Genomic DNA, 72,089 nt, shown 5'->3' with positions numbered 1-72,089 from the left:
AGTGATTGCATGTGACATTGATTTGGTCCATGTGAGGACAGAAGACCAAGTTGCAGATATCTTTACCAAGTGATTGGGTAAAGATAAGTTTATGCACTTTAGAGAGCTAATTGGAGTGAAGTACCCCACTTGAGCTTGAGGGGGAGTGTTGAGATTCAAGCTCACAATTGTCTACCTTAGTTGAATAAGGTTAAGTCATATTGACTTGACCATGGTTAGTACTAGGTTACTTGCTTTGTGTATGTGTATGGTACACAGCTGACTTTTACACTGTGTGTTGAAGAAATGGAATGAACTGAGAAGAGAGCATGTCTACTACCCTTCCTACCTGTGCCTTTGTCCATCTCTCTCTCGTTTTCTAATAAACATCATGAGCTAGAGGTCATGGGGTCAAATCCTGCACACATGAAGCAGCCCTTTTTTTTTTTTTTAATCAATAGCATATCCACGTGTAATCGTAGGTTGCATCTACCATTTCAAGCCTAAATTCCACAAATTTTGATAATAATGAATACAATTTAGCATTTATTCCATGTAATGCTTTATGCTTCAAGCCCACCTATGAGGCTCACAAGTTGTTTATTAAAATATATAAAAGTATGAAACTTTGAAGATGTTGATGGACTACTTGCCTAGTAATAAATATTGTTATATTTAAAAATCACTTACCTTTCCACCAAAACCACTCTCCACGAAAACTAGAGAAATTATGCACACCACCGCTTCTCCTATTGGTCCAACTCGAATCCTTTGTGATTAAAGAGATGATTAAATGCTAAGTTGAAAATCCCTTTTTTAGTTCATATTTCCCCTAATATGACAAGTACTTATGATGGCAATGTTTATTGCTTAATGTAGTGTTTCTACAAATTAAAAGCACAAATGGTTAGATCAATTGGCAAAATGGATCACAAAACAAAATATCTTCATTTAAATCTACACATATGAGTTCCATACAATATGTATAGTAGAGAGTTGGCACATCTCTCTTCAAAATTTATAAACATGGCAGTCATGCCCTCCCCCAATCACCAAAGTCCACATTGTTCTGATATACACATTTCAAAGTCAATATTTGCTCATAAACATGGTTTTATAACTTCGGTTAGATCTTTGTGATAATATTTAGCTCTTCTCTCACTCCAAGGTACTAGCCTTGTAGATGGCACATTTGAACTAGAAAAAAAACTAACATAAGTGCCTATGAGCCTACTATGCATGCATCAAACACTTGCTTCTAAGTTCATAAGTATTTTATGAGTACCAAATGGGAATACAAACACTCTTTTACATGTGCTTTTATTGAAATATAAGCATGTTTTTAATGCAATATTATTGAAACTTAACACACTGCTAGGTATTAGACTTATTGATGGCCACATAGATGAATCTCTTAGGCTCACATATGGACACAAAAACATTTATTGAGCTCAAGAGAACTCACAAGTGTGATAGTACTCTGGCTTAATCTTGCATTAAATAGCCCTTCTCTAAAGTCACATGTAATTTGCAAAGGCAAAGCATGAATTTTAAAACATGTTTAAATGCGCTACAATTGTAATTTTCATGATAGTTTAAATCCTTTTTTTAATGTGCTCTATTTGCCATTCTAAAACAATTAAGTCTTGATTTTCTTTTTGCATTTTCTTGCATGCTCATTTGACATGGTTTATATGAATCTAATGCACATATTATAAAAAACTTCACATAATAACATAGTTTGATACAACAAAATGTTCAATTATAATATACAATAATAACAAGAATGAACAAGGCTAGCTTGTATTACTATAAATATACCAAAAGCATAACAAATATGTTTACATCTGTACAAAGCTACCTATTGAGGCTTACATTAGTGAACAAGCTACGTACTATACCATATACATCAATCATAACTCATTTGAAGAGATATCATCATCATCCTCTCCCTCCTCATTGCCCTCTTCATTATCCTTCTCATTGTTATCATTGTCACCCTCTACATTGCCTTTTGCTTGGCTCCCTTTCTCTATGTCTACCTCATTGCATTGCTTCTTCTATAGATGTGAAAAATATAAACTTAGAAATAATCTATATAACAAAATAAACAACTTAAAAAATTCTAATTATGGTCATTTTAGGTCACTCTTCCTCTGTAATGACATCCTCCTCACATAAATGTATCCATGTGTTAAAACTATAATAGTGACACTTATAAAGCATCTCATGCCTAGTGGCATATTGAGCCATAATATTAAATTACAAAATAAAAAATACCCTAAGTATTAGAAATAATCAACTATAAATGTAATCATATAACAACTTAAGAAGAAATGTAGATATTGAACTCCTATGAATTGATGCCTCCTAATTTGAAATGTGATGATCCAAATCTCACCATCTAGATTATTTGGACCTCCCTCTATTGTTGACTAAAGTTTCCCTGATCCACCTTGTCTTATGATTCAACCCACTCTAGACTATGAGGAATTGTTACATGACCCAATCCTTGCTCTCTCTTCTTCTTGTTTTCTATTTCTTCATCCTTAACCAGGGATCTCTTATTAGTAATCATTTTTTAAATCCTTTCTCATGCCTAGTAGACTATAAACCTCAAACATGCATAGTAACAATGGTTTCTAAGAGCTTGGATAGGTCTTGGTTTTGTGAAGTTTTCAAAGCAATACCTATAGTTAGCATATACTTCAATTTGCTTGAAAATCTCTACCCTTGCTATTCAAAGCATAGTCCTCACACGGCCTCTCATTCACCTTTGCTCTTGTGTATTCATTCTATTGGGCTTGTACTAGTCTATCTTCATAATGTTAGGCTAGCACTAGAGAGGGGCTCCAATCACCACTAAAGCAATCTCCCAAACATCTTCTATCTTGACCTCTCTCTTTCTCTACACATTCATTCATGGCGACTACTAGTCTCTTGGGATGGCCGAGGGATGGCCCCAATAATGAAGACAATAGTAGGCAATCCTACTAATATTTGCACAACTAGGCTCTATAATAATATAGTAGCTAGGGACTATGAGATCATCTATGGTCGAGAAGGTCAAGAGCTAGTCACTACTCATAAATATTAGTTGGGATAGGTGGATGTTCAAAAAGAAGCCTCCATCTTTGACATGAATCTATGTGTTCCCCTATCTTTCTCAATATAAGGGTTGGGATTATGAGATGAGGACCCTACCCACATCAGCAGTTGCAAAAAGGCGAATAGATACATCTATAAAAACACAACACATCAAGATTAGTGCAATGACATGATATAGGTATACACATATGCACACATATACCATTACACACACTTATGCATATATATAAGTATACACATATACACACATGCATGCATACACATAGGCTATGTGTACACATACACTTTCACATGTGCATACACATGACCTATGTGTAGCCATTAGGGAAAATATTTATGGACTCCAAAAGTGCCTTGTAAGGAACAGATTAGGGGATGATTATTTTTTCTAATCTAAAGTGGATGGGGACCTAAACATTATTATTACTCTCAAAAAGGGTTTTAGAAAAATTGCATTGGTATTGAGTTTTAAAAATCCCCAAAATTTTATTTGGGATTTGGTTATATACGAAACGTATTCATGACCCCAAGATTGGTAATGGTTATTAGTTAAAGCACCCATAAGCTATAGGTCTTCATGTGAAATCATGATTGTGTAAGTGATATGACAATGCAATTTACAAGGCATGATGCTCCCCTTTTGGATGCCACCTATGTGACGAGCACTAGTTCCTTCTTTGCATGCATGAATTCTAGTGCATGGCAAGTATTTGGCAATGGCTATGCTATGCACACTCCTTGGGTCTAATTATACAAATTTCTTATTAAAGGGTGCCAATATTCAATTTTTAAAATTTGAAATTTACTCCTTAATCTTTACACATATTGGCTATCGAGAGCATATCAAGGCCTTTAAATTTTGAAAATAAAGTTTTTATTTTGACAATACCATCCTTTTTGTGACAAAACCCACCTTAGTGGGCCAAAGGAAGAAAAGCAAGTGAATAGAATGTGCACACCACCCCCTCTCCTAATGATACACCTCAAATCTTTATTGATTAAAAAGATCATTGAGTCCTAACCTAAAAGGGCCCTTTTTTAGTCATTTTTTTCCCTAATGTATGTGTATGTGTTCCTATGTGCATATGTATAGACTACATGTGTGGATACATGTAGGCTACACATCCATATACATATATACATACGCATACATATAAGACATAGCATAAGCTATACATATGTATATTTATTTGTATAGGCTATACATATGCATATGTATATGCATAAGTTGTGGTGGCATAAGCTATGCATATACGTAGGCTATGCATATGCATAGGCCATGTATACACATTGCCATGGTATAGGTTATGCATGCACATACACATATGCTCTGCAAATGCGCATGTATTTATATACACTATGTATACGTATATGTATATATAGGCTACACACATGCATATGTATAGGCTAAGCACATGTATATGCATATATATGATATACACATAAAAGCATACACTTACACATACACATATACATATGCATAGCCTATGTACGTCTAGACTATTTTGACTTTAGAGAGTAGACACCCGACCATCCCCATCTAAATACACACAATGTCACATACTAGTCCCAAAACTAACCTAACAATGTCAACTAGATACTCTAATCCACTCGTCCATTGTAATAGCAAATAATAATAAATATGAGAAATCCAATAAAAATCAAAGAATCATAGAAATCCATACCATTAAATTCATAATAGAATAAATAGGCTTTTTTTAGAATTATTGATATGTGATGTACCCACCACCTAAGTGCAATGTAACATTTTGTAGTTAGTCAAGGTCTAATCCCAATTATCATTGTCCAGACTCCACAAAAGTTAATGGACTTTGATCGATTTGGAAGCTATGGGTCTACCTTGCAATGAAGTGCCTTAGCCTCAGCCCATTAGCCTCAACCCACGAGGATCGACCTAAGGAAACCTACAAATCTAATAGTCACTAACAACATTCACTAATAGCATTCTATCACTCAACCAAGATAATCCCATTGGTTAAGGGAAAACTAATCACCACACTTGGTTCAGGAGAGTGAGGGATGAGGGAGAGATGGACTCAACCCCTCTATCCATAAGGCAAAATCTCAAGTTTGGTCCCCCTAAAGCAACACTTAGTCAAAATCTAGGACCTTACCCTAGAAAGCCAATGTTTGGCCCTAGTCCTATTTTCCGTATGTTGGAAAGCACTTGACTTACCAGATCCACCTAACCATCAAGTGTTTTCATTAGAAAAATTTACTCGTCTTCTTTCCAATCATAAATGTATTATCTTTAGATATCTAAGTATAGCATATGTATATTGCTTAACATATAAAAACAGTTTCATTGACTTTCCTTTTAGCATAGGATTTGTTTCATATCTTCTTAATGAGTGCCTACATGAATACAAGTAAATCATTTCTTTTCGAAGAAATTATCACAACATTTGCAGTGCCATTTTTGCTTATAAAAAGTCATAAATACAGAAGGTCTACCTTATTGAAAGGAAATCCCCTTGCCCATATTTCCAATCTCCCAATGCTCGCCACCTTGTACTCATATAAATTTCTACCCTGTCATAGGACTATTCGTGAAATTATTACATGTGGAAATGTGCAGGATTTGGAGCATGGCAAATGCGAAAGCTATGGAGGTTGAAAGAGGAAAAAGGAACTCATGAAGACATTGAACTTGACAAGGACAAATTGTTACACAAGTGAATTAGGTTCCAAGATTGAGACTTGGACTCATAAACACAATCTTGTGTATCGATAGTGACATGACACTTTACTGGAAAGAAAAGAGTACTATCATTGCATTAGAAAAAGAGTGCAAGTACAATGCTTTATAGGATTTGAGTGGTGGTACTTTCTCCTACTATGCATATGGGATTCTGGTCCTGAGCCCGGTCCTGAGCCCTCACTGCTCCTCACAAAGGGGCTGAAGTAGGTGTGATTGCAAATATCTCAACATTACCAAATTTAACCAAAGCCCCATGGTCTTTATGCTACCATAAGAGGGAACCTTCTATATGTGACCTCTTGCCTAGACAGTGGTCAAGTGCTTATAGGTAGGTAAAATTCTGGCTTGAGTTTAAAAGCTCCAACTATTTCCCTTAAGGAACTACAACACTAAACAAATACATTCAACATTTGAGGCATGAACCTATTTTAGAATTCTTTTCAAAAATAAAGTACAACCCTTATTTTCCAAATAGATCCTAACTTTTATTTAGTGAGACTAGCCTCCAATCATGAAACCCATCATTTGTTTCTAATTAAATCTTAAATCATTTGAACTTTTTCTTATTCTTACAAAAATAGCCCATAACTTTGCGTTACTAGGAATTCGTACTAATTATTCTCCCTATCTTTACTCTTAACTATCTCCTAGGTTAAAGTGCAATGTCCCATGCTTCAACTATTATATTTTGGTTTAACATCAAGTTATTTCCTTATTCTTACATTCCCCTTGGATTTCTATCTCATTAACTATTTCATTGATGGATTTATCTCAAACCACAAGTTAGGGTTTGTGGGTCTTGGTCTTCTCGAATGTTTTTACCCCATGCCTTCAGTGTTCTTTCTATAAGTATGTGATAGATTTTACCTTGATCATTAAGACCTATAAGTTTCCTAATGTGTCATTTTACACCCTAATTATTGTTGTTTTAAACTTATTTAGTGTAAGTCCAATATTTAGTGCTATCTTAAGCACGCTATCACCTTACTTAAGCTCTTTAATTATTAAGTAAGGTTTATCCTTGCAATTATATATATAGGATGATTGTTGTATTCATATTATCCACTTGTATTTATATTATCTACTTATTCATTGAATTGTGACTTATAAGATGGTGACCCTAGGAATTATTAGTTGGTTCTTTGTAATGACAAGGGAGGATTAGACTTTTTCTTAGTATTTTTGAGAATTAGAATCCTTTTCCTACTAATTTCAAACACATGAATGCAAGAATGGAGGGAAACCATTTTCATCAATTCTATGCAAATAGATAGTAGTTGGAGGGCCACTAGCACCAAGAGACAACTGTGCAGGGGCCATTAATAGCAACAAAACCCTAATCTACAAGAGGTGACTTGCTTCTAAGCATCATCCATAGTAGATATCCTACTTTTGAGTGTCATCTATGCAAAGTGCCACTTGAAATTGCAAGTAGTGTTTTCTCTCTCCTATTACTTTTCTCTCTCTCTCTCTTCCACAAAAGTTTGAGGTTGCATTTTATATTGAAGTGTTTCAATAGGGAATTTGTTGAATTCAAACTTACAAACCACAATATTTAAGGTCCATGTGGTTGCCTTCATTGCATGCAACTAGTGAAAAATTTTAACTTGTCCCCTCAAGCATTCAAAATCAAGGGAAATTTGAATATTAGAATTGTCTATTGCCATTGGAAGATAAAGATTCTAGAATTGTAAGGGATTGTGCATTGATTTATTGGGATCTAGTGAACTTTTGGTTGAAGGAACTTGAAGGGATTCTGAGTTTTCAACTTGGTCTCCTAAAAGCCTGGAGATTTGGCCATTCTAAGTTGTACTCAATTTTGGAAATAAATCTTAAAGAAACACTATAAGAGGCACTAGATTTTGGGGTCAATTGATGTTAGATTGTCATGTTTGATTGATAAAGTGTTATACTACTTACTTGCATGAATGTTTACTTCTGTAATTAACTTTTAATCAAGGATTCACCATCCTTCTTTGAAAAGGAATGATAGCTTCATCACAAATCATCCCATTTCATAGTGCAAATGTGAATGATGCACTTGTTGATGAGATAGAAAAGATTGAGAGGTCTAAGAATATGCCAATGTGGGTAGTGCAATGGTTACATGACAACAAATCAAATGCACCTTTATCTAGTTATACTCATTCTAGCTCAATAGTTCATTTTATGTATCAAATTGTTATGCACTTGTTGTTTATAGTATGTGTGATGAGGATGAGCCTATCTTGTTTAAAGACGCACTAGATTTAGAAAATCGGATAGTTATTGTGCAATCTAAGTATGATGCTATTATCATCAAGAATGGCACTTAATTTTGGTGTGACTTGCTTATTGGCAAAAAGGCCATTGGTACTAAGTGAGTTTACAAGTTGAAACCTAAGCCAAATAGTGCTCTCAATCACTATAAGGTTACACTTGTGGCAAAGAGTTATGCTTAATAGGAGGAGTGCATCAACTTTGATGAGACATTTGCTCCTATAATTCATAGCATTTTTGTACTAATAGCACACAATGGTTAATATCTATATTAGTTGAACATTAAAACTACAATTTTGAAGGGTGAATTTGTATGAGGAAGTACATGTACTTTGGTATTGTGATTTTGATTAGAAAAGGGAGGAAAGTAAACTCTGAAAATTGAAGAAAGCATTGTATTGTCTAAAAAGCAAGCACCGCAAGCTTTGCATGAGGAACCATATTGTATAATTAAGTTCACATGGTTTTCACAAACCTTGTATATCAAACATGAGGGTTATGTATCTCTAATTGTTGTGGTTGGTTTATATTGATGATATGCTCGTTGATCCTAATGAGACATATTTTGGCAATTATAAGGATGATTTAAATTGTGATTTTGACTATGTTAGAGGCTAGAGCTAATTGCATCATTATTTGGGCATTCAATTTGTCATGGAAGCATCATTTTGTGTCCAAACAAATTATAATGACACATTGTTGCAGAGAGTTTGAAGTTGAGCCTTCATAATATAAGAGGTTGTTATGATGTACTTCTCTATCAATAGGCTAATGGATGCTTGATTTATTTGTGCTATGAGGCCTAATAACTAGTTTGAAGCCTCATAGATGAGTTGGTTTATATGCATAGTTAAGGCACCAAACATTCTAGATCATGAAATTGTTAGATACCATGGTGCTCTAAGTTGTAAGGCCTACATTATGAGAAAAAACCATGTGTAAGCATGGACATTGGGTGGATCATGACTTGTATGCCAAATGAGGTATATGTGACTAGATGGCAAAAAGGCAATCTTTTTGGATCTAGCCATTGGGTTAGATAGAGTAGTTATGCTAGTAGTAACTCAAGGCATAATGCACCAAGTTGCGGGGTGTGGGAGTTATCAAGGGCCCCTATTTTGGGGTTGGGAGCTACAAAAGTGGCCCTCGCTAAGGGGTCTCAAGGGGACCTACAGTCCCCCCCTATTGAAGGTCTGGGGGCAATGCCCCCAACCTGATGGTAAAGAAAATATTCCTTGGAATATTCCCTTGTCGACTAGGGAGGGTTCATAATATGGTTGAACATGTTGACCAGACTACCTTTCAAGCTTATAAAAGAAAAGCCCCCTCTAAAGCCACCCGGTCAGAGTTCTTCCAGCTATCCTTAAGCTCTTTGCCTATCATTTGTCTGGATTGCCATCTAAGCTTCACATTGAAAGTGCACAAGTGTTTAGAGCCATCTTTGTATCAATTCATTTGAAATTAAACTAGTCTCTATTCTTCTCATATTTGTTGTGTGTTCTCTACTCCTTGCTTAGATTCTGTCCCTAATCAAACGAAAGATTTACAAGAACCAAGATGCAAAAGCAAATAGCGAGTGGCAAAACATACCCTTACAATATGAAGCATGCCAAGTTTTCTTATGGGTGGGAGACCGACCTCATCAATGTTTGCTTTTATATCCTATTGTGTATCTTTTATATCCTACACCATCCCTTCATCTCCTAGCAACACATATAGAAAGCAAACAACCCCATGAAAATACTCCATAAGATGCCATTTTTTATTGCATTGTGGGCAATGAAAGTGTGATTTCTTTATGTCTGATATGGAACCCTCAATGTTGTTGGATTCGACCTTCCTCCTTAAGGGCTTTTTGGCATAGATGTCATTGATGTACACATACCAAGCACCCTTTATATAAATGTTTCCAGCAAATATGCACTAATGGAATGTGGCCTCATGATTCTTAAGGTAGCTTAATGAAACCCTTAACCCATTCTTCCACAAGGGCGCACTATGGTTGGAAATATGTTGTCCCTCTTGGAAAATAAAATCTTAAAATGTGTCATCAAGAGTGCCTTCACTACTCCTAGGCTCTTGAGACAACTCCATTCCTTACACCTCCATGAAATCCAACTAAAAACATGCATGCACAACTATATTGTTGTCTACACTAACCGATCCTCTCAAACTAGGGTAAGCACAACACAAAAACAAGGGGTAGGGAGGCCTTGCAAGAGCACCCCTTGCATTGTGCTAGCACTAGGTTAGCACAACCCACGAGGGGGGTTTTGGGAGGCAAGTCTCCAAGAGGATCCCCCTAGCATTGTGCACATTCAATACCCTCAGAGAACGAGAGGGAGCCTTGAGAGAGTTGTAGCTCTCCCCCGTCCCCTACATTGTGTGGGTTCAAGACTTGCACAAGTAGAGGGGGAGGCCTCAAGAGATTGGACTTGCACAATGTGAGGGGGACCATCCGAAACTCTCAAGGCCCCCCTCAAATTGTGCAAATCAAGGCCTCATATTATGCAAGTCTAGACTCGCACAATTCGAGGGAGAAATATGTTCTAGTTTGGGACCCATTGTCCCACTATGTTGACCCAAGCTCATGGACTCCATTTTTTCCATTTTTCATCCTTTCTAATGGTTAGAGTTATTATACATTCTTCTATTTATTCATACAAATGACTCATACAAAGCAAACCACTAGAATGGTGTCCATGAGAGATCCACAAATTTGGCAAAAGGGATTGTCTTTGAGGAAGAGTGTGCATCATTTTCAAGCTACTACTTGATGTAAATATTACGAGAAACACAATTGGGTCATAGAGGAGCTAAAGTGAATTATGGACCACATTTAGTTGCCATCCCCAAGCTACCATTCACTAAGGTAGTAAAAGAGATATGTGACCAAAATAGCCTTGATTTTTACTAACAAGCTTCAGCTCTAAGTTGCCTATAGAAGGCAATGAAGGACTTCATGGTGAAGTACTTACAAGACACCTACATATTGGCTACCCATCGATATAGGGTCTGTATTATCCTAAGGAATTGAGATGTAGATATGACAAGGTCCTAAGCCCAAAGGGCATCATTGATAGGAAATTAAAGGAGATTTTAGATATTCCACCCCTTAAGTCTAAGAAGGTTTGTGTGATAGATGGACCCTCCCATTCCCTATAATACAAGGTTAAAGACATAGAGGATAAGCTAAGATGAACACTTGAGACATGAGACAAACAACAAGACTCTTCACAAGAGAGGCACATTGACATGCATGAGGAAAATTAATATTCAAACCTAAAAACGTTGGGCCCACATTTTGATATCATTCTATCTTTGTGAAGGTAGCACCCATCAGCAACAACTACTACATGCTATTCATTTCAATGAAGACATCTTGGTCTTCATAGATCTTCACAAGGCGCTTTGAAGAAGAGTGAATTCACAAGGAACTATTTTAAGGTATGGTTAAGTCTTAATATTTAGAAAACTTGGCATGCTTCATATTGTAAGGGTATGTTTTGCCACTCACTATTTTCTTTTGCATCTTGGTTCTTGTAAATCTTCCATTTGATTAGTAGGAGAAGATATTTATATTGAAAACTCTCTTGTCCATGATCCTAACATAAGAACATATATCAATTCTGAGCATATGCCCTTGGTATAGAGATTGTAATTTGGATGTTGTGCAATATCTAGTAATGGAATATAAGGAAAGGTAAGGGACTACTTGATATGTTCATTTTAAATTATCTCAATTTTCTTCTTTAGTTGTGTAAGTTTTTTGTATTCCTTGCCATGTGGATTGTACTAGAGTCTAATTTTATACAATCTAGTAAGAAGGAGATGTTATCTCTAGCAAAGTCAATACAAGGATACCACAACAACGTGGAGCAAGAAGTTACTTTAGCCTATGAGAAGGCCCATGGGGAGGGTGCGCAAGGCACTAACATTGTTTTTCTTTTTGGAAATAGATCTATTGAAAATTTTATCAAGGGCTAGAACTTTGTAACCCAAGAGAATGATTTGTTGGAGCATACCAAAATTATTACTTGCAAAAGTGTAGAGCATGATGACAACCACAATTGTGCAAGCAGAGAGTTTGTTATAATATCAAAATGCTCTTGGATCATCTATTCAAGCTACAAATGAGCAATACAAGTTTTTTAGTTTATTAACCTAGCATAAATGTGAAACACTTGATAGTCAAATTCATTTTGTATGATTTTATGCAAGGTGATCACTTGGTTCAACTATATGACACATACAAGCAGCTCGATACCATTCACTTACGTGGCTCCACCACCTAGAAGGCATGCACCCACATTTAGACCATGTACTAACCCAAATATTATAGATAGATGGTATGGAGAAAATTTTTCCTACAAAGGATGCAAAGAGATTCAATAAAGAGAGAATGCAAAGAATGTAGATAGGCTCAACCACAAGTATGGTACCCAAATTTTTATATTCACATCTCAAATTACTCCTCTGTATATGAAACACACCTTTGTAATCAAGTTTTAGCCACCTTTGTATTGTTTTTGTTGTGTTTACAACTAGTACATATATATCATTGACATAGAAGCTCAATTTCATGTTGTCATAATTCTTTCAGAGTTTGTGGCAAGAGGAAAACTTGTTTCATGGCAATGTCTCTACATGAAATATTTCTCTCTTTTTTTACATAGGTTGGGGCAAGAGGAAACTTGTTTCATGACAATGTCTCTACATGGAATATCTCTCTCTTCTTTTTGGGACTTGCACACAAATTTCACCATAATTAATATTATTAGTAATAACATGTGCATCTTACTTAATCTAACACAATTTTGGATTACACACTTTGCTTAACTTGCAACCATTATACTTACAACAAATATGTACTAGTGATGTTTAGGTCCTCCTCATTTGCCGTGTCCATTCTTGTTTTATGTAAAGAGACATTTTCCCTTACACTAAGCATTGTTAAGAACTCATCCTCCAAGCAAATCTTTAACACGGTCACAAGATTATCAATGTCATCCTTTAAGTCTTGATCAATGGCCACAATTTTTCCATTCATGTAACATGGTCTCATGTAATAGAAAGTCAAATTTTAATTTTACGATGCAATTATACATTTATATATAATGGATTTCCATTGTACTCTGGACATAATCCAATGTACTCCTTTTATATCCCAGCTTTAACTTAGGAAGTCCATGCATTTCTCTAATTTACAAAGAAACATCGATAATGTTTTCCAAACCTCCTAATCATAAAAGAAGTCCACAAATACATGTATTGGCATCAAGATTGTGATCTTCACCTAACAATTTGCTATATTATGCAAGAGATATCTTTAGATATCAATACAAGTCTTGAATTTAAATGATTCACATGTTTTTGGTTTTGGGATTAGCCATTCTTCACTATATAAAGCCGAGAGTGCAAGAGACTTAAGAGATCCATGTCCTATAATTCTTGATGGTACATTGTAATATTTATCATAAAATAAAACCCCGTCCTCGGCAAATATCCTATTTGATTTAGCTTTCTACAACTACTCAATGATAGAACCATGACATGCATCAAAAATCCCAATTATGCTTTCGATAGATTGCCAATCTTCAAGGTTTAATGGATATATATCTAGAAACATAGATGTAAAATTTAGAAAATTAAAACATATAACCTATTCTAAAGCCTATTGATATACCTTAACTTATAGTTTGATCTATGGCATGATATGTTAATGGCCCAGTTTTGCAAGCGCAATTATGAGCGCATCTATGCATGTTGTATAAGCACCTCCTTGAAATCTTTGCCTCGCCCCTTGTAAGTGAATGAATTCATTTCCATGTCTTATCCTCTTCTTTGGCTACAACATAGCTTAAGCCAATAGAGATGGAGTAGGAATCCACCTTTACTTGTCAATATCAAAATTGCTATGAATTGTGATTGCTCTAATAGAAGAGGAAGGATACCAAGGATACAACAATTTCAAGAAAAACAATGGGACTACAAGGCTATGTATGGTTAACAAAAAATGTCTCTATCTAGCATCTTAAATTGTTCCAAACCTCTTACTTTCTATGCCTCCAAGAATTTGTGTCCCAAAAATACCTAAAAATGTTTTATTTTGAGAATCTTTAAAAATGAGATAAAACACTTAAATTTTGAAAAACACTATTTTTATTTTAATAATAGCCCTCCCTCTATTAGTTGAGAGGCTTTCTCTCTCTAAAACTAGAAGGCCCAAATATGAGTCTAAGTTTCCTTTAATGCCTATGCTAGATTTGAGTACTCTACAAACAAACTTAGAAGGGTGCATCCTTGAAACTCACCACTCTCAACCTAAAGTCTAATGATCACTTGTCCTCAACCTAAATTTCTCCTATGATGTTTATCAAGGTTGGATATGCTAGTACTTTTAATCCTATGACTACCTACGAAATTATGTATCATATTCAAAGCAAGGAATCACAAAAGCTTTGGTAATCATCCTCACCTCATCAACCCAAATTGGCTCAATAGAATAGTTTACATATGGTCCCTTGTGATGTCCAAAGTATAATCAACTAGATAATGGATATTTATCTCGAGACCCATGTTTGAGTAGGCCACCTACTATCAAACCTTGAAGGTAAGTGAGAGAACTCAAGATTCTACTTAGTAATGGTAGGTAAAATCTATGAGTGAGTTGCATGTGGTGATAGTACTGAAAACTTGTGAGATAGGTATGGAATAGCTCAACTACTTTTTAGAAGTAATGTTGAAATATTATGAAGCATTTTTTAGTGTAACAATGCTTGACAATAGTACTTAAAACTTGTGAGATAGGTATGTAGAGCATTATTACCATGCGGAAGGGCCCAAAAGAAAATCTCAAAAGTGTGACGGGTAGTGCTCAATATACACCAACTCATGTTGAAGCCACATTGCTATTCATTACTAACCATACCCTTAACTTAGGAAAAGGCTCCACACTTAGTGGGTGAACGAGTTCCTTTTCAACCATTCAGATCACAATGTCAATTATTTCTATTACTGATCCACAAATGATATAGTTGTTTTGTAGGCTATCACATTTTACAAACCTCCTACTCTACTATTGTATATTAAGTGAAGGTCCTTATACTCACATTTTGAACATCTCATACACTGAAGAATCTTTAAATAAGCACTTATGTAGAGCATCTTGTGCATGTGAATGAGCCTCAAGTACCTACCTTGTTTATTTAGGTTGGAAGGTTAGACATCTAGAGTCGTAGTTTCATAGCTACCTTTAGGCATGCAATCCGAATATTTACTTTGAAGGAAATTACACTTGCACTCTAGACAATTACGAATAAAGTATCCCCAAAACAAACACATAGGTGGAACATAAGCATGCCTAGGCTCTTGACTCCACTAGGAGCCATATATGTCTTAATTTAAATACTTAATCTAATGAGTATACTAACCTACTACATTATGCTAATAAGCTATATGATTTTTTGCTAACCAATATAGGCCTCTACATCAAACATGCTATAATGTTACCCTACTTACTAATAACATGTACTCTTTACCTAATATTCTTCTATATTGCATGTAAATATGATTTTTATTTATAGAATTTTCCATCCTTTTGCTACATTTGGCCCAAGAAATCTTTACCATTTTACATCATGGCAACCAAAAAGGACCTAATGATGATCATTACCCACTTCATAATGGGAAGGGCTCAATATGTGTTTGTCATATCACATAAAGGGACTTGTAGATCATCCTTGTGCTACTATAGATTCTACTACGAACTACAAGCTATCCATGGAGATTGTGTGACTAACAATTGAACCAAAAAATATTTATATCTTAATGTCAAAATAGAATCTTGACTATGAAGACTTTTATTCCTTGAAGGTGCATCTTTCTTTCTTTCTATGAAATATCATTTAGCCTTAGGGAGCCTCATATATCATTTAGCCTTAGGGAGCCTCATATCTCTAGATATATGTAATTGTCGCTTGTCACACTTGATAGTCCTCTATCGAGAGACATTGCTAATAATGGAGTGTGTTGGTGATGGCAACGCTTGCACTAGTGTTGGTGGAGTATGTATGTACTCTCTTCCTATGTACTAATTGATATATCTCTGGTTTCATCAATAAAAATTGGTGTTATCAATGCTCTTAAAGAAGTTCCTGAGCATATTTGATTCGAGAGACACAGCCTAACATGTGTGCATCTTTCTTTCTATCAATATTCATGCTTCCCCTCTCTCACTTCCAATCACATATGCATTCTCACAAGATCAAGGTTATCATCTCTCATCTTATCAATGGAACATCTTGAAAAGACTCTCCTCAAAAATACAATCATACATACCTTGGTTAACTATATCACCATCCTTCCTTGGACCAATTCACCTAATATGAAAAGACTCTCCTCAAAAATACCATTACATACCTTAAGTGGAACTCTATCATTCCTTGGACGAGTTCACCTAATGGCAATCGTAATATGATCCTCCTTATGATTCTCCTGTCCTTGCCTCCCAAGAAGATGCCCTTTACAAAGATCTCCCTCCTCCTTCGCTCTTGACAAAACAACTTATACATTAATAATTTCACAAAGTTGTAGCCTTCATGAAGCCTCTCATATCAATATCATAGAATTTACATCGTGTCTTAAGTATTTACATAAAATCGGGCCATAGATTACTAATATGTAGGTTTCCCAAAAATTTTAAAATACACAAATCCTAGTTAATATCAAGCTCTTCATAATTCTCCTTTCTTCATGCCCAACAAGTTACTATTTTCTTAGATATTGCATACACCATAATTCAAAACACTTCTCATATAGATTATTCCCAAATATTGCTTGTTCCCAAAGACATCCATACATTCATTTAATTATAGTAGTTCAACCATGGTCTCAACCCTTTCACCAATATTATACCATTAAGTGTGATTAATTTAAAAGTGTCCAATTTCGGTTCACTCTTTACATAGATTGTTACCAAGTCCTCCCTTCATACAGACTGCTTCTGAATCCTTTGCGAACTGTAGCCTTTTGTCACAATGATTGCAAGTGAAAGTAAATTTCATCAGCATTTCTTGCGCTTAGTGGAATAGAAATTCAACCTAATAAGAGGACTTTCCCACAGCACGTTTGGGAGGCCAAAATGCAATTTTCTTTTTAAATTGTCCTCTTCCCATGGTAAGTTTGGGATGGGATCCCTTGAAAATAGATAACTTTGTTCCTTTCATTCAGCTTTTGCCACATAACAAAATTAAGCAACAAGCATGACAGTTTCACCTCATCACCTACAGTAGATAGTGGACTTCTTTTGACTCCTCCCCTCACTACCAAACTCCCTCCTCCCCGGTTGAAACTAGTTACCACACGCATCGCCAGTTGCACTAGGCACCCTGGTAACTGTTAATAGCATGAGAAGGTAGTGTAAAACTCAGCACTGTATTTGAAACTTTAATGGCCTTTTCCTGTCCCTTTTGAAATTCACTGTGGAAATCCCTTCCCAACACTATTTGATACACCTTCTCAACCCTTAACCTGATTTTTACAGCAGTTTCTGAATTCAGTTTTTTGTGTGCTTACTCATTTAACAAATTCCACTCCATATATGCACCATCAATTCAACACCAACCTAGTGCTTGACAAATCTCTTAATTTTCTGTGTCCAAATTGAGTTTGTTCCGAGCTTACCTATTGAAGATCCACACACATCATCAATTCAATTACCGATTTTAGTGATTGACAAATCTTTGTTAAATGGCTATTTTCTGCAATATCCTTAAATCAACCAGTTCATACTCTTCACATAACCACAACCAAAGTATGAATATTTCTTTTTGAACTTTTTTGCTTTTTGAAACCCCAATAGAACACCCTTTATAAGCTTGCCTAGAGTCATTTGTCCATGCAGCCTTGGCCACAATGAACCGCAGTATAGAGGCACTAAATGAACAATGTCTTTAACATTCTTTCCCATACTGAGACGGAAGATGGGTTTAAATTTGTGTTGGTCTGCTCTTTAAAGTGCAGTCTCTTCCCTTCCCAGGCCACCGAAAACGAGCTTCAAGTAGTTTGCGTGCAGCAATTTGGTCTGCTCTTTAAATCAGTCTCTTCCCTTCCCAGGCCATCACAAACAAGCTTCAAGTAATTAGCGTGTAGCAACTTGTATGGCTGCAAGCATCTTTTGAATTCACAACCAACTTTACATGCTGTTGTGTGCTTATGCACGGAATTATATTTCAATAAAAAAGAGCTGCACGTCCAAAATCAAAAGTCGCTAGCTGGTGATTTGATTTGCAGATAAATCTTCCTTCAAGCGGGCGAAGGATGAAATACAATTGACCCTTTGTGAGGGGAAAAGTTTTTGAGTAAAAAGCGTACTTGCTCAAGAATTCCTTAAGCAGGAGGCAGCCATCTAACAGCTAACCAATAAATGGCAGACTTTTTACCCCTATACTACAGATTTAGCTTAGAAGTAACTGTCAGGGAATTGATGGCCTGTGATAACTTGTTTCCCCGTAAACATCATGCCAGTAACAGGCATCACATTCCAGTACATTGTCAGGTTGAAATCATGCCCCCGTAAGTTGTTTCCCTGCATGCAAAGCACAAAGGACTCTTGAATAGGTGTAGATGAACAATGCCCGTCTTGTTAAAGCCCTAATGCATTCAATAGCATGTACCCTTTTGCCCAACTTACTTGATCAACAATAGCATACTTGTTGTAGGTGTAAAGTTGGAATTTTGCTTCCTCTTTTGAGGTGATAATTCGATCCCACAATGATATCTGCACATCTTCACCCATTAATATGACAAACCATCTTTATCACCTGTTCCATGAGCATAAGTAATCTGTAAAAGCTGTGTTACCTGATTCCATGAGTTTTTTGGAGTACTGTACTCCGCAGCAACAAAAACAAATAGCTGCAAAGTACAGTAAAAACTCCCTCACTTGAAAGGCACCATATTTTAGGCTTGAATATGCCATATTTAGGAGTGCATCATTCAAAAAATGCAAGAGCCTCACATGACATTTGTGTGGAAATAAAATGTGTAAAATGGCCAGTAATTAGAATACCTGCTTTGTGTTCCAAGTAAACAAAGATGTTAAGTCAGCTGAGATGTTCAATGTCAGCCTTACCTGCATCAAGTGTATGCCTTAGCACAAAGTTCCTATGGTTAACTCTTCACACAGGGCAGAACTGTGAGAGACCAGATACAGCTCCAAGTCACTCTGACACTAGCTATCAGACTAGGAACTGAATGTGCAATTGTCTATAGATATGTTAGCTTGAAGAGAAGATCCTGAGGTTATTATAAGACAAGTTCCTGCTTGCTAGGAGTAAAAAGCACACAAAATAATCTAGTTCTGAAACGCTGTTTGAAACTAAACACTAAAGATAGCAAAGCCAGTACTGATTTGCTCTATGGGAGGAACAATTATCTCAAAGGACATACCGGACAATAAATAAACTTGCAAAACCCAAAGAAAGGCTATAATGAGCATATGCTGCCTAAAAATTCCTCAAGTACACTACATCTAACAAGGAGTCCCTTCTATAGTCACGGCAAATGTAAACCACCACCAACTCTGTAAACACCCTGAACAACATAGTATGCTCAACAATTATAATATTCATTTCTTTTCAAGGTTAAACCATTTGAGAAAATAGAAAGAACAAATATTTGAGGCTGAATATGACAATTATTTAGAAAATTGAAGCCATGAGCACTTAAAAGAAATGGAAACAAACTAAGGGTTGAAGATAGACATCCCCCTTCCCAAAGGAGTGTATTTCTACTCAACCCTAATTACAATCAACCTAAGAGTGAGGAAAAGTATTTCTCACAGTCACAAAATCATATGAAAGACATACATGCACACACACATCACTTACCATGCAATAAAAATAAACGATTTATTTACAAGATGAGAACAGAAACAGAGAAAATCAGCTTTTCTCCATTGTTGAACAGCAATACATTGATATGGCTTTCTTCTTGTTCTTAAAATGAAAGAAGAGCTCAAGAACAAGGTATTATAATGAATTTACAGGTCTGCTATCATATAAAACAGTAGTCAAAAGAAGAGGAAATATGGAGATATTTGATAATGGAGGAGTGGAGGATGATGATCGAGATGGAGATGGATAGGGCCAAGTCAAACTATATTCAACTATTGTACAAAAGTTTATAACCAAGAAAACTGATGTAGAATGAGGAAAAACGAGCTCTCTTTATAAGAGGAAGGGGAGAGAGTGTGCAAAAAGCAAAAGTGGAGTAGCACAAGAGAAGTGTCCACCAACCATATATCATGAGGGTGAAAAAGAAATTACCAAATTTAATAAATACTCCTAAAACACAACTTACTAGTTTTAGAATCTCATTCCTATTTTTTAGGGATCTGAGCTAAAATTTAATAATCTCCTTGCCAGCTCTAATGCAATTTCCTAGATATCTAATAATTACAAAGAAAACAAATTCAATAAATAATTAAATACACAAATTGATCAAAAGGATAAAAATTTATTTTATGGTATATTGTGGCGGCATTCCCAGTAAAACCTCATCCAAGAACCCTAGTAACAACAAGTGGTCAATACAACAAGCAGTCAATTTATATCACACTTACCATGGTTAGAGCCAATCACCCAAGTTTTTAGGTTTTGACATCTTTCATTACTAGTGCTTTGCAATCATCTTGTCACTCAAGCCTATAGCTCAAATCATGAAATGAGTCAAAAAATTCAAAATTTTGGTTAGGGCAATTCATGTGTATTTAGAAGCTATCCCTCCAAAGCACTCATTCAAGTCTCTAAAAAACTAGTTAGAGCAATTCATATGTATCTAGAAGCTATCCCTCCAAAGCAATCACTGAAGCCTTTCTAAGGAGACATTCTAGAAATAGCATATCCAAGATATTTCAAGTCTCCATGTAAACTGAGGCCACAATAACCAATAGACACAAGATACCTCACTTGACGAGCAAAAATGCTGCAACAAGAGCCTAAGATTCTACAAGCTAGGACAAGTATATACATCAAGGACTACAATTGATGAAGATCTTCAAAACAACACAATCACAATCTAACTCATTGCCCACATTATAAATCCTACTAAGCGCCTCCAATGCATGCATGATGAATATTCATACATGCAAGCAAGAAGATTGAGAATGAAATCATTAAAAAAATGCAGTAACATACTAAAGTCTCGCGACCTAGTATAAAGATTGAATGTCTACTTGGAGGGTGAGGTATACAAGAAAACATGAAAACGAAAACAAGATCATAAGCATTGATGTGATAGCTAGACATAGGGTGATACAACCATAGAGAGATACACAATGTGCTAAAGCATGGATGACACATTGGCACATGTGAAAACCAAATAGACTAACTCAATGGGCCACCAGTTGTTGGGGAAACAAGTCATAAGTAAGGTCAAAGCATAATGGCTATGTCAAGTCGCAACTCAAGATAGACCAGCCAATCACCCAAATATGCACAATAGTCTACTAGCAAGTCCTTTCTTTCTAAGCTTCCTAGTTCCAATTACAAATAAATCCACCACTCCACCACATGGTTTCAATGGGTTGCCCAAGTACAAATATGATTATAAGCGTTTTAAGCCAAAATGCTGATGAGATTGTAAACACCTATCTAATATCATATACTTAACCGATAGAACTTTACTTACATACCATAAACCGAAATATTTAGACTATAAAACAGCCCAAGAGTCAAGGACGAACACCAAGAGAAAAGAGAGAGAGGAGCTTCTTGGGTTAAGATGAAAAACATAGTCGAAACAAGAAGTCCAACCACTTTTAGGAAGTACATTAGGTAGTCTTGTGAATAACTCTAACTATCCCTTGCTTTTTGCGCAAAAGGTATGACTAATTATATACTCAACACAAAATACAACAAAGGACATATGCTTGACAATCTACTTGGAGTTGTCTACAAATCAAATCGTGCGTAGAAGGCCTCTCAACATGGTTTGAAGGGGATGGGAGAAAGAAGCAATGGTGGAGTATAACACCGCCAAGGTTTGCTCTCCTATAAAGTGAATTCTAGGCCATAGCAACTCCATGTGTAAAGGAGTTGCTCTTGAAGTTTCCATAAATGTCAAGAGTCCCCCTAGAGTTGTTTGTCACAGCCTCTAAAGGAGACTTGAGCAAATAATGGATGACCAAAACTCAACCACGATGGCTTATACCAAAACCCTCTCACTATGAAGAAAACTGCTAGGGTTTGCACTGAGGACACACAGAGTGTACGACCACGACAGAAACACAAAGAGACAAACACAGACACAGAGGGCAAAACTCAAACCCTAAATGCAAAACTCAAAAAACTCAGACCCTAAACGCAAAACTCAAAACTCAAACACAAACAGAAGAAAGGTGTGTAGTAACAGGTCAATACAAATATCAAGACAGTAGGTATTCCGTAGGCGCGGAGAGACAGAGATAGTGAGAGAGAGCAAAGCAGAGATTGTGCACCATTTTAGTTTCAATGACGAGTGTGTACCTTTAGGTTTTTAGATAGATATATATGTGTAAGTACAAGTGCTAAGGGTGTGTTCACACTCGAGTACATTTAAAGGTACAAGGGCCTTTATTCCCAACAACCTCCCACCTAAAGCCAATGTGCCTTAACAGGAGAAAAGAATCAACTAAGTCTAGATATGTACAAAGCTGAAATACATATATCTATCCAACTCCCATCATCTGTCTACAATGAGCAAACCACTCTGCTGGAAGACCCTTCGTAAGAAAGTCTGCAAGATTATCATCTGTATGCACTTTGACAAGCTCAATGCTCTTGTTGTCAAGTACATCTCTAATGAAGTGGTACTTCACCTGTATGTGCTTTGTCTTTGCATGAAAGACAAGATTATGTGCTAGCATAATACCATCTGACTATCACAATGAAGAACGGGTAACTCTATGATGCCAAGCTCTCCCACCAAATGTGAAAGCCATAAAGTCTCCTTGCATGCCTCAGTGGTAGCCACATACTCTGCCTTTGTAGTAGACAATGCAACACACTTTTGTAACCTGGAGATACAAGAAACTGCTCCTCCTGTGAAAGTAAATACACACCCAAAAGTGGACTTTCTGCAATCTGCATGACCAACATAGTCAACATCCGTAAAGCCAACAACAGATGTCTTTTTCTTTTCAAAGCAGATGCACAACTTCTTTGTGCCTTTGAGGTATCTCATAATGCCTTTCACTGTATTCCAATACTTTTTGCCAAGATTTGCCATGTATCTACTAACCACTCCCACTGCAAAGGCAATGTCATGACATGTAGCAACCGTAGCATACATCAAACTGCCAACAGCTGAAGCATATGGTATCTTGGTCATTTCAACCTTCTCATCATCAGATGTAGGGTTGTCCTCTGCACTAAGTTTCACACATGGAGGCAATGGAACCCCAATTGTTTCCCTCCCTCCATATTGAAATGCTGCAAAACCTTAGAGATATACTTTTGCTGAGATAGATAGAGTAAGCCTTTTGATCTATCTCTGAGTATTCACATGCCAAGAATGTGATTTGCATCACCAAGATCCATCATGTCAAACCTGCCATGAAGACTTTGCTTCAGTGAATCCAAGGCATAAGTATCCCTGCCAGCAATCAACATGTCATCAACATACAGAACCAAGATAATCAGGCTACTATCTGTTGCCTTTTTAGTGTACAAGCAGTGATCCACTTGACTTCTATAGAAACCTTGAGATCGCATAAATGTATCAAACTTATGATACCATTCTCTTGGTGCTTGTTTCAGCCCATACAAACTCCTTTTGAGTTTACATACCATCTTCTCTTTCCCTTTTTCAACAAACACTTCAGGCTACTGCATATATATGTCTTCATGCAGATCGCCATGTAAAAATGAAGTCTTTACATCCATTTGTATGAGTTTCATATCTTCAACTGCAATCAAGCCCAAAATAGTTCTCAATATAGTCATCTCGACTACAGGAGAGAAAATCTCATCAAAGTAAATTCCACTCTCCTGCTTGTATCCCTTTGCAACCAATCTTATTTTGTACTTTGGTGAGGAACCAGAAGTGACCATCTTGTAAACCCATTTGCATGAAAGTGTTTTTTGCCCTAAACATTGCACCAAGTCCCAAGTGCTATTTTTCTCAAGAGATTTCATTTTTGACAACATGGCTTTATACCATTCCTTGCTGTCTTGTCGGTCCATTGCTTCCTTGAAGCAAGACGGTTCACCACACTGTGTCAACATGACATAATCAGCCACATTATTTGCACTAGGAATGAATCTATCAAGTTGTCTAGTAGCTCTAGATGATCTCCTAACCCAATGATCATTGTTTGTTGGTTGTTGAGCAATTTCAGCTTGCTGTCTTGGCATTTCAGCCTGCAAATCAGCATTAACAGCTTGATATCCCGGATGTTCCTGCACATGTAGTGACTCATTATCATGGGCAATAGCTAGTTGATCATTTCCAGCATTATTTTTTGCATTTACAGGTTCATTTACAACAGGTATTTGCTACTGTACAACGGGCACATTTTGCTGTCCAAAAGGTATTTCTTTCCGGAATACAACCCTACAAACCTCCTCAGTCTTTTTAGGTTGTTTATGCATGAGATCTTCCCGAAAAATAACATCATTGCTACGTACTACTTTCCTTATCTCACGATCCCACAGTCTATACTCCATTTCACCCTCGTTACCATATCCTACGAAAATGCATTTGCAGGACTTTGGCTCAAGTTTGCTGTATTTTTCTTTACGAATGTGCACAAAAGCCTCACAGCCAAACACTTTCAGTTGAGCATATGAAGGTGGCTTGCCCGACCACGCTTCTTGGGGAACTCCCCCTCCCCCCCCCCCTCCCCAAAGACCTGTTTGGTGACCGATTAATCAAGTGTACGGCTGTCATAACAGCCTCTGCCCAAAACCAAGGGGGAATGCAACATGAGACAACATCATACGAACCTCATCCTGCATGGTCCGATTCATACGCTCTGCAACTCCATTTTGGGGTGGATTATGAGGGGCTATGAGCTCTCTCTTTATCCCTTTGCTGTCACAAAATGCCTGAAAGGACTTGGATACATATTCCCCACCATTATCAGAGCGAAGACACTTGAGTGTCTTATCAGTTTGATTTTCAATCAATGCCAAGAATTTTTTGAACTTGTCAAGCACTTCATCCTTGCTACCAATAGGATAAGCCCATACCTTTCGTGTAGCATCGTCGATAAAGGTAACAAAATATTTCTTTTCCCCTAAAGATAATCCTGGCATCTGACATACATCTGAATGTACTAACTCTAGAGGAGAAGATTTCAAAGAAAGAGACTTTTTGTGAGATGTCAATGCATATTTACCATAAATACAATTATCACAATGCTCAAAATCAGCATAACGAAGAGAAGGCAAGTAACCCAAACAAGAAAGCACTTTCATTTTTGTCTAACTCATGTGTCCCAACCAGCCATGCCACAAAGAAACGCTTGGCTGCTGTGTCATAGCAACAACATGATCACAGCCATGCCACAAAGAAACGCTTGGCTGCTGTGTCACAGCAACAACATGATCACTCACACTAGATACATGAAGAGGATACAGAGTATCACTTTTACAACCTCTGGCAATCACTCTAGATCCCTTACAGATCTTCCATTTTCCATCACCAAAGGTGGTATGAAAACCATCGTCATCTAGCTGCCCCTTGTGCTAATCAAGCTCTTCTTGAGCTGAGATACGTGCCGTACATGCTAAAGTGTGAAGACAACACCATGCTTAAACTATGACTGCACACTGCCAATACTTACAATGTCACATGCATAGTTGTCCCCAAGATGGACAACACCATGTCCACCCCCTATATAGACAAAGAACCACTCACGATGAGGGGTGACATGAAAGGAAACACCTGAATCGAGAATCCAGGTATGCATATCCTCATCTATATCTACAAGTAAAGCATGTGCACCAAAGTGTGAAGAGACCAAAAATACATCATTCCCACTATCCTCACTGTCATGAGTGACTACATTCACCTCTTCAATTTTAACACTGCTTTTTTTGGGTTGACCTTCTTTCTTCTCTTCCTTGCTATCATCTGTCTTCTTGCCCTTTCCTTTCTCTTTCTTCCATTTGTAGCAGTCACGTTTAAAGTGACCCTTCTTGCCACAATGATGGCATTCAACATCTTTGCCACATGATTTACTGGGTCTCTTGCTATTATATTTGCCTTTCTGTGGTGATCTGCCCCTAGTATGCAAAGCACTGAAATACTTACTGGATGCATTGTTTTGCCGATTCATTTCTTCCATGAGTAGAGCACTCTCTACATCAGCATACAAAAAGATCACATTAGAGTTGTTCATAGCAATTCTAAATGTATCCCAACTCTCTGATAGAGTACAAAGCAAGAACGTAGTCTTAAATTCTTCATCAATCAAGAACTTCAAGCCAACCAGCTGGCTGAAAATAGAGTTAAACTCACTCAAGTGAGTAGACATTCCTGTACCCTCTTTCATACGCAAATCCATAAGCTTTTTCAGCCAATACACTTTGCTTGCAGCACTCTTCTGTGCATACAATTCTTCCAATCTAGTCCATATAGCATATGCAGAATCCAAATCTTTAATGTTAAACAGCAAGGCATCAGACATCGATAGCTCGATGATTGAGCATGCAAGCTCATTTAACTCATCCCAATCTTCCTGTTCCATGTCCACGGGCTTTGCCCCTTTGGTTTTGATCGGCTTTGCCTCCTTTTGCAACAGGATATTGTAGCATTGTTTTTGCCAAACTGCAAAGTTATGTGCTTCTTCAAGCTTCTTTATGTGCATGAGATTACTGCTGTCACTGCTGCTAGCCATGATTTTCAACCCAAATGTGACCAAAAAATTACCAAGTGCAAGCCCAAACTATCCCCCAAGTGACCAAGATACAAACAAGTACCAACCAGCAATAAATGACCATGTAGAAGCACAGATTTCAGATCTGTAATTAAATTTTCAAAAGCACCAAACCATGTGCTACAGCATTCTACAACTGATTACAGCTGTTCCAAGGGCACATGCATCACATTATATGAGAAATCCCAAATTTTAGCTGCAATTTCTGTTGTATATGTACCCACAGGCATAAAATTTGACACGCACGGTCAAAAGCCCCATAATTTTGTGCTCAAAGCATCAACCACACATCTGCATTTTCTCTGCCATGCATAGAACAAGTCAATTCTGCCAAAATAAAGCAATTTCAGCAAAACCCCCAAATTTTACGAAGTGTTGATGTCCAAATTGCATGGAATTGAACCTGCATGTACATAGAATGACCAAATGGTGCACAAATTTTGCCCAAACTGCAAAAGCCCCAAATTGCACGGGGTCAAAAGTGCATCAAGGTTGAGAAATAGGGTAAATTTCAGCCCAATTTGGGCATGTATATGAAAAGCCCAAAATGTCGAGGACCAGATGTCACAAATTCCTGCAATTTCTGAGATAGATATCATTGTTGCATCGTGCTCGCACCAAATTTGGACAAATCCCCAAATTTTCCAAGTCCTGCGTGCACTAATATCAATGAAATTGAAAGAATTTCACTAAAATGTGAAAAATCCCAAAATTCTCGAGCAAATGTGCACCAACTTTACAATTTCTCAGTCAAATTGTCCAATTCTACGTTAAGATCCCCAAATTCAAGAAAAGCCCCAAATTTCTGGGCTTGAATTGCACGGAAATTTGTGTTGTGCCTCCACGTGTGAACCCTCGATAGGGGAACTTCAAATAAAAGGAATTTTAAAGAGAAAAAAAATGTTGAACGACGGGTCAATGGACCCGCCATGCAAGTCGCCACCTAGTACCTGATGTCGCGTCGCGTGTCGACAATCTCGCCAGTTGATCCATCACGTGTGGAGACCGCCACCAGTAATTCCATTGTGTAGCTCGTCAGCTGCAACTGCCTAGTCACGCTTCTTGAACGAGTCAAATGCTTTGCAGGCGTCGTCCGTCACGCGTCGTCTCCAGTCCCGTTGCGGAAAAGAGTGTTACCTCATCCACGACTACAGTTCCCGCCACTCCACGCTAGGGGCTAGGCGCACACTCTCCACACTGGAGCCTTTTGCAAGTCACAACCTGTTGCCTGTGCAGAATGCCGCCTAAGTCAGGCTACAGCTCCTATTAGTCGCCTCACAACCTACTCACTTGTCCTGCTCAAACTCCAAGAGGTACGAACACCTCAACCTTAGCTTTGGTATCAATTTGTAGTGACAAGTCAGCACGAATATTGAGACAGTAGGTATTCCTTAGGCACGGAGAGACAGAGAGAGCAAAGCAGAGAGTGTGCACGATTTCAGGTACAATGACGAGTGTCTACCTTTAGGTTTTTAGATAGATATATATGTGTAAGTACAAGTGCTAAGGGTGTGTTCACACCCGGGCACATTCAAAGGCACAAGGGCCTTTATTTCCAATAGGGTGAGAGAGAACACAACTCTGAAGTGAATGAATGCTGTAAATGAATGTAAGAGTGTACAGTTGTTAGTGCACTCTCCACTATATATGTGTATCCCTATAGGAGTATTGGTGGTTGTAGGTGGCTCGGGGCACTTTTTACTCCCCCTAAGGGAGGTTTTTTTCCCCCAGGCTAATAATAGCCCATGTGACCTCATCAGGAGGCTAGGGGCAGTATTATTAGGCTAGTTCTAGGCTTTTTATGCTTAGCAAGCACAGTGCTTAGCACTAGTGCCTATTATGCACAAATCCCTAATCTAGGGTTGTGTGCTTATGATTGAGGTGTATCTTTTTGATGATATACTTTTTTCCCGTCACGTAACTTGAGCTCACCCTTGCTTCCCTCACTCTGTGTGTACTTTCTTGCTTCTTCATTTGGTATCAGAGCCATCCCATCACTCCCGTGAGCATCCCATCGCGTACCCTCAGCTCGTGAGCTTCATATCGACTCAAGACATTCTGGAATTGACAGGAACTGCTGCAAAACAGGCCGCCGCCACTCTTTTCAGCATATGGGAGGTTGTACCTTCGATTTGGTCGTGGGAATCAGCACCAGACTCTCACACGTGTGGTCGCGCTCAGTTCTAGACCTGCAGTCGCCCCCTGTCGAGGGTCTTTGAAAGCTTCTACAGCCTCATACACATGCTCAAGACAGCCTACAAGCTGATAAGCTCAGGCGCGCACAGTTTTAGAACAGTTTCGAGGTCATTCTCAGCCTGTTCAGGTCAAATCGACAGGGAAAATAGCTCCAGGAGCTGTTTCGCCACATCACGCCTCATTAACAGGGCTGTACAGACCTGTACATGCTGTGTCGACACTTGATTCAGTCATTAAATCAACCCAGTATCACTTTCGATTGAGCGCACTGCTGAAAACAGCTTCCAGAAGCAATAAACAGTTCAATTTTGATCTGTTCCAGCTTGTATTTGCAGCGCAGCAGTGATTAACAACCTGTGGGTTTGTGAAAACGACTGTATTTGCTGTTACCAGCTCTCCCGTGACTTGTGGGTTCTCCCGAGGACCGATACAAGTGTGAAAAATTGGGGCTTTTGCCACCAGGGTGTTGCTGTAGCTGATTTTATGCATTGGGCAGCGTGTACGCAACAATTGTGATCAGATTTACCCTTCCAATCAAGGGGCTTTTCGACATTTCTTGTGTGTATGCCTTGTTTACACTTGGTACAACAAGATTGTGCCTATCCACTCAGGAATTGAGTGAGAAATTGGGGGATTTTATGCTTTATTGTGGTGCAGCAGAACAGGAACACTGTGTGACAGTGTGTGTGGATGCTATGCTCTCAATTTGAACACTGAGAAGGGATTACAGTTTTGGGACAGATTTGTATGCATTGACATTGCCCTTATGCAGTGGGACAGAGTAAAGCAAGTGATTGTGTCTAAATCTCGGACGAGATATTTTGTTTTGGGATTTTCCTTTTATTTTTCTTTCAGGTGATTCTTGTGCAATACACCCTACGCAATGGGCAAGGATGGTGTGTTGGATTTGCTCTCTGTTGAGAACAAGCTTGATGGGAGCTCCAACTACCCACTGTGGTCATATATGATGAACCACATACTAGTGGCACACGGGTTTAGCAAGATTGTGGAGGGTTCAGAACCTCGTCCTGGCTCTCGTGTGACCTCAGACATGGATGAGGACTCCACTAGTACCACAGGCAGAAGAGGTATTCCAGCTCCACCCCCAGCTCCCACCACAGATGCACAGCAGAAGTGGGATGAGAGGGATGCTAAAGCACATGCTATGATAGCATTGTCGGTCAAAGTTGCGCTTATACCTCACATACGGTCTTGTAAGTCCGCTAAGGAGGCATGGGACACCCTGGCTAACCTTTATCAGGTACGCAATGAAGCCAGGGTAGCCTATCTTAAAAGGCAGCTTGATCATTTAGTGATGCATGAAGGAGAGACTATGGATAGCTTCATTACCAAGCTTAAGGACTTGCGTGAGCAGTTGATTTCCTTAGGGGAAGACATGACAGATGGGTCTATGGTCACTGTAATGCTGAATGGTATTCCTGAGTCTTATCAGGCTCTTGCTTCTACATTGAGGTTAATCATGCAAGGGAATCCTGATTCCTTTCGCTTTGACAACCTAGTGCAGATACTATTGCAGGAGGAACAGTCAAGAGAAAACAGGAGCATACTTCAGCAGGGTGATCAGGCCTTCATGGCAAGTCAAAAGGGCAAGGGTAAAGCTGTGTCTGGGGCTGCATATAAACCAAAAACAGCAGCCAACCAGCCAACTGTCAGTGGGGAAAAAGATGAAAATCAGCCCAAGAAAAAGGGGAAATGTCATTATTGCAGGAAACCGGGTCACTATATTGGTGAATGCCGGAAAAGAATTGCAAAAGAGAAGGAAAAGGGCACAAAGAAGGAAGCAAATGTAGCACAGGCAGATGCATCTAGTGCAAAGAAGAAGGAGACAGCCAATCTGTCCATTGTCTCGCATGGAGACGAGGACTTTGATGATGAGTGGGCTTGTACAGTATCATGCTCGTACAACCCTTCTATGCACACTACAAATGAATCATGCCTCTCTGTGACCTCTCAGGAGGATTGGTATTTTGACTCAGGTGCTAGTAAGCACATTACCTCACAGAGGAATTTATTTTCAGTTTTTGATACTACCTCCGAGAGAGGTACAGTTACATGTGCCAATAACTCCGCTTATGCTATACAAGGAGTTGGCAAGATTGTACTTACAGCCACACAAGGTGGATCTTTTACACTCACAGATGTACTTTATGTTCCAGGAATCCAGAAGAATCTCCTTTCCGTCCCTGCTATTGCCATGGGAGGACTTGAGGTGACATTTTCTGGAAGGAAATGCACAGTGCATGACCTTTCTGATGAGGGTTGCATTGTTGCAACAGGTACTTTATGTCGTGGGTTGTATAGATTGGATCACTACAGGGCTGGAGTACATGATGCTTGTGCTGTGATTACTAGTGATCAGTTGGCCATTGCTGAGCTGTGGCATGCCAGGATGGGCCACCTACACTTCAGGGGTTTACAGAGATTGCAGGCACATTCTATGGTGGAGGACATGCCACCCATACAGTTACCCTCTCGTCATGTGTGCGAGGGATGCATATTGGGCAAAATGCACAGGACCCCAGTGCCTAAGTTGTCCACATATGGGGCTGCCAGGAAATTGCAGCTCGTTCATTCAGATGTTTGCGGTCCTATGAGGACCAAGTCCATAGGTGGCTGTGCATACTTCGTTACATTCATTGATGATTTTACATGCTACTCTTGGGTTTATGGACTGAGGCATAAATCGGAGGTGGAAGCACGGTTCAAAGACTTTATTTTGTTGCAGGAGAATCAGACACAGGAAAAGGTTGCCACCCTTCGTACCGATCGAGGGGGGGAATACATGTCTGATACTTTTCATGCTTTCTTGGCAAGCAAGGGTATTGCCCATCAGTGCACTGTGCCATACACACCCCAGCAGAATGGTAAAGCTGAAAGGGTCAACCGTACTGTGATGGAAATGGCCAGATGCATGCTTAAGGGGAAGGGCCTCCCTAACAAATTTTGGATGGAAGCACTGCAGTGCAGCAATTATGTGCTGAATAGGTGCCCAAAGAAAGCTTTGCAGAAGTATGAGAGGACTCCATTTGAGATGTGGACCGGCAGGAAGCCTTCTGTCAAAGGCTTCAAGGTTTTTGGATGCTTGAGTTATGCCTTAGTGCCACAGCATCAGAGGGGTAAGTTGGATGACAAGGCTGTAAGATGCATTTTTGTTGGTTATAGCAGTGAAAGCAAGGGCTATCGGCTGTACCATCCTGGTACACAGAAGATTCTAACCAGCAGAGATGTTACATTTGCAGAGGAGCAGAATTTTGATTGGTCTACGCTCCGTAGGCAACCAGAAATTTACAGTCATGATGTCTTCGAATTGCTCCTGCCCCAGGAGGGAAGAAGTGCAGCCACAAATTTACCACGGGTTGTTGACATTGTGGGGCCTGTAGCAGATGCAATTCAGCCCCAAAATCAGCTCGGTACAGCTGGTATACAGCCAGCAACAAATGTTATTGATCCTACTGGTGCAGCTCATGATTTAGTACAGTCACAGGCTGATTTGCCACAGCCATCATCCGAGCACATGGCAGTCCCTGAAGTGTCCAGACGGGTGCCTAGGTGGTTGCTAGATACATTGCGGGACAGCCACATTGATGTTCCTTTGCCTACCAGGACAAGATCCCGCCGTGCTCATGGGATGAGTATTGATTATCATGCATGTGAGGGCACATACAGTGAGGATGAACCCACTCAGGTGGATGAGCCTGTCTCTTTTGAGGAGGCAGCAGAAGACCCAAATTGGATGCAGGCCATGCAATCAGAATATGATAGCATCATGAAGAATGAGACATGGTATCTGACAGACTTGCCTCTAGGTAAGAAGGCCATAGGGGTTAAGTGGGTGTATAAAATCAAACGGAATGCAGATGGCACAGTGTCACGCTACAAAGCCCGTTTGGTTGCAAAAGGGTATGCTCAGGAGAAGAGCATAGATTATGATGAGACATTTGCACCCACGTCTCGCATGACCACAGTCAGATGCATGATTGCCTTGGCTGGTCAGTTTGGATGGACTATCCATCAGTTGGACATTACTACAGCTTTCCTGAATGGTGATATCCATGAGGAAGTTTATGTACAGCAGCCCACTGGCTTTAGAGTTAGGGGGCAAGAAGCCAAAGTTTGCAGATTGCAGAAGGCTCTATATGGGTTGAAACAGTCCCCTAGAGCATGGTATGAGAAGATTGATTCTTACTTGGCTTCCCAAGGCTTTCTGAAGAGTTCAGCTGAGAGCACTCTATATGTCAAGAGTGCAGAGGATATGTTTCTGATTTTAGTTCTATATGTTGATGACATGCTGCTCACGGGGCCACAGAAAGTGCATATTGCAGCTTTTAAAGCTGAATTACAGCACCGCTTTGAAATGTCAGATCTTGGTCCATTGTATTACTATTTGGGTATACAGTTTATGCAGACATCAGGGGGCATATATTTGCAGCAATCTATGTATATTCAGAAATTGCTACAGAAGTTTTCCTTTCAGGATTGCAAACCGGTTGCCACTCCCGTGGAATCAGGTGTAAAGTTGAGTCTTGAGGATGCAGGAGAACTTTTTGATGCCACTGTATATAAGCAGGCTGTTGGATCATTACTGTATTTATGCAACACTCGGCCAGACATACAGTATGGGGTATCCGTATTGAGCAGATTTATGCACTGTCCAGGCACAAAACATTGGCAGGCTGTGAAGAGAATATTTAGATATCTCCAGGGTACTATGCATCTTGGATTGTTTTACCCCAGGGGGGATGCTTCATGCTTGCAGGGCTACAGTGATTCAGACTGGGCAGGAGATTATGACACAAGGGTGTCCACTTCCGGTTATTGTTTCTTTTTGGGTGATGCATGCATTTCATGGCTCAGTAAGAAGCAACCTACGGTGGCCACTAGCAGTTGTGAGGCAGAGTACAGGGCTGCTTTCACAGCCACAGTTGAGTGTGTTTGGCTCAGGAGGCTTTATGCAGATCTTGGATTGGAGCAACATGCTTCTACATCCATTCTCACTGACAGTATGAGTGCTTTGACTGTAGCCAAGAACCCTGTGTTTCATGCTCGCACGAAGCACATAGAGGTACATTACCATTATGTCAGAGAGAGACTCGCAGCAGGAGAGATATGCTTGTCTCACGTGTCTACACACGATAATGTAGCTGATATTTTCACCAAGGCACTACCACGTGATAAGTTTGAGGCTTTTCGACAGCTCTTAAACTTAATCCCATTACCTGGTGATTAAGCTACATACCCTGTAACATGTGTACATACACCACACATCACTCCAGGGGGGTTTGTTAGTGCACTCTCCACTATATATGTGTATCCCTATAGGAGTATTGGTGGTTGTAGGTGGCTCGGGGCACTTTTTACTCCCCCTAAGGGAGGTTTTTTCCCCCCAGGCTAATAATAGCCCATGTGACCTCATCAGGAGGCTAGGGGCAGTATTATTAGGCTAGTTCTAGGCTTTTTATGCTTAGCAAGCACAGTGCTTAGCACTAGTGCCTATTATGCACAAATCCCTAATCTAGGGTTGTGTGCTTATGATTGAGGTGTATCTTTTTGATGATATACTTTTTTCCCATCACGTAACTTGAGCTCACCCTTGCTTCCCTCACTCTGTGTGTACTTTCTTGCTTCTTCAACAGTGTGCTCAAGGGCAGAGCAATGTCGGAGTGTGACGCCTGCCGGAGACAAATCCGAAGTCTGTGACCACCAGTCGGAGTGTAGGAGTGCTGAATAGTGAATGGCAGCAGGCTGGTCACCAAAACGCAGCAACGTACCGCCAATCGAAGGCTGAAAACTATGCACAGTCTGCTGTGAAATAATGTCTGATATGATTGGAGATGATTGGATGATCAAATCACAGCAGATGATGATGTCACCAGTAGCTGACATCAGCATGGATGAAGGTGCCAGCAGCAAGAGCAAACACGGACGGAGTGGCAGCAGTCTCGAGGGCTAGACAATCAGGTGGGAGGAGGCTGATGGCTAAAACCTGCACGTGGAGTGAAAAACCTGCACAAACGGAATGAGGGTGAATGGGGGCAGCCTGTCTATTTATAGATATGGAAGGGAGCCCCAAAACTTAGGGTTTCCACTGAACTCTCTCGAGCCACTCCCCCTTTTAGGGTTTCCACTGAACTCTCTCGAACCACTCTCCGTTTTAGGGTTTTTACTCTAAAAGAGCATTTTTTAGTGTGTTTTGGGATTATTTAAGAGACTAATCAGCAAGTAATGCATATTTTAGCTCAACACCCCCTCTCAGGCCCACAAATTGAGCCGAAAGGTTAGTCCAACCACTGTGATGTTTATTTATCCCAAGGCGTCCCACCCCAAAGAAGCCAAGGCATAGGACAAAGGGTGCACGTCGGCTGCCCAGTGGTCTACCAAGACTACAAAGGCGATGGTTATCTTACCAAGGGAATCCAAGTAGTCATCCCAGAGAGGACAGGGCATTGGACAAAGGGTGCATGTCGGCTGCCCAATGGCCTACCAAGCCCTACAAAGGCGAATGGAACTACATGGAAATTTTGTTTTTATAAGTGAGGTCAATTTTATGGGAGGCAGCTGATTGAGGAATAGTGACCCAAAAGACGGGAGTAGGAAGGGTACACCCAACACATTACAAAACAGTACAAGCTAACCCATCCAATCAGAGTGTCGATGACGAGGAAAAATAGGTGATGAGGTATCCATGTGATGAAGAAGGATAGTTATGTGGTGACAACTACCGCCGGTGAAAACAACTTAGGATCCGCTCAAGTGGTGCTCTGCACAAAGTATGCTACATGCTAAGGAATGCTCATGCAACAGGTGCCACTTGGATAGTGTCCCTCGTGAGGAAATTGTTCACTTGCCCAAGCACCCTAGTACAAAGATAATGAAATCATACAATGCAAAGAATAAGATACAACAGGAAAAAGAAGCCAATGTCGAAGACAAAGTGCTAAAGCCTGTAGAATACCAAGAAGGATAGGAACCCCCTCCCAACTTGAATATAGATGCCGAAGAAGGAAGAGGAGCCTGATATCGGTCTTCATATGGTGTTGAGAACCATAAGCAATGAAAGAAAAGGAAGTGGATAAAGCACCCCGCTATAAGAGCAAGGTAGACGTCACCACCATAATAGCATCGAGAGAGATACTACAAGATCCGCCTCGGGAGGGAAAACTACCATGCTGAAAAAAAAGCAAGCAGTGCTAGGATAATGAAACCATGAAAGGAACGGTGCGCATCCCCACGTCTCTAGCCCAAGTAAGACCAAAGCAATCTAAATGTTAGACCTACGCTGAAAGACAAAACCCTGCAAAAGAGATGAGAATCTGTAAACACAGAGGTTAGTGGTGAGATGCTTCAAAGCAAAGCATAACAAAAAGAAAATCTAACTCAAAAGAAATACAATGAATGTGTATGTGTGTGAGTAAATGCAACGGAAGACAAAAGAATGGAAAAGCTAAGGACAATGAATCCTATGGGTCCGACTCCAAGGGTGCGAAAAATGAATCCTAGACTTACCTAGGATATCCGAAAGGACCTAGAGACATGCAAGTCTAAGAAGGTGGCCACTATCGCGTACGTCAAGTAGCAGGGCTCTACCAAGGGAACGCCTCAAGAGGTGGGGAGAAAGGTGAGATAGATGCATGAAGTGCAACGGGATCGGAACCTACAAACCAATCAACGAGTCCCTCAAGGATAGTGAAAGAGGTGGGTTGTTGAGACTGTACTCGAGCCACATGTCCAACAACAACGGCGGGTATTGAAGGAGCAAATGAAGCAGGAGCGAAAGACGTAGCCCCACTGGACTGTGCAGTCGCAGTGGTCTGCAAAGGCTTTTTAGGTGAAAGATCTTGGGCCTTGGAGCGAGACTCCTCGTCCACATGGCCTACTCTCTGGCAGTGTGTGCAAAACCGGTTTTTCTAAGAGAATTGCTGCCAAATAGATCTAGATTCTTTGGTTCCATCTGAGAAAGAGGAGTCACCCTTTGATTGGCTTGCCTTTGCATCTTGCAAGTTCTTGCCACTAGTGGTTTTTCCTCCCGAAGAAGAGGCAACCAACCCCCTCTGCTCTAAATAAGGCTAGGATGAGAATTTCTTGTGAACTTGATCATGCAACGCCGCATAACGCAAGAACTGGCACTCAAACTCATAGAAGGTTGGCAATCTAGGTTGGGAGATAATGTGTTGAATGAAATTAAAGTATTTTTCGGGCAACTTATTCAAGAAGAATGTAACCTAATCATCATCTGACTTTGAAGAGCTAGTAGTGCGAACTCGGCAAGAAAACGCCTATATTCAACCAGCTTGACTTTCAGATCATTCCCTTCCTTAATAGAGAACTCTTGAAGCTCAAAGTCGAGATTGATGCACCGAGTACAATCACGAGCCGCATAGCAGTCGAGAAGGTGACTCCAATGCTCTAACGTGAGCGGGAAGTGCTGCAACTAAGAGTGAAACTCAAGAAGCAATCCTTGCATTAGCTCAACATGGGTTGTGGCATTGCGAGCTCTCCATTGACGGATGTAATCACGGTGAGCTAGTCGAGGGTCCAGCATAGGCTCTAGACCAATGACAAGGTCGCTCTTTTGAGTTGTGTGAATCAAAACCCTTGTCTGTTTCTTCTTTTGAGGTACAGGATTCAGATGGCTTTGCGTATGTGAATTACAATAGAGGAGGCTCATGAAGCAAACGAAATTTAGCTACACCTACAGCTTCTGTTTCATTTGAGTATATCACATTCTTCTTCACTTTCCTCCCATCCCACCCTCTTCTATATCACACCTTAATCACCTCTCATCATCTTTCCAAAACCTTGGATTACACTCCACATCTACATCACACACCCTAGGGGTTGGATCTTCCATCTCCGCTCCTAGCACCTTTTCCTTCTCCACCCCATTCTCTACCTCTTTGCACCATGGTACTTCGTTAGAGAGAGTGCTACCCTTTAACACAGTGCCTCTCACCTTTCAGCAAATGAGCACACCATAACTCCTGGGTCGTGATCGGCATCCCCCTCACTATTCCCAGCTTCACATCTCACTTGACCACTCATCCGCAATGGTTTCCATCCTCTGCTTATGGTGCGTCTTTACACTCTCCTTGGGTTACATCTACATTGGGATTCCCATCTTCTGCTCCCCATGTTTCCATCCCATCTCCTTCGGTTCCTCATGTGGCTACCATGCCCATGCCTAGTCAGCCCATCCCTATGTATGGATCCACCTTGCACACTATCCGCATGCCTGGTGGGCACTTTGGGGTCCATTCCCAAGTGTAGTCCACTCCCCCATCCTACCCACACTACACTTTTTCACACTATCCATCTCCAAGCACTACCACTCATGTTGCAATGGCCAAGAATGCCTTCATGGACAAGACACGTTTTAAAGGGTCAAATTTTACCACTTGGTCTAATTTCATGCAACAAGTGCTTGAGTCTCAAGGTCTTTGTACAAACCTGACATTAGACCTAGCTAAGATGATGAAGATGAATCGCCAACGTTCCGAATGCCATATGTCCTCCATGATCGCAGAGATAGCCAGCCTCACCAACTGGTTCAGATATGGTAGCAAAACTGGTAAGAGGGATATAAACATCACCGTACTTGTTGCGACAGTACTCCTCAAAGTCCTCTGTCATGTTATTGAAAACTAAACAGGAGTAGAAGAAGGTGAAGGTGAAAGTGGAGTGTCCTCCTTCTCACAGAGTCCAGAATGCTGTCTCAGGGCCTCCAATGATGGAGAAGCCTGATAAGACATCATAGGAACTGGAGAAAAAGGTGTCTCGGACATTGTGATTCGGTTAGAGTCGTATTGTGAGCCTTGCACAAAACCTAGCTCTCCACAATATCCGCAGGGTACTCTTTAAAGAGCACCGGCTCTGATACCATGTGAAGAAAACTACTAGGCTTTGCATGAGGACACACAAAGTGTACGACCACGACTGAAACACAAAGAGACGGACACAGACACAGAGGGCAAAACTCAAACCCTAAACGCAAAACTCAAAACTCAAAACACAAATGTCGGAGTGTGACATCCACCAGAGACGGATCACAAGTCTGTGACCACCAGGGAGTGTAGGAGTGCTGAATAGTGAATGGCAACAGGCTGGTCACCAAAACGCAGCAGTCTGGAGGCTGGAAACTGGTAAATGCAGCAGTGTACCGCCAACCGGAGGCTGGAAACTGCGCACAATCTGCTGTAAACAGCAAACTGAAACAGTGTCTGATGTGGTTGGCAATGACTGGATAATCAGATCACAACAGATGATGATGTCGCCAGCAGCTGACGTCAATATGGATGGAGGTGGCAGCAGCAGGGGCAAACATGGATGGAGTGGCAGCAGTCTTGAGGGCTGGACGGCCACATGGGAGAAGGCTGATGGCTGAAATCTGCACGTGGAGTAGGAAACCTGCACAAATGGAATGAGACTGAATGGGGGCAGCCTATCTATTTATAGATGTGGAAGGGAGCCCCAAAAATTAGGGTTTCCACTGAACTCTCTCAACCGCTCCCGGTTTTAGAGTTTCCACTGAACTCTCTCGAACCACTCCCCGTTTTAGGGTTTTTACTCTAAAAGAGCATTTTTTAGTGTGTTTTGGGGCTATTTAAGAGGCTAATCAACAAGTAATGCATATTTTAGCTCAACACTCACCATTGAAGATCACCTAGAAATGGGCCTTTCAAATATGCCACCATGTGAGGCTACCAATAAACTTCCACAGCTCTAATTGCAACACAATATGCTCTAGTACCTTGTGGCTAGACAAAGCCTCCAACACCACCACCACACAAGCCACTATGATGATGAAGGTCCTATCATGAATCTCTGCCTCGTAAAGTATGTGACACCCCTAATTGACCATTGCCAACAAAAAGCCCTTAAGATATACAAAATGCTTTAAATTCTCCGATCACATTGTTGTGAGCAGCACATGCAAACATCCTCCTGTTGTGTCTAAACCAACCAATTACCAACTACAAGGTCCCCATGTGTCACTAGCCATAGGAACTAAGAGAACCCCCTTCATTTGCCAACTATCCCATAGGCATCACCAAAAAATCCATCTTAAAGGGTCCATAATGCTATGTCCAACTCTATGTCTACTACATGATGGAGACCAATCCATGTCATCATAGGTCAAGTTGTCTTCTAATCCAAGCTTTGTAGACGAAGAAACTCGCTAGCTTTTCCAAATTCACAAATTGAGTAGGCAAGCCAACTCCACTCTCGTGGATTCCAATACACCTCATCCAAGGCCTTGCCCTCTGAAATCCAAAATCACCATCTTGTTGGAAATCAGAGTAGAGTTGAATCTATGAACCAACAAGGACATTTTTGACAAGTGCAATGAGAGACAATGAGTAAAAAGTAGCGTGTAAGAATCATTTCATTGTTCATGGGTTGAGCCCATTTATAGGCAAGTGCAAGAGTCGAAAGCCAATCCAACAACAAGAAAACCACCATCTAAAAATACCACTAGCTACCTAAAAAGGTTTCACCAACTTGGCTCCCCTTTTCACCATAATAGAGATAGTTCCTATACTTCTAGATTACCTCTAACTAGAAGTAGGATAACTCCCACATATTTAAAATGCTCTAGTTTTGTGTGTTCAAAATCATTCAATACAAATTTCAAAACTCAAATTTTTATGTGCAAATAATTTTAGTTTTAGTTTTCAAAAACTATCCACATTTCTTTTCTAAACATTTAAACATTTCAATTTTTATGATAAATTGTTTTTAGTTCTTATCTTTAAACCTCTTAGTATTTATGTTGAAAAATGCCTATAGTTCTTATATGTAAAACGTTTTGTACTGTTAAAGTTTTAAGTGTTTTTTTCAAAATATTTAGCTTTTATTTCTTTTAAATGTTCCAATCTTTATGTTCTTAACATCTTTAGATTTTATATTTTAGCTTTGTTGTTTTTATAATGTTTTGTTTTTTATGTTTAACACAATTCCTGTTTTTCCATTATAGATTTTACTTTTTTGACGCTTTTAGTTCTACGTTTAAATACTTAATTAATTAGTATCATATTTAAATATTTTAGCCCCCATGTTTTAGTTTTTTTGTTTTATTCATTACATTTAAATGGTAAAACATAGCCCAATGCAAGCATTACCAATTAAGCATAAACTCTAATAAAACTAATAAAACCCATACAATGCTGTATGCTTAACCAAGAAATGTTACTTCTACTATTCCTGCATGCCATGAACCAAAATCTTTAGACCGCTAAAAAGCCCAAGCTCTCAGGGATGAAAGCTAAAAAGCCAGACGGAGGCGGAGGGGATGGGGTGTGCGGGTGTGTGAGTTGGCTGTTGATCTCTAGGACAGGAGAGAAGCTTGTAAATGCTTAATAGACTGGTGTAGACTGAGGCATACAATTTTATACACCTACCACAATGAGAAAAGGAAACTAGTGTTGATACATCACATAAAAGTATGAGAAGTAGAAAAGGGCTTCTTGGCTTAAAATGGAAAACATAGTTGAAACAAGAACATGTCCAGCCACTTAGGAAATACATTAGAGATTGTAACTATCTATTCTGTAAATCTCCCCCAATTTCCCAATAAAAGGAGAGTAAAAAAGTTGACTGGATTTGAAGGAGAAAAAGGCTGACACTAGTATGTTTTGAGTCATTCGGGAGTGCATGATACCTATATTGTGACCCACTGACACCCACAGTATGACAGTACTGAGCTCTATTCAAAAGAATTGTGCTCAAATAAGTAGAATTATCTTTCTCATCTTTCAAATATCCATCTTTTGCCTAATCTTTAAATGAGCTCCTCATTAAAAGACATATATCTGCCTATTCACCGAGGGCTACAGACAGATCATTTCCTGTTGGGTCATGACAACACATTGGTTCTCTAGACAGAATAGTGCAAACTGGTCAAGGAACTCTAGGCACCCTGCCAAGCCACATTAATCATGTGTTTGAGCTGAGAATCCTAACCTGTAGGCTTTTACTAACAAGCTTCCACTCGTCAATTAACATGCTTGAACTTCAAGCCTTACCTATCCCTCTTTATTTAGAGACTTGAATTAACTTTGATGTTGTATAAGCATGGACCTTTGCAATAAAATACGTGCTCACACCACGCTCAACAACCTAGTATACTGACCATTTAATCACAACAGTGCTCATCAAGGTTAATTTACATTCTTTAAAATTACAGTCATAGAAGTAAAAACAAGCATCTACACACTTTTGACAGATTAAAAGTTTACATCACCTAAAGTATAAAAGTTAAAACAAAGCTCTCACCTCGTCATCTCCTCCATGAGGCGTGGTCCTTAAACCATCATACTTGACAACCTATGTCAGCAAAAAGAGAGGCATGAGTCTTAAGTACACCAAGCCAAAGAAATATAGCTCTTTTTCGACACAATTTCAATACACAAATGTAAAATGTGAGAACATTTCCATAAACATAAATTCCTCTCTTGAAAGAAAGACCCACTATTTTCTTTCATAATAACTTACACACTACATCTGTCAGTCAAATGCTAGAAGTTGAGTAAGCAGATCTGTCCACTGGAGGTAGTGCCTGAACTTAAATCTCAGTTAAGGCAACTGTCAAAACTGGAGCTACATGTTGAGAAATTAAAGGCCTTAATTACATGATAATTATCATGCAATTTTGCCTAATCTGAGTCCAAAAAAACAGCCCCAAAAACATTTACGAAAGAAAAAGTTAATTTATTTGATGGTGGGACATATGCCCAGAAATCTCCTATAAAAGGATATGTTGTGGGCATTACCACTCATCCCTTCATGCTTTTCGCCATCACCGTGATCATGATACCAGACGACCCATCTCCATCCCTGCCTATTCATCACATTCATTGCTGTTCTCATCATCACCCTGCTTTCTACTACCTCTTCCATGCCAAGACTGCATCCTCAGTGACACATCTTGCTGCTGGCGACAGAGATCTGCTGGGCAATACATATGGCTGCTGCCATGGCAACATTTCTTGCTCTGTTTCCTGCTGCTGATTCTGTTCCTGCACCTTGCATTCTTCAACAGCCCTCTGGATGGCTGTAGTTTGCTGTTTGCCTCCATCAACTGCTGCCAGACTGATCATGATTGGCTGCCAATGCAATCACAACCCTCTGACATCAACAGACTGGTGTATTTGACACTTCACTGCATCCTCTCAGACTCGGAAGTCATCATCTTCATTCTTCGGCATCACGGGACAGTGATCTACTGCATTTGGGATCCATCTCAAGGACAACACACTCTCGAAGCTATTCTCAATGTCTGTGACACCTCTCCCAGCTCAACTTTGCCTCAGTCCATGAGAGTCAAAGGTTCGAGGCCCCATTGTATCATTCTCATTCTATGCACCCTCTTCTTCATAGAACATTATCAATTTTCTCTTTGTTTGCCCTAGCATTTCCTCACATGGTATCAGAGCCAAATGATCTTGACTAATACTAGAAGCTTAATTCAAAAAGCTCCACATTCAAGAGCACCCAAAACACTTTCACAGATGTCTCAACCAACCTCACCGAACCACTCCCCCTGCAAGCTGACCTTCACAAATCAAGTTTCCCCCTCTTTACGAGCTCAAAGAGTAGTATCATGAGTTACCCTCTAGAGCTAAAAGGGAAGTTTATCACCATGATCACCCATGGTGAATACATGAAAGTCCTGAGATGGAGCTGAAACAATTCAAAGGAGCATGCCATCTTTCTACACAAAATTCTCCTTGTAATTCCATTACCGTTGGTATATCAAACCACTAACCCAATTCAGAGCCCACGAGGAGGAGCACAATAGTCAAGGCTAAACGCTGATGAAAATCCAAAATTCCTAACTGAAAGAGCACACACTGGCATGGCACAATGAGCTATCCAATTTCTTCATTACAACAAAGGTTGATGCACAGTTTGCAAGGTTCATATTCTGTTAATCCTCCTTTTGCTACTCCCACTAACATGCTAACAGCAGTCTACAAGCACAAGTCACCAACAAAGACCAAAATCGTACTAGTACATGAACATGAGAAGAGGTGGTTAGGATAGGTAATACTTCTCAATTAAATGCTTTTTAATGTGTTTACTATTAGTGCATTTTCTTCTCACATTCATACCATCCCACACTCTACTTCTCTCATTTCATCTTCTACCAATCCCATTTAATGCTCGTCTTTTCACTCTCACACTCCACGCATGCACTCTAGGGTTCCATCCCTTCAAACAAACCCCATATGCCAAACTCCTATTTATCAATTGGGTGTTGGGAATTGTGAGAGTGTGGAACAAAAGAAGAAACACAAACATGGAGAGAGTGTTGGGATAAAGGCCCGTTTAACCTTTTGTGTATAGTACATACACATTATTTAGATGTACATGTGAATGCACCCTAACATGCCCTAAGTATAAATACATTTTATTCTTTGAGTACCAACACATTGTTGGTACACTCATATCAAATCGTACTTCACTCCTCTCTCACTCTCACCAGTAGTCACACTCACACTCGAACTTCTGCTACATCCGGCTGAGCTCCAACAACTGGTATCAGAGCTTAAGGCTTTGCACGCTTCCGAGACCACCAAAAGGGGGCGAGTAGTGGGCAGCTCACAAGCAACAGTCAAGTTGTAGGCGACCTGCTGCATTGTGTCGGACAACACTGGTGCTATACGTGACGGGCAAGCATGACGAACCACCTGCAGCGTGGTGTCGGACAGCATTGGTGCTATACGTGATGGGCAGGCGTGACGGACCAGCAGGCATGACAAGTCCAGCGCGGGATCTGGCGACAAGAACCAAGGAGACAGGCGGCATTACAGTGAGCAGCTGACGCAACGGGTCCAGTGGGCAGGCACACGCTCGTGTGACGGGCTGACGACAAGGCATGACAGCCATCCATCACGTGACGATCAACAAACCCCCCCCCCCCATCCCATCAGTTTTTTTTTACTCCAAAATTTTTCATTTAATCTTTTCAATTACCACTTGCCTTGGCAGGGGAGTTCATGTGCTAGAGGCACAGATCTCGGATTTGTGCAAAATCGAGCCCGAAAATTTAGGGCTTTTCCTAGATTTGACCTCGTTTATGCCTGGCAGTGATTTTCAAGTCGGAACTTGCAAACATTGCATGTGGTGGCCTCAATTGAATTGGGAATTTTGCCAAATTAGTCAAAATTTTGCTCTTTTGAGTAAAATGTCTTGACATTGGATCCCAAAAAATTGGGGCTTGTTCATGTATTGGTAAAATTTTACTCAGCTAGGTCAGATTGCCTGACATTTATGCAATTTTTGGACCTGAAATTTTGGGGTTTTATGCAAAATTTGGTAAATTTCTGCATTTTTTGCGCATGTGGTGGCTAGTTCATGTACAAACAGCAGAGATTTATTACTGGTTCAGGAAGAATAGCAGTGTGTTTGCTGGTTCAGGTTGTGCTTTTGCAGTTCAAGGGCATTTACTCTTGTGCTTGCGATAAAATGGCTGCAACTTCTTCCAGTTCAAGCATCAAGAGTTTGATGGAAATCAAACAGTTTGATGGTCATGGCTTTGACCTTTGGAAAGACCGTATGCAGGGCATATTGTTCCTAAAAGATTGTGAGGATGCTTTGTAGGAAGATAAGCCCGCACTGTTTGCTTCAGATTGGGCGAGAGTAAACAAAAAGGTTGTGGCTTACATTAAGATGGGTGTCACTGATGACATCTTGACAAACATCAAGGTATTAGATACAAGTTATGTAATATGGGAGAAGTTGAAAACTACCTATAGATCATCACACCTATTAATCAGGTGCATTTAATGCACAAGTTGGTGAATATGCAACTGGATATATCAAAGCCTGCAGCTGAGTACTTGAGTGCATTTACAGGCATTTTAAATCAGCTCAAGGATGTAAATTTGGACTTTGATGATAAGTTGAGGGCGATCATTTTGACCATGACACTACCTGACTCTTGGGAGACCTGGGTGGTTTCTCTTGGCAATAACCCCAATCTCTCATATGATGGGGTGAGGGGTTCAAACTTGAATGAAGAAATTAGATGTAGGTCTAGTGGAGAAGGTAGCAACTCAACTTTTATAATGTAAGAGGTAGAAAAAAGAAAAATGCAAATGCATGACAGAGAAATAGGAGCAAGAGCAAAGAAAAGGAAAAGAGTGGCATGCTATCACTGTGGTCGGAAGGGCCACAAGAAACCTAATTGCAAGTATTACAAGAAGGAACAAGAGAGAAAGAAGAATGCAGGAGATAAAAAGGAGGAGGAGGATAAGACAAATGCATCTGAAGCAACCAAAGGCAAAGAAAAGACCAATGTGGCCTCTAGTGTGGTCATAGAGAAGCTTTCAAATACAGAGGCTAATGTATTATTATGATGCCCTTATATGTCACATGCAGGATACGCAGATTACCAAGGCTGATGTGATTGATGCACTTTTGTCCGTTGATAATGGTGTCACTCAAACTTGGATTGTAGACTCTAGTGCCTCTTTCCATGTAACTCCTTGCTTGGAGTGTTTTGCTATGTTCAATGCAGGCAGTTATGGAAAGGTGTATCTTGGAAATAACCATGCTTGCAACATTGATGGGATTGGCACTATACACTTGTCTTTAGACAATAGGCAAGAGCTTGTGTTGAAAGATGTCAAATATGTATGTGGCATTAAAAAGAGTTTACTATCTATTGGTCAACTTGACTTGCATGGTTACACTACACTGTTTGGTGATGGTTTGAGGAAAGTGAAAAAGAATTCCATGTTGATTGCAAAAGGAACCAAGAAGGGCACTTTGTATTGTTTACACTATAAAGCCTTGAATGGTAAGTTTCTTGCAGTTGCTGAAATTTGAAACCACTTCGAGTTATGGCATAATAGATTAGGCCATATGAGCCAAAAAGGACTTGATGCCCTTAGCTCTCTGAAGAGGGTTAATGGAAAAGGCTCTAAACTTGAATTTTGTAATGAGTGTTAGTTTGGAAAACAAATTAAAAAATCATTTTACTCTTGTGTCTCTCATAAGTTAAATGTCTTGGACTTAGTGCATTCTGATGTATGTAGTATACCCGTGAAATCGTTGGATGGTGCTACATATTTTATCTCCTTTATTGATGACTATTCCAAAAACATTTGGGTGTACTTGTTGAAAAAGAAAAGTGAAGTGTTTGTTGTTTTTAAAAGTTTTCATGCATTTGTGACCACTAAAACAGGTAGAAAGCTGAAGTGCTTGAGAACTAATAATGGGGATGAGTTCACATCTATTGAATTCAAGTCCTTTTGTGACTTGCATGGAATTAAGAGGGAGCTTACAGCCCCTTACAACCCTTCTTCAAATGGGGTAGCTAAAAGATATAATAAGACTTTATGTGAAAAAGTATGGTGCATGCTGTCTACCGCTAATCTCCCTCAGGAATTTTGGGGATAGGCACTCAAAACTACAGTTCACATTTGCAACCACTCTCCAAACAGATCCTTAAATAATGGCATCCCTAAGGAGGTTTGGTTTGGCAAATCGGCCTCATATGACAATTTATGCATATTTGGCTATTATGCTTTCGTGCATGTTAGAGATGAGTTGAGGAACAAACTTGACCCAGAATCCACCAAAGGCATTTTCATGGGCTATGGTGATGAGGGTGAATTTGGCTACAGAGCATGGTTACCTCAGTCGTAGAAAATTATTCGCAACTGTAATATTGTGTTTAATGAGGTAAAATTGCTGAAAGGTAGTTTAGCCTATAATGAAGATATGAAAAAGGTCAAATTTCAGAGTTTAAAACCACCTATTACTTCAGAAAATGAGCCTCATGGTGCTGTACCACAGACTGAAACTGATGATCAGCCAGTTATTTTTTAGCCAAATGATGATGGACAGCAAAAAGGAGCACAAGGAGGTCATGGACAGCAAGATAGGCTTGCTGATTATGAAAATGCAAGTGCTAGTAATGAAAATGAAGGTGTTGTACAACATGAACAGCATGTTGAAAATGGCTTATAGCAGCCAATAAATGCTGAAAATAATATACCTCTAGATGTAGACCCAATTCTTGAAAATGTTGATCATTAGGTACGCAGGTCTACACACGTAAGAAGGCAACCACATAGGTTTGACCCCTCCTTGCATTATGTGATGCTTACAGATGAGGGTGAGCCTCTTACATACAAAGAGACCAAGTCATGTAAATTCAGTAGTAAGTGGGAGCCAGCTATCCAGGAAGAGATTAAATCTCTATATGCAAATGATACTTGGGATCTTGTGTCATTGCCCAAGGGAAGGAAGCCACTTCCAAACAAATGGGTGTACAAAGTAAAGACAGTTGATGGGAAACCCAAGTACAAGGCAAGATTGGTTGCCAAAGGGTATGCACAAAAGAAAGGGATTGACTTCCAAGAGGTTTTCTCACCTGTTGTGAAGATGACCACTCTACATGTGCTTTTTGCTCTCATTGTTGTATTGGACTTAGAGCTGTACCAAATGGATGTAAAAACAGCTCTCTTGCATGGTGACATTGATGAGGAAATTTACATGAAACAGCCCAAGGGCTTTGTAGTTTCTGGGAAAGAACAGATGGTTTAAACTAAAACGCAACCTGTATGGGCTGAAGCAAGCACCACGGCAATGGTACAAAAAGTTTGACACTTTTATGCTATCTCGAGTTTACACACAGCCATGCAGATCATTGCTTGTACATGAAAAAGGATACAGATGGCAGCCCCATCATACTTGTTTTTTATGTGGATGATATATTGCTAGTTGGGAAAAGAAAGACTAGCTTGGATGCTCTCAAAAATCAGCTGAAATCAGCCTTCTCCATGAAAAATTTAGGGAATGGAGAGCATATTTAGGCATGAGAATTCGTAGAGATAGAATGTAGAAATTGTTGTTTTTATCTCAAGAAAAGTACATTGAAAAGGTGTTGGTCAGATTTAACATAGCTGAAGCTACGCCTTTTGGGGCACCCTTACCTCCTTATCTTAAGCTTAGTAAAGCTAACAGCCCAAAAGATGAAGTGGAAGCAAATGCTATGAAGGGAGTTCCTTATGCATCAGCTTGTGGCTCTCTTATATATGCTATGGTTGGTACTCGTCCAAACATTGCTCATGCAGTGGGAGCTGTTAGTAGGTTTATGTCAAATCATGGCAAAACACATTGGGAGGCTGTCAAGTGTATTCTTCGATACCGAAAGGGTACACAAAGAAAGTGTATTTGCTATGGGCAGGGTGCACTTAGTTTGCAGGGTTATTGTGATGCAGACATGGCAGGTGACTTGGACACTCGTAGGTCCACCAGCAGGTATGTCTTTACAATTGCTAGTGGGACTGTTTCTTGGTGTTCCAAGTTGCACAACATCATTGCACTGAATACCACTGAAGCTGAATACACATCAGCTACTAAAGCTTTTAAGGAAGCTATATGGTTGAGCAGACTTGCAGAGGATCTCAGCATGTCTATGGGTACTGTAATTTTGGGATGTAATAGCCAGAGTGTTATATATTGGGCTAAGAATGCCATGTATCATTCACGCACAAAGCATATAGATGTGCAATATCACTTCATCAGACAAATTCTAGAAGATGATCAAATCACATTGACCAAGATCAAAACACAAGACAACGTTGCAGATGTTCTCACTAAAAGTCTAAGCAAAGCTCAGCACAAGCATTGCATACGACTAGTGGAAGTTGGTTAGTCACTTTGGACCTTTAAGTGGGAAGTTGTTGGGATAAAGACCCGTTTAACCTTCCATGTATAGTACACACACATTATTTAATTGTACATGTGAATGCATCCTCACGTGCCCTAAGTATGAATAAATTTTATTCCTTGTGTACCAACACATTGTTGGTACACTCATATCTAATCGTACTTCACTCCTCTCTCACTCTCACTAGTAGTCACACTCTCACGCTCGAACTTCTCCTGCATCCAGCTAAGCTCCAACAGAGAGAAGGAGACAGTAGGAAAAAGAGACTGAATAACAAATGCTAAATACAAAAAGAGGACTAATTAGTCCCTACATGCAGCCCACAGTGTCAATGAGGGCACCAAATCAAGCTAATGATGATGGCAATACCAAGCACGGAAGAGACTCGAATGTTGAACTGTGCACCTGCAATGGAAGAAAAAAGAATGTGTCTGCCAACTAGGAAAAGTGCCTGATATATAGGCACAACCATAAAAATTGGCTGACTGCACTCTAGGCCCTCAAATATCTTGACAAAAATGAACAATGTCCAATAAGTGGAGACTGACTTGAAAATGCAGAGATTGCCCTAGGAATGCACACAAAAACCCAACTATTTAAGAAAAGGCACGGAAATGCATACTCAAATAGAGCTACCTCCTCCATCAAAACAAGTGACAAACGTGTCATAGCTCCTAAAGTCTTCATCTGACTCAAGCTAAGGCTCACAAGCACTAGATGACAAGGCATAACAATCATGACTACTAACACCCCTCTCAAATCCTGGATGTGGAGGAAGGCCAAAGAAGAAACAAATCCTCATGTGGCAAAAGGAATACCAATGTCGATGAAGTCTGTTCATGTAAACTGCAGATGAAGAAGCTCCTCCCGATCCTAGGAAGTCCCCCTCTAAAACACTAGGGAGGAGGAAATCCACAACTGCATCAACAATATCATTCCCCTCTAAAAGGGATGGGGTTTACAAGGGAACCACTGAGTGGGGGGATGGGAAGTAAACTATGGAATAAATTGTGCACAAGCAAGGACGCACATAGCAATAGACAATTGCCTCAGAGGACCCTACATAAGAGAAGGGAAAGGGAGCCTGTAGAGCTTGCTCTCCTACCAACATGTTGCTAAAATAGCCCCTAAAGAAGAACCCTCAATAAACACGGCCTGCTCAATGAAGACAACCAGGGTACCAAGTCCAGTCATGCCATAAATTAAGAGGAGTGGAAAGCCCAAGTATGGTACATATAAGACTTTCGAACGGGAGTGCAAAATACGGTCTGGCAATAACGGCAAAGTGCCAACACCACTAATAGGGACCGAAAAAATGTCACCAACAATGACTAAACCCTCAAATGGACAAAGATCCTGAAATAAAGCACCTCATGGATTCGTATGACCTGAAGCACCACTGTCCACCAACCAAGGCTGTTTAAAAGACATAGCAACCACTGACGAAGGCTCCTTCTCCAATGCATGGATATGGAGAAATGCGAAATCATGGGTAACAACAAGTGTAGAGGTAGACGAAGGCTCCAATGTAGATCCACCCTTTGCTCCAAGATGAAGATGAGGATACTTCTTCCAACATTTCTCCTCTAGATACGTCCCGTTCACACTTTATGGACATTTAGGCTTCTCCAAGTCGGAATAAAAGCCTGAAGAACTCTCTTGATGTTTAGCCTTTGCCTCATTTTTTTTTCTTTCCCTCTCCCAAACCTGCAACAAAGCTTTGATGAAGGTGGATCCATTGGCTATCTCTTTAGCGCACTCTGTTAAAAAACCACTTCTTCAGTTTACACACTTTATTTAGGGTTTCACACTAAAATCCCCAAAAAGGGCTGGTGTCCACATTTTGGCCACTCTTTCAATGGATGCCCACACAGTGGTGTGCCAATCTAGACAACTTATGCCTATAAATAGGCACTCACTTCATTCATTACCACCTCTCTCTCTTTATTCATTCTTCACCACCTTCTTCAATCACCACTGTCACGGGGACGTGAAATTTGGAGATGCTTTAATCTTGCTAGTAACATTTTATTAAGTTATTAATCAAATGTGCAAGGGTGTTTAGCACATGTGATGCACATGGCAATTATTTCATAGGAACGGGCCAAGGACCCCGAGGATGCAGTCGGTTAAAGGCAAAAGTAAGTTATGCCAACTAGGTTTTGGTGGTCGGTTGGTGTCACGTTGAACCCTAGGACAATTGTTTGGCCATTAAGTGTAAGTGGTGGCACTAGTGACTAGCATTAATTAATTAATGCTAGTCTAAGGGTCAACACACGTTGGAAACCACTCCAAGTTGCAAATGGCCTAGCCAATTTCATTACAAATGGGCATGTTTAATTTTGGGCAGGGTCAAAAGGGCTGAAATTAATTTTCAGAATTAATTAATTCTTTTCAAATTGAGTGTTGTTCATGCATAATTGAGGCATCTGCATCAAAATTTGCAAACATTGTGCGTGTTTGAATTGGGGATTTTGCCAAACTTTGTGAAATTTTGCTCATTTGAGTGAAATTTCTCAACATTGGGCCCATAAAATTTGGGGCTTTTGCTGTATTGGTGAAATTCTATTCAACTAAGTCAAATTGGCTGACATTCGTGCACACTTGGGCCCGGAGATTTTGGGGCTTTTGCAAAATTTTTGTGAAATTTTGCAAAACTTGCCCATTTTATGCTCTCGAGAACATATATTAATGCAATAGGGGCAGATTTGATAGTGAAATTTTGGGGCTTTTGCTGAAATCTGTGGATTTTGGCAAAGTAAATGCATAAAATGCACTTTGGGAATATTGCTGAAGCAATCTTGTTGTCACAAGCAAAGTGATTTGAGCTTTTTTTTAATCTCCCACCTGTGCAATTTTGGAAAAATTGCAGAGATTTCTTGGAGTTTTGTGTATCAGAATTTGATACGAGTACATATGTATGCAGTACACATGCTAGACAGCTCCCATTGAGTTGATGTATTGCTGATTATTCATGTTGTAGCAGTCTTAGTGATCATTTGCAGATCTAGGATTGTTGCAGATGTATTTTTGGTGATATTGCTGAAGTCAGAGTTACCTAGCAGTGATGTATGCATTTAATGTATGCTGAAATTGCAGTCATACTGCTCAAAGTCATTCGTTCTACTGCTGTACATATACTTGGGACTGAATCTTGCTATTATTTGCTGAAAATTTGGGCTGAAAACAGCTGAATATTCAGCTCATTTTTGTTGTCATAAATTGCAGCATTGAATTTCTGGTGTATTGCTGAAAAATGGCTGCAAACGCTTCTAACTGCAGTGACACTAAATCCCTCTTTGAAATCAAGAGGTTTGATGGCACTAGCTTTGACTTGTGGAAGGATAGGATGCAAGGCATTTTGTTTCTCAAGGACTGTGAAGATACTCTCTTCGAGACTAAGCCTGCAGCTATGACAGATGTGGATTGGGCTAGACTTAACAAGAAAGCCATTGCATACATTAAGATGGTAATGTATGATGATATACTTACAAACATCAAGCGTCTTGATACACGTTATGCTATATGGGAAAAGCTTAAGGACACTTATGAAAATACAACTCCTATGAATCAAGTGCATCTTATGCGTAAACTTGTGAACATGAAGTTGGATGAGTCTAAGTTAGCATCTGAGCATTTGAGTGCTTTCACAAGGGTTTTGAGTTAGTTGCACAACTCTGGTTTAGCGGCTTTCGATGATAAATTGAAAGCTATTTTCTTATTTATGACTTTGCATGACAGCTGGGAATCTTTGGTTGTGTCACTTAGCAATAACCCTACTTTGACTTTCAATGGTGTTAGGAGGTTCAATCCTTAATGAAGAGATCAAAAGAAAGTCTAGTGGTGAAAGTAGTGGCTCAACTTACCATGTAAGAGGTAGGTCTGAAAAGAAGGGTAATGCAGCCAATAAAGGGAAAAGCAGAAGCAAAAGCAAGGGCAAACAGCAAGATGTCACATGCTATCAGTGTGGGCATAAAGGGCATAAAAAGCCCAATTGCTGGTACTTCAAGAAAGAGCAAGAAAGAAAGAAACAGCAGGGTAAGAAAAAGAAGGATAATAAGAAAGATGATAACAGCTCTTCCTCAAAAGAAGTTGCAAAGGCAAATGTTGCATCTAGTGCGGTTATTGAAGAGCTTCCTGACACTAAAGAGATACTTGTTGTAGCCTCATGTAATGATGCAAATATTAAGGAAGCAACAAGTGATATGCACATCACCAAAAAGAAGGTAATCGATGCCTTACTTTCAGCTCATGATGGGCTGTCACAATCGTGGATAGTGGACAGCGGTGCCTCTTTTCATGTTACCACCTCTTTGGAGTCATTTTCTGAATACACTAGAGGTTGCCTAGGCAAGGTTTACTTAGGTAATAACTATGCATGTGAGATAGAGGGTGTTGGCACCATTCACTTAGCTCTTGAAAATGGCTAAGAGCTGATTTTGGAGGATGTCAAGTTTGTACCTGGCATAAAGAAAAGTCTACTATCAGTTGGGCAGCTTGATGCTAAAGGGTATTTTACTACCTTTGGTGGTGGATCTTGGAAGGTCCATAAGGGCTCTATGCTGATTGTTAAAGGTAGCAAAAGGAGGACTTTATATTACTTGCATTGTAAAGCATTACCTGGCAAGTTCTTGGATGTGGTTGACGTCCATTCACAAATGGAGCTTTGACACAAAAGACTAGGTCATATGAGCCAGAAAGGCCTTCAGGTTCTCTCCACTTTAGGGAGATTTGACGTAAAAGGCTCTGGTCTCAAATTTTGTAATGACAAGTGAAGTCTCCTAATTACTCTGGTGTCGTTAAGAAGTCTAATGCTCTTGACTTAGTACACTCTGATGTGTGCACTATGTCTGTTAATTCGTATGGGGGTGCACGCTACTTTGTTACTTTCATTGATAATTTTAGTAGAAAGTCATGGATGTTATACTTAAGAGCAAAAAAGAAATGTTGGATGTTTTTAAAATTTTTCATGCTTTTGTTACCACACAGAAAAGGCTTAAGTTGAAAGCCATAAGAACAGATAATGGGGGTGAGTATATCTCAAATGAATTTAAGAAGTTTTGTGAGATGCATAGCATTAAGAGGGAGTTGACAGTCCCTTATAATCCTGCATCAAATGGCGTGGCTAAAAGATTTAATCGCACACTTTATGAGAGGGTCAGATACATGCTGTCCACAGCTAATCTCCCACAACAGTTTTGGGGAGAGGCTCTTAAAACTGCAATTCATGTATGCAATCGCTCTCCCAATCGTGCATTGGAAAATGGCATTCCTGATGAGGTTTGGTCTGGCAAACCTACTTCATATGACCATTTGCGTGTCTTTGGTTGTGATGCCTTTGTGCAAGTACCTGTAGAACAGAGGGCCAAACTAGACATGAAATCCATCAAGGGCATCTTCATGGGATATGGAGATGAGGAAGAGATGGGTTATAGAGTTTGGCTTCCTCAAGGCAGGAAGATAGTACGTAGTCGAGACATAGTATTTAATGAGGCAAAGTTGTAGAAAAATGCTACACATGGTGATCTTGACAAAAAGATTGTCAAATTTCAGCATGAACAAAAAGCCATTCAGAAGCCATTAGCTGCAAGTTCTGTCCCTTTTGATGCTGAAAATGAGGAGCAACCTATTGTGCTACAGCCAGAAGATCATGGACAGCAAACAAATGCACAGGATGAAATAGGACAGCAAGTAGAACATGCTGAAAACAGATTACAGCAGCAAGAAAATGCTGAAAATCAGCCACCTGGTGAAGGTGTGCACATTCCTCAAGATGTAGGCCCACTGCCTAATAATACAAATCATTGGGTGAAAAGGTCTACACGTGTCAGAAGGCAGCCATATAGGTTTCAGCCATCTTTGGATTGCATTTTGTTGACTGATGAGGGTGAGCCTCTAACATTTAAAGAGGCAAAGTCGTGTGAAAACAAGAGAAAGTGGGAGTTTGCTATGCAAGAAGAGATGAAGTATCTATATGCAAATAACACATGGGAGCTTGTACCTTTGCCTAGGGATAGGAAACCTATTCCTAATAAATGGGTTTACAAAGTGAAATGTATTGATGGGAAGCCCAAGTACAAGGCACGGCTAGTTGCTAAGGGCTATACACAGAAGGAAGGCATAGACTTCCAGGAGGTCTTTTCACTAGTCGTGAAGATGACTACGCTCTGTGTTTTGTTTGCTCTCACTACATCCTTGGATTTAGGGTTGGATCACATGGATGTGAAGATTGCTTTTCTTCATGGTGACTTGGATGAAAAGTTGTACAAGAAGTAGTCAGAAGGATTTGTTATTCCAAGAAAGAGCATTTGGTTTGTAGCTAAAACGAAAACAAGCCCCTAGACAACGATACAAAAAATTTGATACCTTTATGCTCAACCATGGATTTAAACGCAGTCATGCATCTCACTGCTTATACACTAAAAAGGCTGATGATGGAAGCCTTATTGTGCTGGTTTTATATATGGATGACATGTTGATTGTAGAACAACATAAGAATACTTTGAATGCTCTTAAAAGGCAACTGAGTTCAACCTTCTCCATGAAAGATTTGGGGGCAGCTGAACACATTTTGGGCATGCGCATTAAAAGAGACAGAGAGCAGTGTTTGTTGTTTCTCTCATAAGACAAGTACATCAGCAAAGTACTTGACAGGTTTAATATGGCTAATGCTAAACCTCTTGGTGTGCCTTTACCGCCACATACAAAAGCTTGCGAAGCTGATTGCCCTAAGGATGATGCAATTGCTAGTGTCATGAAAGGTATACCTTATGCCTCAAGTTGTGGATCTTTGATGTATGCCATGGTTGCAACTCGCCCTAACATTGCTCATGCAGTGGGAGTTATTAGTAGATTCATGTTTAACCCTTGCAAACCACATTGGAAAGCAATGAAATGTATCTTCGGATACTTGAAAGGTACACAAGAAAAGTGTATATGCCATGCAAAGGATACACTAGAGTTGCAGGGATTTTGTGATTCGGACATGGCAAGAGATCTTGACAATAGAAAATCTACTAGTGGGTATGTTTTTACTTTGGCTGGTGGGGCTATCTCTTGGTGTTCAAGATTGCAGAAAATTATGGCACTGAGTACTACAGAAGTTGAATATATTTCAGCCACTGAAGCTTCTAAAGAAGCTATTTGGTTTGGCCGTCTAGTCAAGGTTTTTGGTTTTTCTTCACGTACTCCAATGCTTGGTTGTGATAGCCAGAGTGCAGTATGTCTGGCTAAGAATGCCATGTTCCATATACATACCAAACACATAGATGTTCAATATCACTTTATTCGATTGGTCTTGGATGATGGTCTTGTCACATTGACTAAGGTCAAAACCCAAGATAACCCTACAGATGTTCTCACCAAGTGTCTTGCAAAGGCTTAGCATGAGCATTACATTCGTCTAGTGGGAGTTGGTTAGCTTAAAGGTACCACTTCAGGCCTTTTAAGTGGGAGGTTGTTGGGTGTAAAGTCCCTTCGTCTCCGTGTAAGTAGACTTACAGGTGTAAACACACCCTTATTATACCCTAACATATAAATACATTCTTTTATTCGTTGTGTACCATCACGATCTAGTACACCTATCTCTATGTTTACTCTCTCTAACTCTCGACTTTGCAGCTCGCGCCTCGCTCTCACACTCCATTGCGCACTCTCTCCCCTTCAGTAGTTCTCACCATAGAGCTTTTGATCTAGTGGAAGAGCCAGTAGGATGGACACCTTCACTTGAAATGCCTACAAAAATATAAAAGCGTCCCCCTCTAAGAGTGAAAATGCAACCTACTAGGGCTCTTCTTTGCTCTTTCTTCACTCGCCAAAGGCAATGAAAAGGTAAAATCTGCAGTTGAAGGCCAAAAATGCAACCTTCCTCCTCTTCAATTAGCAATAAATCAACAACTTCAGCAACTTTGTTTCTTTCCTGCATGCCCACGCTTACCTTAGCCTTGTTCCGATGCGCAAACCTTCCACTTGCCCTCGGACACTGAAAACGTAGCCTTGTGTCGAGCCAAAATCTCCTCTTGAGGTAGGTTCTCACTATGTCAATCCTTTGCTACTCTGATACCATGTCAAAGTGCAACAGTGTGGAAGCGTATGACCGGGGATTGAGAGATAGAGTAAACACAGAGAGGGGGGGAGAGAGACAAATAGAAGAACAAGAAGATATGCAATGAAGGAATGCTGAATAAGAATGCAGATACGTATACAGGCACAGTGCATATGTCTGCATATCTCCACCTTGATAATATCACCCTGCCGTACGCCTCAAAGTCCGTTGCAATCAACACGATCTCAACTTGAAATTTGTGATCTGGAGAGTATGAATGTGTGTTGAAGATCTGCTATATAAAGCAGTAAATATCACCCAACCAAAATATCAGTCGGCCTGCCAAATCTGGCCGACCTATGCCAAATTTGGCCAACTGTACAAAAACCTGCCAAAAATGGCAAAGCTGCCACATCAGCACTGCAATCTGATCTGCAATAAATGTGACTACCATGTGTTAATCCTACACTGATTGTGCAACCTTCCATGTGGCATTGTAGCACACAAACTCTGACAAACCACTCTCGAATGCCTGACTAACAAGAAAATGCATAAATGCTACCTAATCTGACACATGCCTATCCAGGGGATAATCATAACTCATTCTTTGTTCCAAAGCTTCTAGAGGGAAAAGCTCTAAGGGAGCAATTGTGGGACTAAGGCCTACATTAGGAAGGCTATCGACACAAATATTAAATTAAATTTACCAAATAATTTTGCACACATAGTGGGCATAGGTCCACCCCCTTCAAGAGCATTGATACTCAATTTATGCCTTTGTTTGCAGTCCATAGTAGCCCTGATTTGGTTGATGGTTTTGATATCAAGGGAAGGACTAGAACGAGAAGGTTCTCCTTGCAATGGCTATGTTGATAGAGGAAGCGTTTCTATAAGTTCTTTGAACACTTCTATAGTTGCTTCAGCAATATGCTTTTGGGCTATAAGAGATCTCTTGAAGACCTTACAAAGACCATTAAGTTGCATCTGCATTTCTTCGAGAGCATCTGTTAGAGCAATTAGTTCTCCTGAAGTTGAGGCTGAAGCAGTGGTGAATTCCTCTATAAATTGTTGAATAGTCATGGGCTTATGAATTTATTTCAATTTATGAGGAACAAAAATATTGGCTTTCTTCAGAGTCTCTATGCTAAGGGTTCCTATTCTCAAAAAGTCTTCGGGATTAGAGAACAATTCTTCCTTAATCTTGTTTCCTAGTTTCTTATCTCTCCTTTTTTGTTTACTTGAGCTCTCATCTGAACTATTCGAGTCTTGTTCTCCATCTGATTCAAAGAAGACATCTTTCTTACGCTCTAACATATGGAAAGATCTTGAAGTAGAGGGCATACAAGAAGAAAAATATTTTTATTTACCTATACTACTGAAGCTAGAGAAGTGATGAGCATTGATGGTTTGCACTCTGTCAAGATCTTTATCATCTTCACTTTGTTGTTCTACCCAACGAGAAGCTGAAAAGGCTGAATGAAAAGAATCGGAGATCCTAAATATAAATAAGATATTGTTTCTATTTTTTGGAATCACAAAGTCTTGCCTTAAGGAAAGCCTCTCTAGCTTCCACTACTACATCCAACTTGTTTCCTACAAGCTCACCAAGAAGTAATTCAAAGAATAGAGTCACTAGGTCATGCTAGGAAGCAATCATGGCTTTTATTTGAGGATGAATGGAGGTTCACCATTGACTTAAGCCACCGACAAAACCATATGTCATGGCATTAATAATGTCAAGCCTCTTAGCTATAGGTTTATCCAGCAGTTTCTATCCCACATAAGCATATATCATATAGATAAGCATTTTGACTCTGTCAGGGGACTTACCATCTATTGACCATATAGAAAAGCTGCCTACTTCAGCTGGGACTCCCAGCTTGTTTGGTTTGACTTTGGAATCACATCACAATCATAACTTTTATCAAATACATCTCATTGGCCAATCAAACGTTTGAAAAACATAAGAAAACAGGAGTACAAACTCATGTTTCACACTTGACCCATACGGGCTGGAAAAAGTAATAAACATGAAAACTTTGCCAAAAAGGCTGTCGCTTGGTAAATATCGTGGAAAACACTTGACGTTTCACCCAAGAAGGCGTCACTTGCTGCCACTTGCCTTCTCCCTACCCCAAAACCTGGAAAACCTGCTTGTGGACTAGGCAACAGGTCGATTCAGCCTTCAGCCTTGATACCAACTACCCCAAAGTTGAAGAGCAAGCCTTTTCTTACTGTTTTTCCCCTCTCTCTCATCTTTTACATATGCTGCTTTTGTCAGTCTGAAATTTCAAACTGCCTCTCTCTCTCTCTCTCTCTCTCTCTCTCTCTCTCTCTCGTCTAAGTGGCTGATTATTGTTGCAAATTTCTTGGACTGAAGTCTGAAATTTCTAAAAATTTCAGAAATTTTTTACATTAACAACCATTAAACTCTCAAATTCTTGAGAAACACTCTTTCCCCTTTAGTATTGGCTTTAAAATCTCTCAAATTTCTGATTTTACAGTTGACATTTCAGTAAACTAAATTAGTTGCAATGTCTTCATCTGATGAAGCTTCATCCCCATTCTTCTACTTCAGGCCAACACAAATGGGAAGAAAGAAAAAAGTGGAATGGGAATTTCTAACAATTGTGAAGCAATCTGGAGGGGCAGCACTTTACATGCAAGCACAAGTGATGTCAACACACTTGGGATTCTAGTTTTCATTCAGCTTGTTAGCTTACTTACTCAATTTAGTGTAAAATACTAGATTTAGATAGATTTTTACTGTTTTTTAAAATTAAAATTAGGGCAACATATGATTCACCCCCAAGGTGTGAATCATACTCCAATCATACTTTCATACCCATCTACGTATGGCATATGATAGCCGTATGAAAAAACTATGGCCACAATCATATTTGCGATAATTTGCATTGAGAGCAGCATACTAAGAACATCCAAAGAAGCATATTTGGAGATACTATAAGGAGCATTCAAAAATTATTCATCATCATCATTGGTGCAGTGAGGATTTATGGGCACAAAGCTGTCATCGGTAACACTATCATTAACCTCATAAGAAGAAGAAATGTTGTAAATCAGCTATTGTTGGGCATTGTGATCCATTATGTATCAAGTTGGAGTTTGTGCTGTAGGTGTTTGCTCTAGGGTTTCATCCATTATTTTAGAATTATACTTATTGTCCACATACCTTTGGATATCATCTTTGTATGCATCTTCAAGTTTGACTTTAAGAGAGAGAGATCGGAGAACTTGATCCTCTCTTTTTGCAGCCACTTAAAAAACAAGCCTATCAACTTCATCAAAAGGTTGAGTGTATTCTTCAGCTGTCCAATTATCAAAGGATTGTAGCATTTCAAGATATTCATCTGTTTCTTGATTTTGCTAGTTATGCATGCCTAGAGGGTGGCTTTACCAATGCAATCTAGTGGCAAGGAAGATGGTCCTGCTTCAAAATCATGAGTAATTGTTTTAGGTTGTATGGGGGTCTATTCTTCTTCAAAAGAGTCATATATTCCCATTGGATGTGTGTAGAGTCTGGCATAGCTTGAGGAACATAAATGCATTGAATATCATACAAAATAGAATAGATTTCTTGTTCTTCTCGTTCCTTTCCTTTAAGAGAATCTAAATGACTTAATGAACATTCAATGATCCACGAGTAGGAGTATAAAAGAGACATGTCCATCCTTTCTTTAGTCTCTTTTCAAAAATAGTAGTCCAATACATAATAAGTCGTCGTCAAAGACCCAATGTTATCACTATGGTAAGAAGGGACATTTGCACAAGGATTGCAAGGAGTTGGCAGTTTCAAGGAAGGAGGAGGAGGAGGAAAAGAAGTAGGATACGGACTCCTCCATTGAGTCCATCTCTTCCTCAAGATTACGACTTAACTCCTCCAACCAAGGCCAAGCCAAGGTGAGAACAAGATCGTCTTCTTTTGACCGAGGGAAGGTCTTGGCAACCTCTCCTTTCGCTTTCAGGTGATGCAATCATCCCTCACGACTCTATAGCGCCAGAGAGGGAGAGTGAGAAGGTGAAGTGCCAAGTTGGGCAAGTGAGCCTCATCTATACAAGTATACATATAAGCCTTATCTATACAAATATAGAAGCGCACAAGTTCCATAGATGACTTCCTTGCCGCATCAATTGGAGTCTAGCAAGTTCAAATCCTACAGTTGGGATTGACATCCAAGTTCATAATGGGTTATTATTTGACAGAGCGGAATTGGCTCCTAGTCCAAGCTTGCATGAGGGGACACTTTGGTGGCCTTGGCCGAAGGCAAGGAATCCATGGTAACGTATGTTCAAATGCATTTTTGATAGGATGGTCTTGTAAGCTACTACGAGACACTGTTGATAGACACAAAGATATGTTATGATTATTCTCTATTGAAGATGGTGGTAGGAGAGAGGAGACAAAGATCTCATGAATGAGCACAAGAGTGTGTTGTGGAGTGGTGAATGGATGGCCGGTGCCGTATATATAGGCACAAACAATCTCGAGTCTTGCCCATTGAACTCTCTCGAGTGGCACTCTGACTCTCTTGGGAGGCACCTAGAAAGCCTTTTTGGGGCTAGAAACAAAAACCAAAGAATGGGAAAGAAAAAAAAAACCGATCTAAATGATATGGTTTCTTAACAAAGCTCTATATCTCTTACAATACATTCGTTATCTTCAAAGATGACCTAAAAGCATTGTTTATTAAAAGTTGAAACTAAAAGAAGATTTCAAGTCATCCCATGCACATATAATACATCCATAAGCTGAAGATCTAATCCATCTGTACTAGTGACCACAACTGTATCAATGCCACAAACATCATAACTAGAGTTGTTTGCACAAGAAACTCTCTTCCCTACAGGGGCTGATTGCATGGATGTGAACAAGCATTTCTAAGAAGTGATGTACCTAGGTGCCCTACTACCAAAATACCATGTATTTTGCATTCCAACAACACTAAATGCTAAATCACTACCATAGATATATCATAACTACAAGTGAGAAATGCATAATCCTCCTCCATGAAGTTGGTTGTAGCATCACCCTCCAAAAACAAAGTGGCTGATATTTCTTGGACAGCCAAGCCAGAGTCATTTTATCCTTTGCTAACGTCTTTCTGCATTCATCTATGTAGTGGCCGAGCTTCTTGCAATAGTGCCATTTACCCCTCTTTTTCCCCTTATATGTGTCTTGGGCAGCCTTGCCGTTCCACATCAGCCGTGGGCTGATTTTTCCCTCAATGCTTGCCTTTCCTTTGCCTTTATACCTTCAAAGCATAGCTACATCACCTAATCTCATAGCCATATCCTTTTGAGTCTATTCCTCCATCAATAAGAGTCTATTTAACTCCACAACTATTAGGGACTGTTATGCCCCCCTTAAGGACAAATTCAATGAAGTATGGAAACCAAGGTAAGACTTTGGGAGAGAGTTGACTGTCATGTTGACCATCTCTTCATCAAGTATCACCCCATCAATATTCAACAACAGCTCTCTCAATTCCTATGTCTAGGTAAGGTGATCTGTCATGCCATCACCCTCATCCATCTATGCATTTGCCAACTCTCTTTCCAAGTAAGAGAGTCTGGCTTCATTCCTAGCTGCAAACATATGCTCAACAACATCCCGTGCCTTCAAGATCTTACAAAATATGAGGTATTATTGCTCTTTTGACTCATAGAGCAATTAAAGGCAAGGCTTGTGCATCTTTGGAGTTGCATCTTCTCTGATTGACTATAGGAGGAATGGGGCCAGCAATAGGGGCAATTGGCTGTCCTCTAGGACCTCTTTGAGGCTTTTGAGGAGTAATCCTCGCCCCTCGAGTCTAGCCAAATCACCAATCACATAATCCCAAAGATCTTTAGCAACCAACAAATTGTGCACCATGAAACTCCACAAGTAGTTGGTGCTACCCAATTTGTCCTCTTGAGTAAAGACACCAAAAATGTCATTGTGACCATGGTAACCCTCTTGTGCCATTGATACAATAAAATGCACAATACCTACAAACAAACACTTCCAAGCTGAAGTGTAAAATGTACTCCCATGAGTAGCAAAATCCCAACATAGGATAGAGAATGCAATCACAAATCTGTCCCAAAATTGTCACAAAACAAATTGTGCCTGAAATGTCTCGTAAAGTGTGCCAAATCTGCACAAAACAGCAATGCACTGGTGTACCTTGGAATGTGTGCCGAAAAACTCAATTTCAGCAATTTAATGTGGTAAATCCCCGAAATTTGCTCCATTTTCCATGCCCAAACTGTATTTACTGGCAAATAAATGCTGCACATGTACCTATTTCCTTCCTTGGGATGCATGAAACACAAAAGCACCATTTTTTCTCAAATTAATTTTGAGAAGAAATTTTATACTTACATCCTTAAAATCCGATGATTTGTTGCCTCAAGATGGGAATTGACAACAAGCAACAACTTCCACAAAGTTCTTGTGAATATGTTGAGGAAATTGCATAATGTTGACGATTTTTATGAAGATATATGCATAGGACCTTGAATCAAGCAAAAACCCCAAATTTTCAAGTCCTTGAGATGCATGCAGAGACCCCAAATGCGTTGGCGATGGTCAAGTCTTGGGTGGTTCTCAATGATGGGCAAAGAAGAAATGCAAGCTAGCAATGAAGGCATAGGACCAATGGGCAAAGTGCAAAGACCAAGGCAGTGGCAGTGCTACTAGCAGAGCTCACAACAGTAGCTCAGGCATGGATAGTAGAGCGGGTAGGAGTATGCTAGGTGGCGTTGATAAGAGATTACAAGGCAGCAACAGCACAGGGCAATGTAGGCACAGTGTTGGCACAAGGAGCTAGCAGGGGCTCAAGACACAAGCGGGGCAGCACAACACAAGGTGGAGCTAGCAAGCAAACGACGCAAGGTGGTTGTACACAATACACAACAAGTGTTGCGCAAGCTGGAGGTGGCACTAGCAAAAGTGGCACAGTTGGGGTGGCTACACAAGTGGCGAGGTGGCAACAAAGCAAGCTAGAGGCACTCGCGGTGCCTCCTCCTAGCAACAACACTTTCCTCTCCTCCTCTTCCTTGGCGGATAGAGCCAACAACAACAAGGTGACTTGAGGCTCAATGTTACTTTGATACCAAATGTGAGAACCGACTATGGAGAAGAGAAATAAGAGACAATAGGCAATGATCATGTGATCTTGAGAGAGTGTATTAGTTGAAGCGAAAATTATCGAATGAAAGTACAACTAAGGTCTAAGGTTGACCTAGCCAAGCTTCCACAACCTAACTAGAGTTAAATTGACTAGCTCTAGGACCTAGTATCATCACATTAAAGTCCTAAGACACAGGGTGTTTGCTCCACACTTTGGCAGTTAAATAAGTGTCCACACACAATACATTACATTGGGCACTACCCATAATTGGCATATTCTAACATACAAAAGATAGATTACAGCACCTCTCAAATAGTATCATTGCACTTATATTTATTATGTTTTGTGCAATGCTTTGCTTTATCCCTTGCATCTCCCATATATTTGCATTATATTAATGCGAATGGAACCCTTGGAATGGAGGAAAACTTGCAAAAGCAAGCATTCCTCCAAGGTAAAAACTCCTTGCATTGTATAAACATACTCCCTTTTATCTCAAAAAAGAGTGTTGACTTGGGATCACCATATATTCACAACAAGAAAGGAGATTAGACTAAGACTACGCCCACCTTTGAGCTCGTTTATTGGCATGTTTTTATCATGGGAGGATGTTTGAGTGGGTGACTCCACACAGACCATGTAGGCATCATAATTCTCCACAAGAACAGCTAGATCGTATTTAAGGCCAAAGTCCATAAGTGGTCCACTAAACCTCTTAGATAAACCAACTTGCGAGGTATCATAAAAGGTGTTGAGTAAGGGGTTGTCTATAAACCACATGTCCAACAAATCACCAATGCAAGGTGTAGGCACAAGGAGAAGCAACAACAATTGGATGAGATGCAAGATCCAAACCCTTTGGCTTGTGGTGAGGTTGAACTCTGAGAAAAATTTTGGAAACGTTTAGGAGGAATACCATGGGGTCTTGGTACAACACTCCTTATCTACATGAGTAGAGCTTTGGCAATAAATACGCATCTATTCTCTTTTGATATACTTTACCAAGCAAGTTTCAAAGGATTCATTTCATCCAAGAAAGAGGAGTCACCCTTTTTACAACTTGTCTCTCGCTCTTTCAAGTTCTTTCCGCCTCTAACTAACCATTCAAAGAAGAGAGAACAAAGTCACCAAAGCCCCCTCTAAAAAGATCAAAAGGCGAGCAAAAGCTGACACTAGAATTCATAAAAGGTAGCAAGTTAGGTAACAAATTAACTTGTTCCATAGATGATAGAATTGAAATGCATAGGAGGCAAATTGATTGGAAATAGCATGAGTGTGGATCCCTTTCAGACATTTTTTTGAGCCAATTGTCCTGCCAACACTCAAATTTTTTCTTCCTTTGATTAATTCTCTAGAATTCAGTATAGGGCTGTACGAGAACCAATGAAATAAGCCCATAATTTGAGATTAACTTTGGGATAAAACCTGAGGTATCTACACGCTTGGTAGGCTCCCTCATAAAATAGTGGCGCATTGAGGTGTGTTGAGCCTTTTCCATAATCATTGGCTACAATGGAGAGGGTTAGTATGACTTTAAAGTTTGATATCGCCCCCCTCATGGAGCAGGTTCATTCACCACTCAGTGTACCAGTAAAAACACCACATCTCTAGAGAACAACAGTCACAGTCACCGTCAGGCCATAGCCAGCATCTCATCGTTTGTGTGGGTGTGCATGGCTCCTAGAACCCCGCTGCCAATGCTGGAAATAATATCCAACCGCAGGGGGGGTTGCGGCCACTGTGGTTCCTTCTCTGCCCCTTGTGTAAGAGCATGTCAATTACTACAGACTCGGTCGAACATCAGGACGGGCATTCCAGTGTATCGGATGGGTAAATAAGCTGTGATATCTAACAAAATATCGTTTCAGGGAGGTCGCATTTGTCTTTATCCGACGGAACCTCAGAGCTTCCCCTCAACGGGACATAAAAAGAGTTGGAAGCTCAAATTTTTTTCTTCCGAGCTATGGATCAAGCCAAATTCCCCTCTTGACCTTAAAAACGGCATTGAGATGAGCAGAAATTCTAGTTGATCGCTACTGATTGATCAGCTACTTGCGTTGTTATCAGCTCGTAATTTGGTAAACCGAAAGATAAAGGTTTAAAAGTGGCCACGCATACCTGGAGATTAACAGAAGGGCGCGCGCTGTGCAGGAGATCGGTCATTGAGGCCGCAATGCAGATGGCAGCCAACCCAGTGATGGCGAAAGTGAGCACTGCATTCAGTCGATAAAGATAGGAATGCATGGCTGCTCTTACTCGAGGTAGCCTCCTGACAGACGCTGAGAATGGCACAAAGTTTAGGGTTTTGACACAGTCTGTGGTTTCTTCTCTGTGCGCCTCGGTTCTCTCTCCCTCTCCCTCTCCCTCTCATACACGCACAGGCGGTGGGGGAGAGACTGGCCGACTTGGTCATCAAGTTCAGCTGGGTTATAGGTCCTCCTGCCTCACCTCGTGCTTCTTTTTAAAATTGAGTGAGTAAAGTGGCCATATTAGTAACACGATTCCTTTTTTATTGTGAATAAATGTATATTCGTATCGAAATTATTTACCATGCATCGTTATTTTACCCAAAAGAGTAAGCCGTCTTCCTAACTTAGATCCTCTATTATACCCATAGCCCTTCTTCCTCCAAGGCCTATGAATTGCCAAGACCTCTCCCACAAATTGGCCAAACAAAAGATCCCTAATTCTATTTGTTTTCCAATTAGCACGATTTACTAGTATCACCAAAATTGTGGTGCTTCCTTTCAGTGAACAGGTAAAGAGGCCAATTAACTGAGCACTTTTCATACTAACAAGGGGCCATTGTGTGCTTTCTTTTGAAGGAGATATTAAAATTTTCAAGAATTCAATCATGAAGTATTAAAAACTAGTGCTATTAATGGGTAGTTAGAATATGACTCTAACAATGAAGATAGCTCTCAAGGAGGCAAATGGCTTATCATCAAGGAAAGAGAGAAATGGTGCATGTAGTAGGCCAAGCATCGTCTACAAGATTTAGGAAGATTCGTGAGCATGGATCAACAACTTAGTCTCACTTGGCATATCAATTAGAAAGGTGATACCTAGAGGGTCGAATGATTGGAAGAAGATCTTCCAATTATTCCCAAAGCTTTTCTAGATCATTGGTTAGCTACAACAAGACAAAGATTCTTTACCTTCAATGTGATGATTCCTTGACATGGCTTTTAGCTACAAGCTCAAAGTACTTCAGAAGGGTGAGATCTTCCATTACTAGGGTGCCCCAAAAATGAAGCAATGACACTCTAATACTTTGGTGGGAATTTTATTGTTTTCAAATCTATGCTTCTGTGTGCTAAGATTTTTGTGGCAACCTTATTTGCTTTTAGTTACTCTATTTTGGAAGAGATGGAGAAGTCTTTTAGGACTTTTTTATGGTTATGCAAATAGGTACATCAATAGCATGCCCTCCCATGAGATGTCACCATTGTGGATATAAAGGATAGGGCTTGGGGTCAAACCCTACAAGGACAAGGCATATAGGCTTATCTTCAAGCTACTCAAGAGAATTGATTCAAGACAACCATGGGATGTCCTCCTTAAATACGAGATGGCCAACTATAGAATCCTTGGAGGTGAATGGGTAAGCCTTGGGTGGGTGGGTGTGCTACTTAGTAATGCAATCAAGGTCAAAATTGGAGAATATAAAGTGACCCAAAAGCTAGTGACCATGTGGAAGGATAGGTTAAAGAGGCCATGTGCTCATTGATTCAAGTAATTTGGTGTTTTAACAAATCCTTTGAAGTTAATTTTGTACCTATCCTTAAGAAACTTAAGTTGTTTAGGTAGTTTTTTTAATAGCAATATTAAAATATTGGAAGATCTTTGGCATTTTACCTAGTTGTGTTGGCTTTCTAAACAAGAGATCACCTAAAAATGGAGGTTATCAAAGAAGGGTCAAATGCAAACTTGAGAGATTCTGCAATGAAAGAAATAGGAATGGCTACCAGTGCACATTATTAAGTGGATCCATCCCACTTAAGTGTCCAAAAACTGAGAAGGGCAAAGTACTTATGTACATACGATGGGTAAAATATCCCCTACATGTGTTCTCTGTAAAAGTTATGAAGAGACTTTGCAACACCCACTATGGGAATATTAGAAAGTGAAAGGATTATAGTCCTTCTAAAGTGAGGGTTGGAAAGGGCTAGATTTCATGGCACTATTGATGCTAAGTCAATATTGTTTGGAGATATAGAGTAGCTAAATGAGGAGTTAAACCAAATTATGGGATGTTTTGCATGCAATCACTATATGATTTATTTGGAAATAGGAAACTCAAAGTTATTGGAAGGGTATTAGCTAGGTCTTCTTTGAGTAGCTTAGCATATATGAAAGAGATATTGGTTGTTTTAAAGGGGTTGGGCAAGAAGGACATCGTGTATAGAACAACCTTTAAGTCTCTTATGAGCAAAAGGCTTCAAGTTTTTCTTTGTCTACATGGCATTCCCACTTGGGTGGGTTGATGCAATAGTTCATCTTATGCATTATAAAAAGAATTCAAACATCAACATCAATAGCTTCATGCAAACAAAGTGTCTCAATTCCCTCGCTTCTTCCCCATATAGAAACTTGGCTTCTCTCTCTCTCTCTCTCTCTCTCTCTCTCTCTCTCTCTCTCTCTCTCTCTCTCTCTCTCTCTCTCTCTCTCTCTCTCTCTCTCTCTCTCTCTCTCTCTCTCTCTCTCTCTCTCTCTCTCTCTCTCTCTCTCTCTCTCTCTCTCTCTCTCTCTCATGCGAAGCCTAAGGATTTCCTTGGGGAGTTCAAAATGCATGTGTGTGTATACATGCACATGCATGTGTATTTAGTGCATATATGTGTTTTTACATATATATGTGCACATCTGTGCCCACATCTTATGCACATGTGAATGTGTGTATTATGTACTGTGCGCATAATCAGGCTCAAAGGTAGAACCCTAGGTCACTAGCTTATGAATTCGCTACTTCCTTCAGGAACATGGTCCTTGGAAGACTTCACTTACCACCCGAATGATGGAGCATGGGTAGGCACCTAGCACCCCCGGTTTAGGGGTCCAAGTGGACTCTAACCAGCTAAAATTGCCAATCCTGGTGGATTCCCTTAAAGGGATGCCATACCCCAAGGTTGGGAATCAGCTTGAAGGTGGTGTCCCATCACACCCAAGCAAACACCGCCTCTTGACAACATTCGCTCTTACTTAGGCGAGTCGATGCCATCATTGGTACGAGTACAAGCTTGTGCACAAGTTCGCAAAGGGAGGATATCATCATTTCCTTTTAATGCATATGTATGTGTACGTATGGGTCACATGCATGTGTATGCATTTACATTTACATGTGCACTTAATATGTACATGTAAATTCTCATTTGCATGTGTCTGTGTGCATACTTGTGTGTATTTATGTATTTTCATGCGTGCATATGTGTCCATGTGTTCCTCCACTCCTTGAGTACGATGTATGTATGTATAGATTTGTGTGTGCATCTATGCTCCTTAACCCAAGAGTGTTGCTTGTGTGTAGTCCCTATCACTAAGATAGTGCTTGTGTGTGTTACTAAGAAGCATTTAGGTACCTTACTAACAACCTTTTACAAAATCACCAATAACTTTCTTATAGAAAACAATTGTTGCTACCATGAAGGCATTTTCTTCAACAAATAAAGCATCCACATCAAGAGTTTGAGGCCATATAAATCTTTTGAGTACATAAGCATCATTGCAACACGAAAGGTATAGGAATTTCCTTATCCAATTATATTTCAATAAGAGAAGGGGATTGGCCTGCTATCTACAAACCAAACAAGATATGTAGTAGTGAAAACTAACATAACGTGCCTATATTGCAGGCGTCAAGGGCACATCCGAGTTGCTTTCCATGTCACCTCGTCGTGCAAGGTTACCTTGTTTGATTCCATGAATGAAGAGACTATGAGAATGCTACTATAGAACAAAATTAGTAATACTACCTAATACAACTCCCTTCTTAGTGTTGCAAAGAAATGATGAGTTGGTAATATTGTTCTCAACATGTATACATGTATGCACACATGCATGCATGCACAAACTCACATGGAGGGGAGTGCTTGTGAGCTTTATCTTGAGGTGTTGTAGTGGTTGATGTTGTGGTATGTACAATAGAGGGTGATTAGCTCAAAAACCACCACAAATAGCAATGCACATAAACAATAACTTTGTGGGTATGTAGTAAAGCAACCTAGATCAAAGTAGATAGTTTAAGCCTTTAGTTGGCAATGCTAAGTAGGCATCTCAGTCACTTGTGAAGTAATAATGGTGTAATCACAATGCACAATCCTTCTGCATTGGTAGGTTAGAAGAGATACTTATAATATTTCAACATTTTATGTTGACAATAATTACAATGGTAAGTAATAATCATATTGATTACTTGGAAAAAAGAATGATAGGTTAAAGTGATAGAGGGCACTCTTTAAGAAGTTGAAAAATACATAGTAAAAATTAAATTCCATTTTTGACTCATATGAAATGCAACCTATGTAACTATTTCAATAGATGCACCAAATTGTTCCATCAGGGCAATCAATTCTTTTTCATTCATGATTGGAGTGTGTTTTAGAGAAGTAGAGAAATAACTAAGTGTGTATACCAATTTTAACTCATGGCTTGCTTGAATTCCAACCTATATGTGTGTGGTAGACAATTTTCTTTACCATCATAGGCCATTAACACACCCACTATAGGCCTTTGTGTGATTCATGACAAAAAATGGGGGGAGGAAATTTGTGGAAGTGGAAATTATTCTATGTTACACATTCATGCAGTGCAAGAAGGGCACAAGTAGCTACCTACTATACAATGTGGGTTACTTGTATATGTATGAAAATGTGGCATAATGCATAATTGAGTATGTATGCTACCTAGGCACACTTATGTTGCAAATGACAAACTTGTTTCACAAGCTTAGATGCAACTAAGAAGAATGATTTCAATACCCTATAGGGATTCTTCATTCAAATATTCTCAAAGGTGGGCTA

General features: G+C 39.9%; 1 protein-coding gene across 1 annotated transcript; it reads right to left on the bottom strand.

Moving 5' to 3' along the window:
* Positions 1–18,321: 18,321 nt before the first annotated feature.
* On the bottom strand, positions 18,322–67,536 carry LOC148025382 (signal peptidase complex subunit 3A-like). Its single transcript, XM_087692486.1, has 6 exons — positions 67,192–67,536; positions 42,480–42,530; positions 19,140–19,202; positions 18,932–18,985; positions 18,762–18,848; positions 18,322–18,656 (listed from the first exon to the last, which is right to left on the bottom strand). The coding sequence occupies exons 1-6, from the start codon at positions 67,315–67,317 to the stop codon at positions 18,531–18,533; spliced, it is 507 nt and encodes a 168-aa protein (XP_087548612.1). The 5' UTR covers positions 67,318–67,536; the 3' UTR covers positions 18,322–18,530.
* Positions 67,537–72,089: the final 4,553 nt, after the last annotated feature.

Source organism: Lygodium microphyllum, chromosome 14 (genome assembly GCF_053477565.2).
Source record: "Lygodium microphyllum isolate KBCC chromosome 14, Lygodium_microphyllum_v1.1.10, whole genome shotgun sequence".
Lineage (NCBI taxonomy): Eukaryota > Viridiplantae > Streptophyta > Polypodiopsida > Schizaeales > Lygodiaceae > Lygodium > Lygodium microphyllum.
The sequence above is the reverse complement of the archived record's forward strand: the minus strand, read 5'-3'. Positions and strand labels throughout refer to the sequence as shown.

Bases quoted from the DNA above. Each gene is read 5' to 3' on its own strand.
- LOC148025382 (XM_087692486.1), bottom strand. From the start codon at position 67,317: ATGCATTCCTATCTTTATCGACTGAATGCAGTGCTCACTTTCGCCATC. The intron at 18,986-19,139 runs GTATTCTAATTA...TGTACTTTGCAG, and splicing joins TTACTTGGAACACAAAGCAG to CTATTTGTTTTTGTTGCTGC. The intron at 18,657-18,761 runs GTAAGTTGGGCA...CTTTGCATGCAG, and splicing joins AGTATGCTATTGTTGATCAA to GGAAACAACTTACGGGGGCA.